This window comes from Homo sapiens, chromosome 5, assembly GCF_000001405.40.
Source record: "Homo sapiens chromosome 5, GRCh38.p14 Primary Assembly".
In the NCBI taxonomy this organism is placed as follows: domain Eukaryota; kingdom Metazoa; phylum Chordata; class Mammalia; order Primates; family Hominidae; genus Homo; species Homo sapiens.
Window position 1 is genome coordinate 92,896,683 of NC_000005.10, and position 72,089 is coordinate 92,968,771.

General features: G+C 35.9%; 1 long non-coding RNA gene across 1 annotated transcript; it reads right to left on the reverse strand.

Moving 5' to 3' along the window:
- Nucleotides 1-15,433: 15,433 nt before the first annotated feature.
- LINC02058 (long intergenic non-protein coding RNA 2058) lies at nucleotides 15,434-43,104 on the reverse strand. Its single transcript, XR_001742811.3, has 3 exons — nucleotides 42,789-43,104; nucleotides 17,324-17,453; nucleotides 15,434-17,203 (listed from the first exon to the last, which is right to left on the reverse strand). It is a non-coding gene; the product is annotated as a long intergenic non-protein coding RNA 2058 (long non-coding RNA).
- Nucleotides 43,105-72,089: the final 28,985 nt, after the last annotated feature.

A 72,089-nucleotide genomic window follows, 5' to 3' on the forward strand; every position in this document is an offset into this window, starting at 1 on the left:
TACTATGATGCTGCACTACTCCAAGTTTTGTTGACTTATGATCACTGCAAAACAAATAATTTTATCTTTACTGTTTGTAAAATATTGTTGTTCTTTGTAAAATATTAACAATTGCATTTCCAATAATGTCATGTGTTTCATCTATGACAAAAGTACTTCCAAAAGCTTCACTTAGATTCCATGAATTGAATGAAAAAACAATCAAACCACTTTTGGAATGAATTTTCTATTTGAAGTATCTGATGACATGACATAAAATTGACATTATTTAATTGTTTGTACAATTTTGCTTCTACTAATGGGTCAAAGATAATAGCTATCACTTTATTTTATAAGCAAAAGGAATGTTGGGATCAAAATAAGTTAAATTAATTGGGATGAGCAGTCATCTAATCTAAATGAAATGTCACTTTTCAAAGAGTGATACAAAAACACACTCGACTGCATGGGCTAATGTTAAGGAGTTTTCTTTGGACACAATCTCTGAAAGAGATGTATTAACTTTTGTAGTACACAATGATGCTGCCTTAGCAAATTTGTCATCTTCTATTTACATATGTTCAATTATGTCTCCTGATGATGGTTGATGGCAAATGTCAACATTTTGTGCAAGTTATATATTCAACATCAAAATAGCTTAAGATATGGAAAACCAGTACTTATTTGTTCAATAAACATGTACTGTTATTTTTTCATTTTAATTCTTGCTTAAAAGAGAATATATTGCAACATTTAAAGACATTACCAAAAGTAAAACTATTGAATATTTAGATTTGCACTGTACATAAATGCCAAACTCATTCTAGAAACAGTGTTTAAATTACTTTTCATGTCCTCCATGTCTGGGCTACTCAGCCTTTATTACCTGCCTATGTTTCATGTATACCCAGCTTATAATTTCCATGTTTCCCATTGATTCCACTGACTGATGTCTTTTTACATCTCATCAACCGCTCTATGGGCCCTAGCACAACTGATAAATATAGCAAGTGTCATCAAGGGCATTAGGGTAGAATAGCTGCTCCCATTACCACTTGATACCACATGGAGTTATCTGCCCTGGGAAGAAAGAGGAATTTAGCCATACTGTGTCTGGAAAAAGTTTAGTAAAGAGAAATGGTTAATCACTAGCCATTTCTTATTTTTACCACATATTAGAGTGAGAACTCTGTTCACTGTACATACATCTTACGCATTAGTGGTCAAGCCTATGGCAGAAGCTTGGAGAAAAAAGTGAAGTTCTGCTAAGCCCAGCCAAGACTACTTTAATTAAACTGCTAATAATACTTCATTATAAATAAAACATTGGAAACAAATATGAAACCAGACAGAATGCTGGGCCAACATAAAATCAATTGGAACTATTTCAGGAAGACTAGGATATACAGTCACCTTACTACTAAGTTTTACTCCAATGGCCAAATTAATTTATTTGGACTCCCAATTATACATTGTTGTCAGGTTATGTATGAACACACACTTTATTAATGTGTGTATTACTGCCAGTCTTCAGATTCTAGTTTTCTGTTCCAATTTTCAAGATGCCCTTTTTGGACTCTCATATTTTTGCCTCTAATGAGGATGATTTCCCAATATTTGCTATGGTCTTTGCTATGAGTTAAAAAAAATTATTTTTACATGCTAAAGAGAGAGAATACTGAAAGAGGCACACATTTTGGAGGGAAGATTATTTCAGTTTTGAACATATGGAATTTGCGATATCTTAGAGTCATGCATAGGAGTCATGCATTGTTAAGAAGTATAATATTGGACCTGGAGCTCAGGAAAGAAGTTTATGCTGAAAATATAGATTTAACAATTATCAGTTTATAAGAGGTTATTAAAAACATGGTGTGAGCAGCATATTTGCAAGGAGAATGAATACAGTGAGATGTTTCAAATGTAGAACACTGAGAAACAATATAATTTATGTATGTATCCAAAGGCTCTGCTTACTGCAGTGTCCACTTTTAGTTTGGAATAAATACTAAGTTATTTGCCAAGTCTGCAATAAACACCACCCTCAGAACTGCTTCCTTCTCTCTAAGGTAAGCCTCCAGCAGCCCTATTTTTTCCACTTCTTCTCACACCTGGCCACTACTGGTAAGCCAACTCTTATGACTGGGCATCCTCTTTGAGCCTATTAGAATGACATGCAGTTAAGGATAGGTGGATTGCAATATCCAAGCTCCAGGCATGGTAGAGCAGTCATATTCTCTGTCAAGTGAGTAGAGAGATTGCAAATGCAAAGGTAAAGAGATGAAACCTGGAAATTGGCCACTTTCTGGGTTTCCTGCTGCAGACTTTTCTGTTCCTGGGTCAGCCCTGAATTTATTCTTCAACTCTAAACAAAGTGCCAAGGCACTAGGTTGTTTTTCATGGCTACAATAATAAAAGGAAAAGTTCCATGGACTATTGGAATATCCTTTCCTCAGCTTTTGTATACTTTCTTTCTCAGGTTTCCATTTATCCTTATAATGAATCGCCCTTAAATCAATGTTAGCTTCAGCTAGTTTCTCTTGATACAACCAGGAAAACTTAGCCTTTATATGGCCAATATTTGTATCTTCCATAGATCAAAGCATAGTATATTTTACATCATCAAGTTCATCGATGTTCAATAAATGTTTGTGTAATTAGTAAGCAAAGTAATTAATAAATTAATGGCTACTTTTCAATAACCCTTCAATGCCCACAATAACTGTAGTATTAGCTGAAGTTCCAGGAATGAGGCTGTTATGACAAAAATATTGCTTCCCTCGAAAGTTCTATCAGGAGTCTAGCCTACTTCTAATCAGAGCCTTCTAGCTTGTTTACTCATGAAGAATAAAATCTTGAAAAGATTCTGAGAAAAGCAGGTTTAAATCAAACTTTTTTGCATGCTCCAATACTTTGCATTTCAAGTAAGTGGTTCTGCTTGGTTTCCTATAGGGAGACCATATTCAGTTTCTTGTTGCATTCATTTATTGCTAGCTGTGTTAAGGATAGTTTTGTACCACTTATTTTTATTCCACTTACTGAAGAGTCATATCAGCTGAAAACATGTTATACTGGGAACAGTCAAAACATAGGTAATAATGATGCTTATCTAGTCATCCCTTTACTGTTGCAAAACACTCTCTTCAACCCAAAGTCCTAAAGCAAACAATGACATGAGCAGAAAACTACATAGAAGAAACCACCAAGTACAGCTCTTACTATTATGCTTAGTGGGGAACAATGAAAATTTCCATGAGCTTTCGTGAGATCAAATTGCCCGGATTAGAATTCTGGTGCTGTCGGGTTCTCTCTGTGACCCTCAAATGTTAGTAAATTTTCTACCCGTCAGTTTCCTCAAACTTGTTTCCTCGAGTTGCTATAAGGATTAAATAATGTAATCCAAGTAGCTTGTTTAGCTCAAGACTTTGTTCAAAAATTGTTAGATACTATGATTTTTATTTTATAAAAATGGTTTACCCTAAGCTGCCAACTAAAGATAATAGCAGATAATGGGTAACTATTCAAAGAATAGCCACAAGATCTTTAGTCACGGTACCACAGTTGAGGTTCCATGCTTTGATTTATGACTTACCCACAGACTCCACACGATGTGAATAGCTGCTTTACATCTATGCGTTCATGTTTCAGAATGTAAATCAAAGATATCCATTGCCTCCTGGCTGTGGAATCTCGGAATCTGTAGTGTAATATTCTGTTCTTCAAACATGATAGCATCACTGACTAATCATCCCTAGATTATATTCTTTGAATCCTATGTCCTTAGAGAGATTGTGTGGCCCTTCCACACTCAGTCTGGTAATGACAAGGTGGGCAAATCTGTGAAGTTTTCAGTGTTCAACTTTCCATTTAAATTCCTCTTTCCCCATCTCAGTGGTTAGTCTACCCGTATATGCAGAAGCTTTGATTTTCTAAGATTCTTTCTATTATCTACCCCCCACCCACTCATCGAAACAGGAAGGGCTCTAATGTCTGCCAGTTATAGGTGTTAACTGGTTGATTGACTAATGACCCTTGATTGTGAATGAGCTTCTGTAAGTGTCTAACCATGGTCAGGTCCAGTTATATTAATCCTTTTGTCTCTAATTATGGAATAAAATAGTGCATCTCCATTAAAGGAATTTTGGGCATCTCCAAGTAAATTGGCCTTCCTTTTGAGAGTAAGGCCAACTCTGAAGGTAAGTCTGCTGGACTTCTTTTAGGATAATTGTATATATGCTCAGAAGGGACAAAAGTCCTCTTTTTGAATTGGCCTTTTAATGACTTAGGGAGAATAGGTTCAGAAGGCACTGAGACCCTGTTAAATCCAGGTCATCAGAAGAAAGAAGTGGAGACATAATCTTTAGAATGAGGGTCCCAGGCAAAACTTGGTCTCTGAGGAGAACAGAGCAGAACGAAAGTGCTGTTTTGAGAACCAAGACTAGGATTCTAATTCAGGGAAACAAGAAAACTTGTACTGCCTGGGTGCGGTGGCTTACACCTGTTATCCTAGCACTTTGTGGGGCCAAGGCGGGCAGATCACTTGAGGTCAGGAGTTTGAAACCAGCCTGGCCAACATGGTGAAACCCTGTCTCTAATAAAAAAAAAATACAAAAAATTAGCTGGGCATGGTGGCGGGCACCTGTAATCCCAGCTACTTGGGAGGCTGAGGCAGGAGAATCACTTGAACCAGGAGGTGGAGGTTGCAGTGATCCAAGATCACACCACTGCACTCCAGCCTGGACAACAGAGTGAGACTCCATCTCAAAAAAATAAAAAAACAAAATAAAATGAATAAAACTTATACCGAAGCAAGAAGGGCCTGTGCCCTGAATCCTGTGCTTCAGAGAACACCTCCGGGCCTTCCTCCAGCCATGCAGCTTCCCATAGAGTAAGGGGTACCTTCTGCTAAGACAAGTCATCTGGGGCCTGTGTCTAGCCTTCCAGACCATGCTAAGAAGACATGTCCATTTAGAACCTGCAGTCATCCTTCTAGACTCTGCTCAAATGACCTGGAGCCCCCTTCTGGGGTCTGAATAGCAATGTCTTGGTTTATCCTGAGGAAACTGACAGCACCACCTGTCTGGGCACCGCTAGTCCTGAGGTGCAGCTGTGAGGTGGCTGTTGGAGAAAGGCGAAAGATGAACAGAGTTTGAATTTGGATATGTGACTATAATATCCATCCATGGACACACAAGACCCTTCGAGGTGCAGAATGATGCTAGGAGTGGGAAGAGAAGCAGGGATGGCCAGGGGAATTCCATCTGTGCTCTTGGCCTGGTGCTCCTCAAACTTCCCTGACCAAAGAGAAATTTGACCCCCAAGCCTGAGGTGTGCTTGAACTTCCACGTAGGGATTAAGCGGCTATAGTTCATAAGGTTAGTGTACTCCAAAAATCAAGAATCAATAAATCCTTCATTTCATACCTAAAGGATAAATCTTGTACTCTCCTTCTTTTTAAATCACAGCCCCTTTTTCAAAAGAATGAAAAGAATTCTCAAATTTATGAGGTTTTACTTGTTTAATTTGTGCTTAATGTTTTTGGAAAATTCCAATTTGGAAATTGCAAACTCAAATACCTTGGGGGCCAGGGTAAGGGTCCAGCTCTGGCTTCAGGGTATAGGGCTCACTCAATAGCATTTACATTAAAGAAAAGTAAACTTAAGTGCACAGGAAGAATTCAGGTCCACTAGTTTGTCATCTTTGAATAAAACTTCTCTTTCCTTTCCTGAAATCCCAGACTATATCCTATGCTTTATTTAATATTTCTGGAAATGAAGTTTCTGCCCCAAAAAAGTATTGTTAGAATATATATTTCATTAACTACCTTTACGTATTATTTGTGTCCTATGTTTACTGCTGTTTCTCATTACTAAATGTACTAGAAGAAGAATATATGTTTAATAAGAATGTTGTTTATAATTGTATTCCTATGTGTGAGATACTGTGCTATATATGTCCAAGATCTGCTGGTTAAAACACACACACATACTGCTTTGGTATAAATATGTTTTGGATTGTTTTGTTTTTTAAAAGTATATTGACATCTTAAAATCACACAAGAGATGTTTAATACACAAGATTGCTCACTTAGCAAGTTGATTCTTAGAGGAAATATAAACAGTAAAATTATTAAATAATGAAAACAAAGTTTAAACAACAAAACCAGAATGGATACAATAAAATGAGTATTGCCAATTTCAAGTTAGTCACTATAAGAGGGCAGACCCTTATTCCACTGTTCCGAATATTTTTGGAAGTCCTCTTTCAGGAATTCTTAGGTATCTTTGGTATAGACCCTTTGAAATATTCTTAGTGATGGTGCATCTTCATCAATTGAGGTCAGATTTTATTTTTAGAAAGAGCAGAAAGCCAATCAAAGCCAAGTCTGCTGAATGAGATAAGTGATCAAGCTGAGTCTTTTCACTTCTGATCAAAATCAAAGCACAGTTATAAATCCCAAAGTGATGTGTTTATGTGGCTTTATAAGTTTCTACTGGCATTAAAGACAATTTTAGAGAAAACTTACAAATATGTTCTGAGTATCATTAAAATATGTTATTAACTACCTAAGATAATGACTTTGAAGAAAAAATTCATTTGGATGTATAGCTTTTAATGTACTTTTTTTTAAAAGGAGAAAAAACTAGGGTTTTTTTCAAACACTATACATCAAAATGAAATCTAGGTGAACTAAAAATGTATTTTTATAATTAAACCATAAAAATCTAGAATAAATTATAGCTGACTTATCATAACAAGAAAGTGAGAAACTTTAAGGAGCATATTAAAATAATTGGTTAAAAAATAATGTATCAAAAAATGCATTTAGAAAATTAAAAGACAACATATGGAAAAATGAGGTTTAGTAAATTTACACATTTTTAAAATAAGATATTTTTCACATTAGAAAAAAGCCTTAAATTTTTATACTCACTGGAAAAAAATACAAGTGCTCTCTTAGGCTATAGGATTATAAACTGGCACAACCTTCCTCTAAGGCAAGTTGGCATATGTAAGAAATGCCTGAAAAATGTGCCTTTGACCAGTCAGTTAATTTATAAAAATATATTTAAAGAAAGTATTATGAATGTGCACAAAAATTTTTATTCAGTTGAGTTCTGTGTACTAGTGAAAGAAAGAAAAATAATCTATGCCCAACTATTAGAGGGTTAAATTAATAAATTTTGATATTTCCATATAATAGAATAAACAATGAAAGAACAAATGTTGATAATACCCATGTTGTCAAACAATAACACAACTACAGCTATTTTACTTCTTTCAACAAACATTGAATCTATTTTCAAGTAATCTTAATTCAATTATTTAATGAAAAATAGACCATTGACATCTGGGGCTGTGTGTGTGTGTGTGTGTGTGTGCATCACTGATTTGTACTTTTGAAACACTCCTATGCTGGCTATGTTGTAATTTCTTTTCATTTCTCCTGGATAAAGAATTATCTCTATTTGTAGAAGTTTTCTCACTAACAATACCATGCACTTTAGTCTACATTAGAATGAAGCTGCACAGGACTCTGCTTCTTCTTCTGCCTGTACAGAGCTGTCTTCTTCAATGAGCACATTGTACTGCTTTTCCTTCTCTTCCGGAGAGAGGAGGTTTCAGAGAAAGTGATATAAAGTTTGTGATTATCGCTTCAGAATTGAAACTGTTTTTACTGGCCCTTTAAATCATAGAGAACAATACTGCCCAAGCCACTGATATCCTATCTATATCGGGTGGCCACTTAAATGTTATTTTTCTGCAGATCTTTGCACCTTTTCACATGTGTTTTCTTTAAGTTAAAACAAAAATAAATATGTTTTTGATTATTCATTTATTTCGGTCTGTTAAAACTTGAGCTCCTTCAACTTATTTCGTGTTGGTTTAATTGCTTATAGAGGTTAAAATACTTTCAATGAAATAACCAATCTTGTACTCATTCTACTACGTAACAGAGGGTATTTTCTTAGGATTTGTAAGGAAAATTCCCGAGTACCTTTTAGAAATTTTAGTATGTCTCAATTAAAATAAAATATTATTTTTTTGAAAAAAAGCTAAAATGTGTCAATTAGAAAAATGAGACTTATTGAAATTTCTGTAAAATAAATCACACATTTATATGACTTTCAGAAATATTGATAAAAGAATTTTAATAATCATATTTATATTGTGGACTCAGGACAAGGTAAAAATATGTGCCCTTTTATTTACTTACTATCTAAAAATTAAAGGATTTATTCTGAATTTTGTTAATATGAATCAAGTTCTATGTAAGCTATGGATATAATACAGTTATATTTCTTACTTTGGTGAAAAGTGATTTCACAGGAGTAGTGTAGAACCCCTGTTAAAATCATGAGTCACACATAGTCCGTTTGAGTCGTGGTCTTGCCACACTACCTATGTTACCTGGGAAGCTGCTCTATTTCCTCCTAGGTATAAAAGGCATGACAATTCGTATTTTGAAAGTTCATTAAAAGGCAACTGAAATAATATATAAAGAACTTTAGAGAGTTATTTGCTCATAATAAGCACTAAATAAGTGGTTGCTATCATTGTTACTGTTAATAATATCAGTTTTAAAGTTTACTAAATATCATTGTCTTCTTCTGAATTGCTCCATCACTAGGGCAAGTTGCCTCTCCAAGATCCATTTCAATTTTGACTTGTTCCTATACTTCCTTGATTTTTCTGGCTCTTATTGATCTCTCTAATTGCTTCATTAGTGATTCTTACCCCTTTCCCCCAAGTGAATTGTAAATTCATAGAGATCAGGGATCATGCCTTCTATTACTTCTATTATTTCTGAATTCCTTAAAATATATTTATTATCTCATTGTTATGGTTGTTTATTGCTATATAATATACAATCCCAAAACTTAGTAACTTAAATGACAGCCATCTTATTAAGTCTCGTAATTTCTGTGGGTCAAAAATTTGGACGGAACATTGCTGAGTGATTCTTCTATTCCAGGTCACTGACAAGTGACAGAGTTACTTGGTGGCATTCACCCAGCAGATGGACATGGAAAGTCAAACTTTACTCACATGTTCGGTGCCTTGGCAGCACTAGTGGGAATATTGGGCATGGGTGGGAGTGTCAGTAAGAGTGCCATTGCCTACATATGGAGTATGTGTCTTGCCCCTCCAGGATGGTGACATCATGGTAGTTGGGCTTCTTACCAGCTCAAGTTCCCAAGTGCATGACCTTATATTACTCAGCCTCAGAAGGAAAGTAATTGTAGGCCCACTCAGGTGCATGGGAGGGGACATAGAGCCCATCTTTTGATGGGTGGAGTGTCAAATAATTGTAGCCATGGCTTAAAACTGCCACAATCCTCTATGACACAAAGAATCCCTTGAGAGTGGACACTATATGCTGGTCACAGTTATATCATCAACTACGTCTTATAGATCAGAAGATACTCAATAAATAATTTTTAAAAGAGCCAATAAGGCATTAGCTTTGAAAAAAATTATTAAAAACTTAGCCTTTTTTCATAGTCTCTGTAGTTAAGAAAAATTAAACTAATGATTTTGAAGTTTTTTTTTATACAGAATCTAGTCTTTACTAACCTTTTCTACCATGAAACCATGACTATATTGAAAATTTTCTCATTTCTGTTTCCTTGAACTCCTAGCCTCGAGCAATCCTCCTGCATCAGCCTCCCAAAAGTCCTGGGATTACAAGCATGAACCACTGCACCTGGCTGCATTAGTGTTTCCTAAGCTTTATTAGTTTCTGACTCAATCTCTTTTCCTTTTGTCATCTCCTGTGTGTGTGTGTGTGTGTGTGTGTGTGTGATTTGAAGTCAGAAGATATGATGTTTTCTGCCAATAATTCTGTGTAAGCCACTTCTTCAGTCACATTTGCTCTTTTGTAACAATAATGTGGCTAAGTTAGATGATATTTAAGGCTTCATACAGCTCTACAACTCTGCAACTATAGGTTTATTATTCTTATAATAATATGAGAGAGAGGCATAGCATGGTACTAAGAGTACTGGTATTGTAGTCAATAGGGCATGGATGTTTGTTCCAGACCTGCCACCTGCTAGTGGTATAACTTTTAGAGATAATAATTTCTCTATTAAGTTTTCAGGGTTGTGGTAAATCTAATGACATAATGAATATGATAACCTGTAAAGAGTCGCATGTAATGGCCGAGAAACATTTCTCTATCCTCTTACGAGGCCAGGGAAGAAGAAAGTTATAAAGGGTTTTAAAGAGGACGTGTCATTACACTAAATACAATTTTGGAGCACTTCTATGAACAGGCATCTATGCTGGAACATCTCCGGCTCCAAAACCTGCAACTAAGCACGGCCTATGCAAATATTATCCTTTTTCCTTATTTGGAGGCTGCATTTCTAATCATTGAAAACATGCACATTGTCAGGGAAAGACACTGATAATTCAGCCACTGAGCCAGTATAGAGAAGTTATTCATTCCTGGGTTCAACCCAAGGTCAAAAACATCAAACCCCAACCATTAAGCAAAATGGTGACAGGCATGGTAGAGATGACCTGGAGTAAATATATTGCACAGAGGAAGCAAGGTCAGGAATACAACAGGCCTGAAAAAATGTTGCAGAGACAAAGTCAGGAACAACTAGTTTAGAGTTCAGAGGTGTACATGAACAGAATCTTCCAGATGGAATAAAAGAGACCAGCAAAGGAGGAACCAGCCACCAACAAACTGGAGATGCAATGGAAATCCTCTGTGTCTAACTGCATTTATAAGCTGCATATCCTTCCAAACTCCATCTTCTCCACAGTCCAGACCTCCTTACCTTGGACAAATCTGGTGAAGACATAGAAAGCAATGTATTCTTACTTTCTTGCTGAAGAAGACAGTTTGTTTTGGCCTTCCGTGCTCAGAGTAAAGATAGGGCTCACTTCTTAAAATCTGTCTCTTCAGTCAGCTTGAGCCCAACACTGTTTTGGATGTATTATATTTTAACGTTCCCATTCAAAGGATGTTGAATCCAGTAGGTTTAAGAACACTCACTTTTTTTATTAGTGCGTACTTTTGTTCTCAGCAATGAGAATTTCTTCCTAATATTGTTTCAGTTCATCTAGGCTTAACAGAAAACATCACCTGTACCAGGGCAATATAAAAAATATACCTCTGTGTCTTGGGCCTAGGTGTGAATGGCACTATAATGGTTTGGTTGTGGGGCTATAATGTGTGATAATTTATGAAAATATAGAAAGGAATGGCCAATTTCTACATCCTGTTGTCCATATGGTGAAAGTCAAGAAAGGGTCAAGCTCTGCCTTGCCTTTGTTTAAAACACCTTTTTGAAGCCCAGTTCTTGGCCTGCCACTATGGAGACCTCTTCTGCAGCTCTGGGTGTCTGGGAAATGCCTGTTTCATTAGGACTCCTGACCCCTATCATTTTACACTTCAGAAGGAGTGACCAGCTCACTTAAAACAAAGAAGCTTTGACCTTTCTCCCCTTCTGAAACCAAAAACAGATGAAATTAAAGTGACTCATTTCCGGTTCTAAATATACTCTAAGAAACATCTTTTTCAAGTAGTTTTGGGCTGCGAGTTTTTAAAAAAAATTTTGCCTTGTTTTTATTTTATATTTCCACATAAGTATCTCATTCCCTTTTTGTCAAGGTCAATGTATTTATTACTTATATTCATGGTGTAACTCACTATACTTTATTTTTCCTTCCAGCTTTCTTACTTTCTTCCTCTTTTTTCTTCTTTTTTTATCTGTGTTGTTTATAACTGTGACCCTTGATCTTCCAAGTCTTAAAACAGCTTGGCTTTCAGCAGCTAAATCTGACAAGGTCAGCATTTTTCTATTTATTCTGAGAATACTGTTTACCCTCTGGGGTTTTTAAAAGCAATTCTGTAAAACATCACTTGGAAAAGTTTGTAGCATTCATTGAGACTTCCATAAAGTCAGAACACAATAAATGACAATTTCTTGCTCTGATTTTTGAAGTTTCAGACAATCATCACTACCTGATCATTTGGTGCCTAAACAGCTGCACTGACCAACATTTTAAAATTAAAATTATTAGATTAAAACAATCAATATTATATAAATATAATTTATTTTACTTCAGTAGAATGCCTTTGACAACTTTAATCAAAACTAAACAAATAACTCTTGAGTTTTGCCTTTCAGAAAATACTTCCATTAGAAATTGCATACACAGACATTATACTATTTATTTTAAGTTTTGAATGAGGATACAGAGGAAGCAGGCCTTTTCCGTAGCCAGGCTGTAGAACAAATCTACTTTTGATCAGAACTTAAGTTGCGAGACAGTTGGGGATCATAACTTATACTTAAGATACAAAATCTGTTTCTGAGCTGGTGAAATTGAGAATGTTAGTAGAGAAAGACTAATGCATTTTCAAAGGTTCAAAGATATTCTACCAGGCCTGGTACAGCTCTACATTCACTAGAGCTACTGTGGACACCTCTGCATCCCTGTGAACAGACCAGTTTACAAACTTTGAGATCAAGCTGAAAATATAACTTCCTAGCTGTGCAGTTTCAGTTCAGAAAGTCTCACCACTGCATCCAGAATTCTCTGCAATAGGCTTGATGGGGAAGCCAAAGTATGTAATATGTTCCAATCTTGTTAAGAAGCTTATTCACTAGACTATAAGGGGAAAAAAAAATTAACTCCAGAAAATGTACTGCATTAACAAACTGAGACTCTCTGGTGGTAGACAGGCTTGGAGAGGGGTGAGAGTATAAGTGTGCCATTGCAAATGTTTTGTAGTGTCTTCGGGAAGAGTGGGGCTCTTGAATCCCTAGCTCAGGAGAATCAAGGAGCAGGTGGTGCCTGGGAGGCTAAACACTGCTAAGTCTGCATTTATTCCTTTAGCTGTATCTGTGCATTAATTCAATAAGATGGTCTAATAAAATAATGCATTTTCAAAATGCTTAGCTGGCATTTGGGGAGGGGGTGGGCATTTTCATTATTTACTAAGGAATGCATTTTGAAGGAATTTGTGACTGAAGACAGCTTGCGCTGTAGGCTGCTCTCGCCTCCAGGGGTCACCCTTCCCTTTAATGACTATACAACAATAGTCTGAGACCCCCACCCTCAGGGACTTTAGTCTTTTAGCAATTTCTCGTGCCCTAGTAACTCTGAGAATTCCAGAGACTGCTTATATGTCTCAGAACCTGTGCTGGTGGTCGCTTTCACCCCTCCCAGCCATCTGTCTCTGTCTACAGTCACACCCTCCGCCGGCACCCTCTGGCTGCCTGAGTCTGACTTCCCTCAAGCCATTTCTGCTCCCTTCATGCCATTTTGTGCTAAGTGTGGACATGAGTCTGTCTCATTATTCCCCACAGCACAGTCAATAGCAGGTTCAAATATCTAACAAAATTTTGCTGAAGGCTTAGGGATAACTGTAAGAAAGAAATAATAAGAAAAAAAAAGAAAGAAAATAAATATAGAATAAAACACTAGATTTATATGACTTCCCCAAGTGTGCACACCTCCAGAAGCTTCCTCCTAAACGTCTCTCTCCTTTATACACACACACACACACACACACACACACACACACCCTTCTTACTTCACATTATACTGGCTAGCCTGCTTCTGTCTCATCTAGAATTAAGACCCTCAAATTCTTTGTGACCTCCACAGGGGGAAACTTTATTTTCTTGAAAGAAAACATGATGTGATCTGCAAAGAATACGATTATTTGTATTATCATATATGGGAGTTTATCTCACCAATATATCAAAATTTCTCATTCAAAATAAAATATTTGCTTTATCTTATTTTGATCAAGATGGGAGGAAAAGCTGTGCAGTTTAAAGGACAGGATGTTCCTTTCTTCCAGTAGTTAATTTTCAAACAAATTTTGGTGACCACCTGGGTACCCTGTTTCACTGGTAAGTTCGTATCTAAAATGAAGCACCCAGTGTGATTTAAGGAGAGGTCCTGGCATCTTGAGATCACTCAGAATCAAAGGCAATATGCGAATATCAAAGCTGCAAGTATAAAGGGATAAGGCAAGAACTGGAGCCTGCAGGCTGATGAGTCCCCTAGTTCTAGCCTTAGCCAGTGTAGACTGAGGATAGCAACACTTTTGGGGGAAAAGCGAGTGACTGTGTACGGAGAGTCATGAGATGGAAAAGAAAACTGCAAAAGTGATCAGAAACTCAGATTTTTAACATATTATGTCTTCTTGGTGGAATGGAATTTTCTTTGTAAAGACTAGGGGTTGATTAGAAAAACCCGGGAAGGTTAACTCTGAGTTAGCCTGGGGTAAAGATGAGAGACATGACATAAAACGTTTCTCTGAAGTCTGTCATTGTGCTTTTACCTCCCCTGATCTGCAGGGACTTAAACATGTAGGCACTCGGACAGGGCAATAATTTGGTTTCTCTGCAAACCAGTATAGTTAAAATATTTGTTCCCATTTATTCAGAGCAGGACTTCATGAGGGAAAGATTAAGAAAGAAGAGTCCCATTGGAAGCAGCTTTCACCTCTGACCTAGAACTCAAATACCTCACTCAGTAAACTGAAGACATTTCTGGGAAAATATGTTGTTGACCAGCTACTGTTATTTGACCAGTTCATCCTCACTCCGAGTGGCTTTTCAAAGTATGTCACTCAAAAGTGTACATATATTATGTTCCTTGGAATTTTTCTGATAAATATAATTCTTCCATCCTGTTAATTTTCTAATAATGTCCTAGTACCCTTAAAGACAGCAGCCCTGGGCACTGCCCATCTAGTTCACCTCTCAGTATGACTTGGCCAGTCTCATACCAGTGCCTCCTGGAGTTATTGATGTTAGTACCATTGAATACACATACCTTCTTTCCTGCTTATCTACATGACAGAAAACAAAAAGTGCATCTCAAAGCACAGGATCTTGGCTCAGGTGGACTCCTACTAAATGCTGTTCAATTGAAATGAATAGAAGTGCTGGGTCTAAGGGCATGAAGAACTATTGTTTTTAGAGGCCAAGGTGCATAAGATGTATATCTAAAATATTCCTGAGCTTCAGTCATCTGAGTGTGGTAAGTCAAATGAAGTTTGAGGACACTTCTTTGTACCACTGAGTCTTAAGGAAATATTTCTTAAAAATTTCCCGAGGACTATGCTAACATTCTAACTTGTTTAATAAATAGAACTTTGTGGACTTCACAACTCTGCCACTTCATTAACATGTTTTGCATGTAAATTTCTAATTGGTTTCTTTATACTCACTTTTAAGATGAATACATTCTTCTGTGTTAACATTTTATATAAAATCATGGTCTAGACTTGTACATGTACTGCTAAAATTAAATCATCAATAATCACTATCTAAAATGAATTACATTCTAAAAGCTCTGGCTAATGATTTATCTCTTCTTCATGGAACCGATCTCTATCAGATTGATTTATGTAGCAACCAATCATGTTTCAGTAAACTGCAGCATGCACATGCATCTTAAATGATGATAAGCTGTGACTGTCCATTTATTTGTATAACACTAGCAACAACACAAAAAAGAAAGAAAAGAAGGAAAAAGAAAGTCCCCACCTCTTACAAAAGCATCACAGGATGACCAAATCCTCTAAGAAATGATAATGGCCAATTCTATATCAAATTTCAGAATTACTGATATAGTATCATGCATATGCAAAAACAGTCACAAAAATGGTGAACATTAAAATGGTGACATTTGATACAGAGAATTCTTTGCCTTTGCATGTTTACATTATTTGCTTTGATAGCAAGGTACCTTTTTGCACATTAACATTATTTGCTTTGATAGTCAATGCTTTTGTTAGTTGTTGAAGTGATTGACAACCTCATGCTGTTCTATTTAATTGCCTTTTCTGCAATGCAAGGTTCTGTGTTTAGAAGATGCTGTTTCATAAATAAATCCAAAGTGTGTGTGTGTGTATGTGTGTGCCTGTGTGTGAACTACAGAGGTTTCATTTCTCAAGCTAATTCTGTAACTATTCAGCAACAGCTGTCGCCATATTTATCTGTATTTACACTGGAGTTCATTCTCATCTTTCATGTTTTTTGCCTTTTCCGTATTTAAGGAAACTCACGGATGTCCTTAAGTGAATGAACACCTTTTTACGAAGCTATTCATGTTTGAGGAAAGAGTAGAGATATTGGACATATCATGTTTTAGCAAAATGTGTAGAAGGTTTAAATTTTCAAGACCTAAACAATTATTTCCCACAAGACTACTCCTAAGATTTAAAACCCCTCAACATTTTGCATTGTGCCTAAATTTACTTTATATCTTTTGCATTTGTTCTCTAAATTAATAGTAAAGTAGCATCTTTTTCTAGTTAACAAATATAATACAGAAACACTTCTGCTAAAGGGTTTGCCACATGATTTTTAAAACTCTCTCATTGAGAGTTTGGTCAACATTATTGAGTTAGACAATATATGTAATTCAATATTGTTAAAATCTTTAACAAATTTTTATTATTTAACCTAAAAATGAAGTTCAAATAATTCTTAAAAGTAAGTTATAATTAAGACATCTTATTATAGTTGTATTCAGGACATGTTTCAAGACAGTTATTACGCTTTTTTGAAAATGTGGTCAACTCTTGGTTTTTTGTTATAAAGCTAGATGATTTTTAACACATTGGATAACAAATTCTGTAGGATTCTACAGCTCAACATGCATGGAATAAATGCTATGGTAACTTGTTCCTCATCCTTTGCTGTGAGCATAAGTTTAAAAAAACAATGAATTCAGTGGTAGAGAAATTAATTTCAGACTGATGTTTCTAACTAGTCTGAGAAATAAAAGTTGGATCACTTGTGATTATCCAATTGCTAAATGAGGCAGAGTGATTTTTTTAAATGCTGAAATATAAATCCTGACAGTGCCACTCAGTCACTGTTAATTGTATAAATCTCTTAACGATTTTTTGTTTGCTTTGAGATAGTGTCTCCATCTGTCACCCAGGCAGGAGTGCAGTGGCGCAATCTCAGCTCACTGCAACCTCTGCCTGCTGGGTTTAAGCAATTCTCTTGTGCCTCAGCCTCCTGAATAGCTGGGACTACAGGTGTGCACCACCATACCTGGCTAATTTTTGTATTTTTAGTAGAGACGGGGTTTCGCCATGTTGATCAAGCTGATCTTGAAATCCTGACCTCACACAATCTGCCCACCTCAGCCTCCCGAAGTGCTAGGATTACAGGCATGAGCCACCGCATTCGGCCAACCATTCTGAGTTCACTTTTTTCATCTGTAAAATAAAAATAAATAGTAACTACTTTATAGGAAACAACCAACACTGGATTATGTGGAGGGAAGGGAGCCAGGAGAATAAATGCCCAGCCCTCACTCTCCACTTTCTGTATCTCACCTCACAATGGACAAATCCAACCCCAGTCTGGAAGGCAGGAGACCATGGATACAGTTCCCAGGGAGTCTCCAGAGCAGAGAGCAGGATGCAGAATGGTGAAGAGTGGATTCTGAGACATAAATGGAAAATGCTAGAATAGACATGAAAAAAAAAAGGAATAAGGCCATAAGACAAAGAGCCCAGAAAGATCTCATTTCTATAATAAAGTTGGAGAAAAATATAGAGGAGATAACACATAGGTGGAACATTGAAGAACAGAGCCAACCATGCAAAGACACAGGCAGAGAAAATTCTAAGCTGAAAGAAGAGTATTGGCAATGGCCCTATGGCAAGAAGTAGCTCATTGTATTATGTGATTTGAAGGAAGACTCATGTGACTTCACAAGTCAAAGTAAGAAATGTAGACTTAATTGGGTATGCAATGTGTTTTAAGCAGAGGAGTGCCATTTAGAATGACCCTTCTGGAAGCTGTGTAAAGAATGACTTGAACCAGAAAAATGGGGAGAAAATAAAGAAAATAAAAAGAAGAAAAGAACAATTTTTAAAAATCCAAACATGTAATCAAATAGATATCACAAGGCAAAACCAAATGATTAAACACCAAATGAATCACATAGACCACAAAGCTCGTAAGTGTTCAGAGACAGAACAGTGCCTTTCAACTTGAGTTGGTAATAAAGGTTTTATGGAAGCTTGGCTTTAAACTGAAATTTAAAGGCTGATGTAGAATGGTAACAAGTGGAGGAAAAGGGAGAGCCAATTCCAGAATAAGAAGAAATGGAAGTTGGATAGTTACAGGAATATTTGGGGAAGAATGAAAGAAGCTTTTTTTCTGGAAAGGAGTAAAGGGGAGGCCCAGGAAGGGAGGGAGAATAACATTTGCTGGCCATTAGTGACTTAATTTTCTGCTCTTCTCTGATAAAGTTATAATTCATAAGCAGTGTATTAGTCTGTTCTTATACTGCTATGAAGACATGTACCTAAGACTGGGTAATTTAAAAAGAAAACAGGTTTAATTGACTCACAGTTCCACATGGCTGGGGAGGCCTCAAGAAACTTACAATCACGGTGGAAGGAGAAGCAAGTACGTCTTACATGGCGGCAGGTGAGACAGAGAGAGAGAGAGAGAACATGCAGGAAAAACTACCACTTATAAAACCATCAGATCTCGTAAGAATTCACTCACTATCATGAGAACAGCATAGGGGAAACCTCCCCCATAATACAATCACTTCTCTCTATGGACATGTGGGGATTACAATTTGAGATGAGATTTGGGTGCAACACAGAGCCAAACTCTATCAACCAGGTAGGTATTTCAATGAGTTTTGTGAGATTTTCAGGTACTATGTACACTAGGGAGATACTTCGGGATTTGCCCCCTCAAATTACATCACATAACCAAGCTATCAACTGCTGACCCACTTGTGGAAATCTGGTTCTGACTAAAATTCTCCAAAGTTCAGAAATACCTGAATTAAAATGTGATTGCAGCAAGGCTTGCCAAGCCAGTGATAACAGTATTACTTGTGTTATCTGCTGTTTTAGAGTGTTCATATCATTGTTTCCTTGGTGAAGATAATTGAGAAAAAACTATGTATTTATTTGTTCTCACTAGTTTTTTAAACTAAGAAATCTGATACTATTAATAATTGAAAATGAGTTGTCATTTTACTGGCCTACAAAACACTGGACAAAGTAGAGATTGCAGTTATATAAATTTTGACGAATATAGTTTTAGTATTAAAAGATAAATATTAAAAATTATTTTTGAGACATTAAAGCCTCAACTTCATTGTTATACTGTGCATGTATATTTTATGTTGAATGGTATGTTTGTTTTTCCTGTAAATGGCATAGAATTTTCAAAATTGGGGTATTTTTCTTCCAGAATGCATTTATTTCTCCCCTGAAGTTTAATGTAAGGAATGTAATTAGCAATATACTTAGTTCTACAAATAATTTTTTTAAAACTGTTATATTCCATATCAACATTAAGCAATCAAAATGAATATTATGTATTCATGTATGAATTGAAGACTCAGAGAATTTAAGACATTTGCTCAAGGTCACATAACAAATAAAGGACACAACTGAAGCTTGAATTGAAAAACAATGGGAGAAAATCATTTTCTCATATCCCTTGTTTGCAATACTTTGAACCTCCCTCTGAGGGCATCAGAGTCATTAATAAACTCACAGTAATCTCAATTTCCTTGTAAGGAAGGTAAAAAATTGTACATATGTTTGTATTTCACAACAAGGCTAGTAATGACCGAGTGAAATTCAGATAAAGAGAGTAAACCGGACTTTTACCAAGAGTCGTGCTGCAAAGTGGCTTCACTTACTACACTCAAAGCACTTCTTATAGTTCATAATGCTATTGTCTCTGTGATTGTTTGATTCATGCCTTTTTCAATAGACTGTAAGAAAATGAACAATTGAACATTAGTATTCCAAATTAATTCATCCTTGAAATGCTTTTGGCTCTCTTTCTACATCAATCTGAAACCCACACTTTCATCAAGCCTATAGTATATTTCCACCAGCTCTATGTACACTTCCTGATTATAGAACCCATTCTTTATCCCCCTTTGTTTATCACACTCCATCTTACTTTTGCAGATTGTCTTTTCCCTAATGAGTGCAGTTTTCATGGAAAAAACCCAGGTTTCTGTCTTACCCGTAAGAAAATCAGGGGTTCCTGCATCTCTTTCTTTTCCAAAACTCTCCTCTCACCTTGCTTTACCTTCACGTGAGCTTGGCTAATTGAAGCCTCTTTACTGGGGCTTTAAATCTTGAGCAGGAAAATACAAGAACAGAATACAAGAACAAGCACAGAAGAAAAGACTAAAAGCAATCATTTTAAAGGACCACATCAGAAGCCTATATACAAATTCAATCAATATCTGTTGAATTAATTTTGAATTCAAGGACTACATAAGAAAATAATCATCAAATAAGGAAACTGTTCATTGAGTTAGATTTTCCTAATAAGATCTGAAAACATCAAAATGCGGACAATTCATTAACCACAATATCTTCTATAAAATGAAGTCTCATTCATGTTGAAATTCTGCAATTTTTTGCTAAACACTGGACTGAAGACTTTTATCTCATTGTTAAAGTCCATTAATAAGGCCAATAGAAGAGAGAGGAATGTGGAATTAATAGGCAAAAGAAAGTGAAGTAATAAAATGAAGTCCGTCATGGCCCATGGCCTTTTCTGCAATATTTTAGTACATTCCTTTGATAAGCAAATACCAAGATCGCATTGCATTCATAACATACTAGGAATTTGCACAAGTAGAGGTTGATTTCATTTCTTATGATTCAAAAATTCTAAATGATTCTCAGTGCTTGCAAACATCATAGTTGCTGGTATTTGAAAATTTCACTGTGTTGTCAATAATTTTTAAAAATAAAAAATTATATCAAATGCAGAAAACAGTCCATAGGGGTGTAAATAAGCCATAGAAGTAATGGCAATACTGCCTGCTTATATAGAACTTTACTGTTTAAAAGCACTTTAACAATTGTGGTTCAAATAATTTACATTATATGAAAGGAATTACTATGGAGGAATTAATAGGTTTAAATACCACTCACACATACAATATATAGAGACATAATATTTCATTTAAAAATTCAGTTTATTAGAAAACATATATATATTTATATATATATTTATTTTTTTCAATGACTTTGCCATAAGAACATATATTATTTCTCCCAAAGTAAGTAAATGTTGGCTTTTCACACACAAAAGATGATAAGGATAATGTTGAAATATTATTTCTCACAGCAATGTTTAAAGCATTTGTATTATGTAAATAATTCATGTATTTTTTTCTTGTTAATACCAATTTGTATAACTATGTATGAGGAATGTTAAGAAATGCCTCATCAGGAGGAGATGAAAGGCTGGCAAAACTTGAAAAATTGAAAGCTAAACAGAAGTGATGGTTATAGTCCTCCTTTCACATTAGAAACTATAAAATTTTCCTGTTTTGTCCCATTTCTCAGTTGGAACATACTCTCACGGAGGAAACACAGATAGATGAAAAATTAACTTCTTTTCTTCTTTAAGAAAACATAAGCAGAATCACTTTTGATTTCTTTAAGTAGTTCAATAAACAATGAGTACTATTTTAAAACTACAGGCATTCCATGGGAATTTCTCTAGAAAGAAATAACTTATATTGAATGTCATTTTATGAGTTGAGTTTATGGAAAGCTATAATCTTTCTGCAATACAGAGTGTAATATAAACTAACTCATGCATGTTTCTTTTTATCTTGGGTATATACAGGAGGCCCAAATTATATGTCAGAAATGACCTAATGTGATTTCTTTTTTCTGAGAGGAACAAGGGAATATTAAAATTGCAGGTATTTGCCAAGAGTTTGCTTAATTTATAAATGATCTGCTTGACTCTGGGTGCACTGGGATATCTTAGTTTTGTCCTAATAGGTTTTTCAGATCATCTTCTGGAATGAGAGGGTTCTACACCAGAGACAGAAAGAGTATTGGGGCAGGGAGAGAAAGGACAAAGGACAGCAAGTAGGAGGTTCCTCAAACGATGTTCTCTTCAAGAATTGGAAATCTTTCATTGATATCTTTGGGAGAACCAAGCCCAAAAATAAGGAAATAAAACATTAAAGGAATAATAACATCCCCAAGACCTTCTAAAGTTAGGGAAGAGATCATGGGAAATGGTGAAGGGCTAGCCACATGTACACTTCCCTATAGTCCAGGCCCAAATGTCCTAAAAATATGTTGAGGTGTCTTAAGGATTGGTAACTTCAATATGAGTTATATTTGCTTTTAGTGTTTATTTCCAGGTAGTCCTTAACAGTAAAAGCCCAAAACAAAAGGTCCCTACACATTTATTTTGGGGTCATAGAGAAAGAGAGAACCATATTTTTATCATATTATGGAGGTGCATGGGGAGGAACTCTAGAAGATCTAAATGTTTTGGGGATGCTGGAGAAGAAAAAAAAAGTCTAAGTAATCATTGTAATCTTCCAGAAGAAATAATAAAGGGGAGGAAAGTAAAAGCTTCAAAATGAAATTATATTACTTTATTAATAATACTTATTAATATTTGTTTTATTCTACCTCTCTAGAATTTCAGGTTTTGTAATGATTAAGGATATATGGATAAGAAGCCATTTATAACTTCACACTAGAATAGTATTTTGCTTTTGTACTGTACGTATTTGTATATGTCACCTTATTTAATATTTATATTAGTGCACTACATTTTATGAGTCAGAAAAATGAGGCTTACAACTACTACTTGATAGACCCATTAATTGGAGAAGCAAAGACTAGAACCTGAGTTTCTAACTGTCCACTTTTCCTTGAATGGTATAAATGTGTTTGTTTTTACTTTTTCTTCTTCATATCAGCATGAGTAGAGAAGAACAGAAATGATTCCAAAAGCAATGCTAAATCTAAAATCTTTTTTAAAGTGTGTATTACAGGATAGATGTTTAAACATGCCTTATTGAGATGGGCTTGTATTTGTCCAATCTAACAACTAAATCCTTTAAAAAAGTGTAGACATTTGTTTTGGCTTTCTTGAAATGGAGGAGACAATATATATGTAGTGCTTCATCCTGAAAATGTTATGAAAACTCATAATTCTTCTCTCTCTCCAGTGCCCCATATACAGGACAGATGTCAAGATATCTCTCTCACTCTTCCTCTGTTCCTTTCTCCTTCATTTTTTGCTGTCTTCTTTATTCCCTCCTTCTAGACAATTGCTGCTCATATTCTACCCCTCCAAAAGCCCTACTTCACCTCTGTGTGACCCCCTCTGCTTCTCCTGTCTTCAGGAATTACACTCGAATATTCTACTGTGACCTCCCTTAGCTTTGGAAGCAGATTTCCAGAATTCTAGTGGATAAAATTCCCCATCGTCATCATATATTTACCACTAAAATTTCTTTCCAATTTTTCTTTAGAATCCTCAAGTCATTTATTTTAAGAGTGTAGTACATCCTTCTTTCCAGAAGTGGCTATTTGATTCATAACTGTCAAATCAGGCCTTTCCTCTGGGATATAGATGATTGGTCCAGGATGGTTGATTGATACAAGAGTAGCGAATCCAAGCTGGTAGAATCAGCTTCTCTTTCTCAGAAACTTGAAACTTATAATCTAGAGACACAGACTGAGATTTGCCAGGGCTCAACATGAGCAGAGATGCAATAAGAGTAGTCACAAACTCCTGCTTCTGAGCTCCCCAGAGCTTCCTTCCCTTGCAGGACTTTGGTTCAGCTCATGCTTGGATACAGTAAAATCCTTAGTGTTATTCCAGTAAATCCTCTAGCCAGAGTCAGTTCTTGCTACCATACAAAACTATTTTCCAAAATTATCTAGATCAGTAGATGATTGATTAATCTAAAAATCATTAATTTCAAGTGGGAAGCCGTACAAGTGCTGAACACTTCAAACCTTTTATTTTTATTTGAAATAAGAAAATGTATACATAGTTTCAAATTAACTTTATATATTCTAATTAAATTTTCCATAGTTATTCTTGTGTAAACCACAGTCAAAATACAATAATTGTGATTTCCAGTTTAAATTTCTTCAAAGTGAAATGGGAATTTTAAGCTAATTATAAAGCAATGTGGGTAAAGAAACCTTCCAAATTTTAAGGATTATTTCCAGATTTATCATTGTTTTACCTACACCCCGATTCCTGAGCATTTTTCAATGATGTGCCATTACCAAATTTTCCCAAATACTCATTTAGTTTTAATACCTATGACAACTCTTTTTCACAATGATAATTCATAAGGAAATAGATATTAAATTAAATTACATAATTATTCATTCTTAAGCATTCAGCTCACTGGTAGGAGAAACAGTGCATCAGCATATTAGAGAATAACAACCTAATTCTTGCATTTAGCATGTTGGTGGCATTAGTGCATTTTATAAGGGAAATAGAGGGTACCTATCAATCTAGAGATTTGGTTATGTGGAGGCAGATTAAATGAGTATCCACTGGACTTAACCAAAAGAGGCCTAGTTAATATAAGTAGGACATTCAATACCAGGTCAAAAGAAGAATTTTAAGTAGATTAAAATATTGCTTATTTAGCCTTTTTCACAATTTCAAATATGCTAATAGTTTGATATTAAAGAGATAGCACTGCTCATTGAAATAAATCGAAAGCTCACATTTGGATTTAACATTTAGAATTATCCAAGCTGAACCCATCTTTCCTGACAGAACAATTACATTTGTTAACCACCAAGCAATGACATACTTCAACCACTTCACTGACTCAGATAGGAAAAAGAACTTTGTGAAATATAGTAAATTCTCTGGAAAAACACATAGTCCTGAATTTCATAATCAATGATGGCACTTTCTAACACTCATTAATTATCATGGCTGAAAATAGCTTTAATTAGTAAATGATCATTAGAAATTACAAAATGATCCTAGCACTTTGGGAGGGCAAGGTGGGCAGATCACGAGGTCAGGAGTTCAAGACCAGCCTGACCAAAATGGTGAAACCCCATCTCTACTAAAAATACAAAAGTTAGCTGGTCATGGTGGCATGTGCCTGTAATCCCAGCTACTCGGGAGGCTGAGGCAGGAGAATTGATTGAATCCAGGGAGGCGGAGGTTGCAGTGAGCCAAGATCATGCCATTGCACTCCAGCCTAGGCGACAAAGCAAAACTCTGTCTTGGAAAAAAAAAAAAATTACAAAATGAGATTTTTAATTAAAAAAATATATAATTGAAACCAATATTAGTAGAGACTGTGGTTATCAGTGGTATTATGTTTCTGAGTTAAATTTAGTATGACCCTTACTTTGATATCAAAATGGCACTAGAAAGTGAAGTTTTTGTTGACTGTGCTATAAGATATGACGAAGAGCATGGAAATGCCACTTGAAACTTCATCGAGTGATCTTCCATATCATTAGGGTGTGAGTTTCTAAAGCTCAATGACCATCAATACATATTGATTAATCTCCAGAAAGAGAAGAATCAATCCGTGACTATGGTTTGTTTGTGAGGTTTACAAGGTGTTGTTCTTCAAAAATCTAAAGGAAATATATATTATCTGCATTCATCAGAGGAGTAGCATATATTCAGAATACCAATAGGCAATTCAGAGCTAATTAGATCCTTTCAAAAGATGCACTGATGCACAAGGTTCAAACTCCTAACTCCTGGAAAATGGAATCACCCCCAAATTCTTGACTAGATCCAGCCTTGCAGTGAATAGCACTTCCAGAGTCACATTCCAGTTCAGGATATCTTGTGTTCATTTTGTCAGTAACAACTGTGTATAACCTCAAATGACAAGAAGGGGTCAGCAGTACTGAGTTCCTACTCTGCAAGCCAACTGGTATCAAAGCCAAGCCCATCGCCACCAAGGACTGCTGAACTAAGAGTGTGAGGAGGACTGACAGAGACAGATGTTAAAGAAACAGTAGGAAGGGGAGCGAGCTAAAGCTGTTGATCACAAGCGATAGGGATGCTGTGAGACACCACCAGAGGCAACAAGGAAAAGCTGTCATTTTCTGGATAGCAACAGGAGTGCGTGCTGTCATGTAGCAATCAGAAATGGGGTGGCTCACACTATAGAAATAATGTCACACTGCCCAAGAGTGAACACACAGTAGGATTGCTAACAGCAAAAAGATTCCCCACCAGCAGCTCCTAGGCTAGGAAAGGACTAAGTCATTCATGCTGTGCCTGTGGAACTCTCTGCAGGGCTCCATTGATCTTGTGGTCTGCACTCATACACATGGCTTGAAATTCCTTCAGCTCTGTTGTCTGTAAATACAAGCCAAGATCGCTCCCTCTCCCTGTGGTTAGGAAGGACAGTGACAATGACTGCACAGGCTTTGCAGGTAGGTGAAAGTTGGGGCAATAATTAAGTACAGTTTGTTTGGTTTTTTTAAACATTCCCTGCCTTCACTTCATGAGATGTTTTGGGGACTGAAGCATGAAACCTTAGTTTTAGAATGTTTTTGGATGAAGGATTGGGGTGGGTATAATCTCAATATAATTAAGTCTATATAAATGCAACATATATAATTAGTGGATATCTCAAATGACACACTCACGAATTCCCACCCTAATAGGTAAGATGCTTATCTTTGGATCCCAGTACTTCGTGAGTATTTTTCTCACAAAATGTCTATTACTCTGCTTTGAAATATAGTAATTTTTCATCCACTAATTGAGTCATTCCGTGAACATTTTTTGAACTTTTATCATGTGCCAGTCACTGTACTAGGTGTTACCTGTTGGTGACAAGACAGAAAAGATTCCTGCCTTCATGGAGTCACAGTTCAGAATGATAGACATTTCAAAAATTAACTAAATTGCTGTGAAAATTATAATTCTGATAAGTGTTATGAAGAAATGCCAGTTTCCTAGACTGTAGTCCTTGTCTAGACTGACTCATCCCATCTATGTATATCCAGTGACAATCAGGACTATGTCTGGCACAGAGCAGATGCCTAATAAACAATAATTTCTTAAATTGAGCTAATGAGTGTAAGAACAATTTCTTGTAAGATTGTTAAAACAATTTTAAGAATAATTTGATTTGTGAAACTTCTGTAATACTGCCTTTTCCCTCCCATCAACATATTCGCTTTTCATTTTTTTGGTAGTATTGAAAGTTTAGAAAAATGACTATTTCTTGTTGAAACAGACTATTTTTAGTGCGCTAGATTTTCAGATTTGAGCTATACTTTTGGAAATCTAGGGCAAACATTTGGTATAGTTCACTGTAACAATGATCCTAATTCTGAGGTCCCACTCTTTGATATGGAGGTTGCAATCCTATACTGCTTCTCTCATTTTAGGCAATATGCTTCTGAAACCTGCATTTATTGTTTAAAACTATCAAATGTACTTTTAAACAGGGTACCAGAAGCCAGAGAGAAAACTGAAGCCACCTATTGAAAAGCCCTGACACCCCATAGGATTCCACTGGCCTACAAGGGTAAATGACACATCTGAAGGGCTCAGTAACCCTTAGGAAAGTAGTTTGAATACCCATTGTAATCTGAGCATGTATCAGCATGTTTTCTTGAGGTTTGCCTCAATTGGTACTTCCAGTGCTGATAATGAGTTTCCTAAGTCAAAGGGTTAACGTCTAGCACAGCAGGGGACCCCCAAACAAACTCTGCTACAGCATTAAAGACTGCATTTGTTAGTTCCTATGCAGCTATGGCTACAAAAAATTTGGAATATCACCCTTGGATAAATCTAAAATTACCCATAATGGCAATTCCAGAAATTTGGAAAAGAACATACATGTGGATTGTAGGTTTCCTTAATGAATGACACAAGTTTGATACATGCATTATTATCTAAAGATTGTCTTCCAACTATGTATTATATTTTGTATTTTGTTGTTGCTTACAACCATTAGAGATAGATGATCTGTGGAAAAACTAAGGGCTGGAAGCTGGTGGTGAATAGTTTACTACTAAACATTTAAATCTACTTGTCTTTGCTCCTGTTACTCTTCATAAAGGGGTGTGATTTAATCTACTGAGGATTACTGTATTCTAGGACACAATAATATATCACTCTTCAACCCTCAAGGAGCTTATATTTCAGTGAGAGGAAACCCATATTACCCAACTGATGTTGATGCAAGGCAGAAGCTAAATATAACAGCAGAAGCAAAAACGCACAGCCATGAGGGCACTGAGGATGAAAAAAGGGATAAAATTGAAGGCAAAGAAACAAGTCCAGTATCAGAGCAGAGTGGTGCCTGATACCTAAACTCTGTAGGTTTGTGATACTAGAATGAAGCTATGGGGGCTAAAAGCACTGAATAGGCAAAATCAAAAGGATGATGTGTTTTGTTGCATACAGGTGGGGCAGCGACGAGATGTAGCCAAGGTTAGCAAGGAGTTCTGCAGCCTGCTTAACTGCAGCAGACACAAAGTTCATCCACTACGTGTATCTAACCTTTGTAAAGATGTACATGCAGGGATTATTTATTTAGTTTAGGTTTGGGACATTATCCTTGTGAGAATCCAGATGCTTTGGTACATTTTATCTTCAGAATTTAACAGAAAAGTCTATCCTTGCCTAGGGTGGCATTTGTTGCTATAAATCATGACATGCTGGGTTTTAGCTGTGGCTCTAAGCTGAAATACGTCTCCTTTTAACTTCTACCAAGTGGTCCCAGTTCTGCCCTCAGGAACTAACACAGATTAAGTTGAATCCCTCTTGTGTGGCAGCCCTTGAACTGTCATTATAAGGGCTCCCTTGAGTTCTTCAGCACCCCCTCAATTCCTTTAGCTATTCATGTTGATGTGGAGTCTGCTCCCTTGCACTGTCCTGGTCATTTTCCTCTGCCCAGGCTCTAACTCCTCAGATCTCTCACAACATAGAAAACCCACCCACAACACAAGGTTCCTGAGTGCTATGACTGATAGAAAGCAGACAGGAACTACTGCTTCCCTCACTCCGTGCACTCCGTGTTTATGAAGACACCTTCAAATTGCTAGCCACATTTTTAAGCAGACTTTCAAACTATTGGTGCTTCCTGAGTTTATAATGTACCCACATTTGGAGACATTTATCAAATGGACTTTGCAAATCCATGTGTCTCCATGCAGACTTCTTTAACTTCAGAATCAACTTAACATAGTTATTGGAGCAGCTGCAAAGGTATCTATTACATTCATGGAGAAAGGAGCAATTATTATGGCATTATACAAAGAGCCAACATTGATTGAGCTCTAGTTACGTGCTAGACAATGTGTTGTTAATCTTTTTAAGACATTGTACCCTGTAAAAAATTAAACTATTAATTTTATTATAAAAGTAATATGAACAAATAGCAATGCATCAAATAGCCTAAAAGGACATAATATGAAAATATGTTTTACCTTCCTATCCCACAGAAACTGCAGATTTCTGTGTTTCCTATATCTTACCAAAATTTCTGTGCATATATATTGTATATCTTGTTTATATATTATATGTATAGTACTCTGGTCTTAAATGTTTTAATTTAACTAATTCTTGGTAATCATTTTGTACATCACACATAGAGCCATCTTAACCTGATGAGTATCTGTCTGCATGTCATTGTGTGGACGTACCACAACTTGCATCTCATATAATTTAAGAAAAGTTCCACAGATTGGATCTTACTGTCTTCATTAAACATGTAGAAAACTGAGGTTTTAAAAAATTATTACCTTGCCTGCTGCCACTCATTTGAAAATAACTCAGTAAGGTTTAAAATGCATATCATTCTACATATATGTGCTATTAATCACCTCTCTAGAAAAATAATTTTCACTGGTGAATTTCATAGCACTTCACAAGCAGATTTTTCTAAGTACATAACAGGTCTTCCTCTATATTTTAAAATTGGAAAAATGAGATTTAGAAAATGGTTTGAGCATTTGACAATTGCCAGAAATATTAAAATTGCTCAGATTGACCTGCTCTAGTTCAGCTTTTAGAGTCTGTGGACACAGTGATTTGCCAGATTCTGACTGCCAATGAACTAATGTAGTCCACATTCCTGAGCGTTGTAAATTTCTGTACAAAGTTTCATTGCACAGGTGCCTTTTGTTTTTGTTTATTTTTAACAGAAATTGTTACAGTATCCAGAAATATCTCATCTTGTATTGAAAAATCTGTGTTTTATTTAGAAAGGTTTAATATTTTTATTTACCCTATTTCAGAAAGCCATAGTTGGTCCTATCTCCTGGACTCATATGCCATCATTGTTTCTTGAATCAAGCTGCTAATTGAATGCAGAAAATATTAAAATATGATTATGAGTCTGCTAAAAGAATAAACATGTCAAGTGTCAACAAAATACTGTAAGTCTGCTGTGCTTCAAACTAACTGAGTCAAAATAGATTCCTAAAATTTGTTCTTTCCAGTGCCTGTTTGAAAAAGTGAAAGAGATACACCTGTTGTATTAACACATTCACTGATCACCAAGGCTGTTCATCTTTACAATAAATAAGTTAAGAATTTGGGTTCTCTGGCAATTCTCAGTTCAATCTGACTGACTCTGGTACCTCTCTAATCAAATATATCCACATGATATTTTAAGCTGCATTATAGTACATTAATAGCTTGTAAAGTGAAATTGATGCAGCATGATGGACTGTATTCCTGAAGCAGTGACAAATTTATCAGTGATAGATTCACTAATGGAAATGTTGAATTGCAATAAATATAAATGCAGAATAGCAATTGCAGAGCATTAAAAATGTCATCTGTGAGTTTAGGTATTTATGAGGCTGAGACAGCTGGAAACATGAGTGGCGCGTTCCTATGAGCCACTGCAACTCTGGGGTTCCAAGGAAAGCAGAGGCCCTTTCATCAAATAGGCCAGGCCGCCGGCAAATTGTTGTCACAGCTGTGCCATTGTCAATTAGGCCTCCAATGACTCAGTCCTTTGTTTTTCCTGCTTGCACAACTCACTGCACCTTTTCTCTGGGCTTGGGTGCTTCACTCCTGCAACCTTTCCACCACCTTTCCCCTCAGTGACTCTCCTCACATGTTCTGATTCATCTTCCAGCCATTGATCTAAAACTCAGAGAAGTGACATCAGGGAAGCATCTCAGCTACTTCAAAAGGCACTGCTATTCCTTCTGGGCTATTTTGGCATGTCAAACCCAACAGGCCCAGCAGAAATGCTCCATGCTGTTACACATTTGCCTCTGATGTGTCTGGTGCACCTGCCCAGCCTTCCTGAACTCTAAAGACTGTGTTTAATGTCAGCAAAATCTGGCTGGACATCAGGAGCCAGGGTGCAGTGGAGGACAGTGCACCTCACTTGGGTTTTGTTTGTTTGTTTGTTTGTGTTTTGTCATACTCTTGCAAGAACAGCAGCATAAGGATCAACTCACAGGCATGTGTGTTAATAGGCAGAAAGAGATTGGACCTAGAAAGTTTTTCCTAAGCTAGTGATTGGTTATGCAATATTTTGAAACATACTGGCATGGAAGATTGAGTTAGCAACATTTTTTAGTATGTGCCAATCTCAGGTTTGATAATGAGGTGTGTTATAGCTACCCATATATCCTCTTTTCATTTCTTGAGCTTTCATCTGCTTCCAGTGTTTTCAGCAATTGGTGCGCATTTGTTGTCAGCATATTGAAGTAAATTACTCAATACTTTTTGGAATCAGATGTCACAACTTGCTCTTAATGGCAATAGAAGGTTATCAAAGTGAGGTTATTTTAGAAGGTTATTAGATTTGCCAAGAATAAATAAATGTTTGGCAATTATAATTCAGTTTAGTATGAAAATAAGTTAGCTTGCTTGTCACTGATTCTGCTTATCATCACAAATCCATGATAACTAAACTCTGAATTAAGCTCTAGTGACATTCCTCTGTCATTGTCGTTCAGTAGAAGTAAACAACATGAGTAATAAAATTAAAAGAAAAGCAATATGCAACACAACAATATACAAACAATGGCATGACAGTCTTAGTACAAAGGTGATATTCCTAGTCTAAAAGCCTAGCCATACCAAAAAAAAAAAGTAAGGGATTTTTATAAACCTGACTCTTCAATGTTGTTCTGGTTGATTGTTTAATAAACTATAAAATATTTAGAAACTATCTCAGCCTTAAAATCAAATTTTTAACATGTTGCTAAAACTCACCAAGATATAAGAATCATTTTGGTGTTTTTAAATAGCTAAGACCAAAAATCATGGCTGCTGCGTACAAATGAGTAAATGGAAAGAAAATGCCAAAAAAAAAAAATTATGAGAGTTAAAGGCAGATAACTTTATTGGAATTCTTCTGATTCTTATTAGACCAAAAATTCAGTTAAACTACTTTTCATTAAACACCAGTTATAATCCCAAGCAACTTTTTAACCTCTCATGATGATGCTAAAAAATTTATCCACTGAGTAAATATATCCATTGGGTGTCTGTTACATGTCAACCAAGAAATACAAAAGGAATAAGCAAGACCAAGCCTTCATGGGATCTTATATTATGCACAAGAAAAGAAAAGTTAAGACATAAATTTTTTTAAAGATAAACAATAGAAACGGTTAGATATCAATAACTATAATACAATGCAAAGAATTAAAATTGGATGATGTCAGGTGAGTAATCAGCTACCTGTTTTAGGATGGGCAGAAAAAGCCTCTCTGAGGAGGTTGATATTTAAGCTGAAAATTACAAATGATGACAAGAAGTCAGCCATGAAAAAATAGAGAAAGTATTTCAAGTAGCAGAACAGTTGAGGCAAAACAAGTTTGCCAAGTCCAAGCAATAAAAAAAAGACCATTTTGATAGAATCATAGGTGGAGATATAAAGAGTAATTGAGGGGTGGTTAAAGAAGCAAGCAGGGGTTAGAATAAAGCTTTTTAATTCAGAGAAGGCTTTAGGTCTGATGATGGAAAGCCACTGGAGGATTTAAGCATGGTAATGGCACGATCTCTATTATTCTAAAATATCATTCTGGATGCTCTGTGTAGAAAAGATTGGAGGTTAAAGAAGGAAATCATTTAGGAGACTATAGCCAAAGTGGCTTGGACTATGATCATGGTAGAGATAGAAAGAAGTGGGAAATTTTGGGATTGTTTTAGAAATGTTTTAAAAGGAGAATTGCTAGCACTTGCTGATGAAACTGACATAAAGGATGAGGAGAATAATAAGAATAATTTTTAGATTTTTTTGTTTGTGTTTTGTTTATTTGAGCCACTGGATGGATACTAATACTTTTTACCTAAGTGGGAAAGACTCATGTAAGAGCAGGTTTGGGGGAAAATGAAGTGTTCTGGATTTAGCCATGTTAAATTGGAGACGCTGTTCAGTAAAGGGTTAATTCAGACTTGTGGTGTTCAAACCCTTCACCTTCCAAAAAAGGACTGGCTCTTGACCAGCTTCTGAGATAGGTCTATAAGCTCTTGAAATATTCTGCATGATAAGAGTGTCTTTGTATACCTGGGGTCTTGCTAACAATGTGATTTATGGTAAACACCTGTTTTTGTTTTCTGGGTCCCTGAGACTATATCCGTTTGACCTAAGGTTAATCATATAGGTGCTGCATGCCTATATGAGCGACTCACAGTCAAAACCATGCACATCAGGACTCAGGTGAGCTTCCCTGGTTGGCAGTACTTTTCATGTATTATCACACATTATTGTTGGGAGAATTAAGTGCTGGCCATACAATGTTACCCGGAGAAGACAACTGGAAGCTGCATCTGATTTCCTCTGTACTTTGCCCTCTGTACCATTTTTTTTTCTGATTGCAATCTGTATCCATTCACTGTAACAAACTGTCACCATGAGTACAAAAGCTTTTCTGAGTTCTATGAGTCCTTCTAGAAAATCATTGAATCTGAGAGTAGCTTTGGAGACCCACAACACAGATGTTTATTAGATATCGAAGAGGAGATATTTTATAGGCTGTTGGCTAAGTGAATTGAGAATTCTAGGAGGAATCAAAACAGGAGATAATGATTTTGAGAGTCATGGGCATATAGATGATAGTCTAAAATGTGGGAAGTTCCCCTAGGAAGTGTCTCTAGGAATATCACCTACAATGTCTGCTATTTTTAAAAAGTTGAATTGGATTAAGTCCCTGTTTTTAGGAGCTCCTGTTATTGACAGGAGCCCGGAAGACACATTGGAGATGGATGCAGAAGCTACCACCTATAAATGGAGAAGAAATTCAGAAGGGGCAGCAACTAGATGCAGTAGAGAAAGAGGTCCCAGAGTAGGGCTCATTGGTCCAGGACCTTGAAGAATGAGTAGTATCTTCCTGGTCACTTGGAAAGGGCTCACATGCAAAGAGGAAACAAAACACTCATACTTTATTTAATTTTATGAAGCTATAATACATTTAGTGATTTAGCACTTTGGGAAGGAACTTAAAATACTCTGATAGGCAGAATAATGGATTCTTAAAAATGTTCACATCCTAATCCCAAGAATCTGTGAATATTACCTTTCACGGCAAAGGGGCCTTTGCAGATGTGTTTATGGATGACATCCTGGGTTATCCAGGCAACCCAATGTAATCACATGAGTTCTTCAAAGTGGAGTTCTTTGCCTGGCTGTCATCAGAGAAAGATGTGACGAGGGAGGCAGGGTGAGGGAGAGGCAAATTTACTGGTCTTGAACATGAAGAAAGGAAGGAGTACATGGGCGAAAGAATGCAGAAAACCTCTAGAAGCCAGAAGAAAAACAAGGAGAAAAATTCTTCCCTAGAGCTTCTGGAAGGAAAATAGCCTTGCCAAAGTTTTGATCAATGGGCAAGTAAGACCCATGTGAGATTTCTGGCCTATAGAATTATAAAATAATACATTTGCATTGTTTTAAACTGTAATTTGTTACAATAGCAATAGAAAACCAACACAAGTTTTTTAGAAGTTGTCGTTCTCTTCTTATTTATACACCCTTTACTTTTAAAAAATGTAAGGGAACAACTTATAAGAGAAATCTCGCTTTGTTTGAATCTTCAAAAATTCACTTCAAGAAGCCTAACAAGTATAACCCCGCTCTATAATTCTTGAACACTTGCTATAACATAGAAACTGTTTATTGCAAAAAAAAAGAATCAAACTGAATCAAATATTTTATAAAAATAACCCTTGCTTTTTGGTGCTTTATTAACCAAAATTGTTAAAATATCCAGAATTTTTTTTATTGATGAGAACTTTATGCAAAATTCTTGTAATTGCTGATCTTCAAATATACAAATCACAGACCACTATAGAAGTCAGAAGACCAAAGTCTATCACTCTACTCCCAAATCAATCAAACCAGCCTGCCTTTTATCTCTTTTGCATATTGAATGTCTATAAAAGAATGTGCTTAAATAAGAGGTCTGCTGCTGCTTAAGAAAGTTGAAATACTGGTAACCTAGGTTGTCTAAGTTCTGAACAACTCATTAGACTTCTGGTGGTCTATTCTGAATAAACACAGAGATCATTAGTGATGACATACTACTTATACAATCATAACAATTATCAAATTAGGACTCCTCTTCATGGTATTAAAATGTAAGCTCCACACAAGACGAAAAGATGTCTTGGTTAACCTCAATTCCTACTGCATTGTTAAATGATGGAAGTCACTACTTCCTAAGTGTGTTTCATGGAACGCTGGTACTATGAGATGCTTCAAACCACAAAAGTTTCTGTAGCTGATACAGAAAATTCTGCATCTTAAATACTTCCCGTACAAATTTACAATGATTTTTTAAGCCCCAAATGAAAGATGGCTATTTGTCTTTGTTGAAACCAATATTTCCCAAAGTTATATGATCACCAAATTCTTAGAATGTGGGTGTTGGGGGAGTATTGTAGGACAACATTCCATAAAGCTGGTGTTCCCACAGTACGGATATTCAGAAATGCTATCTTAAGCTAGATGCAAAGGAAGAAAATATTTTCAAATATTCATTCTTTGAGTCAAGACAGTTTTATTCTAATCATGCTACATATTTTTTAAAAAGTTAGTACCTTATTAAAGATAAAGATGTCACTGCCATAGTATATCTCCTTCTCTCCATAAATTGTGTGTGTGTGTATATATGTTTGTGTGTGTGTGTGTGTGTGTGTGTGTGTGTGTGTGTGTTGCTTTTCCTTCCATGGCTGTCTGTCAGTGTCTTAGGCACTGTCTTCCTGTGCTTGATTCTGTTTTTTCTCTCAAATGGCCTTGGGTCTTGAGCCACTGTGAGAGCTGACCCTCCTCTAAAGACCGGTTCTCAAGCTTAAGGACACCTAGGATAAACAGCCTTAAGGACGTCTAGACATGTTAACTTGAGACTATGGAAACCTGACTCAGAATAGACAACCCAGAATACTATGCACATCTTGATTCTCTAAAAAGAAGGAAGTCTTTAACTCTGTCTCTTGTTCAGCTATACCTTGAGCTAGCTGAGACATAAAACAGCCCTCTTTCAGCCACATATAGAATACGTTGTCGGGATTTTCATCAAGGGCATGATGGGTGATATGGCCCTCATGTTCTTTGAATACCGGACAGTTCCTTGGAAAGAATTTTCAACTTGATGAATTCCTTGTTTGAAATTATGATAAGTAAATCTCTGTTAACTGAGTAATGGTATTGCTGCCTTTATATATTCTTAGATTTTAATGAAGTTATTAAATTCATTTTTAAAAGAAGATAAAGCCAGATATCAACTCGACCTTGAGTGTCTCATTGACAACCACTTTTCATATAACTGAAAAAATAATTCTGAATGACAATTTTCGTTCATTTTTCCCTGAAATAAAACCAATAAGTTAATCACTGTATCATTCGGTTCCCTCATCTGTAAAAAGAAGGGAATTTATTTAGAATGCTGCTAAGGTCCCTTACATTGCTAACATTTATGACTAAGAAATCATAAACTGTTATATAAATGTAACTTCTATGGTGTTCCTCATTAGTAATAATAATAAAGTAATTCTATAACTACATGCTCCACAAAATATACTGTATAACGGTAAGGAGTTTACCTCAGCAATTTTTTGAGAAAGAGCAACAAGGAAACTGCTATTGAAACAAACAGAAAGAAAGAAAGAAAAAGAAAGAAGAAAGAAAGAAAGAAAGAGAAAGAAAGAAAGAAATAGGAATTTACATAGTTGAGATTTGTCATTTGATTTCCCTATTTTTCACTTTAATTGTTATTCAATTAATCTAGACTTTTCAATTTCATAGAACAGTATTTTACTTTATGTAGAATTTTATTTTATCATAGTATTTTATTTTATTTAGATATTTTTCCTAGGCACTATCGAATTGCATTCCATGGAATTAAATAGAATTTTGTGACTCTCCCTTACAGTTGTGTTCCTGTGTAACCTTAGAGGCAGGCTTTAAAACTGACAGCTTCAGAGGTCCCAGAATGGGGCTTAAAGCCTTCCTCCTCTGATTATCCTCCCCTGAAAATGTCTCAGAGAAACTCAATGGTTTGAGGGATGTTATTTTATGAAGTTGTTCATCTTTCTTCCTGAAAATTAAATAGGACCTACTCACTTTCTCCAAGCTGCCTACTCATGGCATGTAGTCCAACTTTGTTTAGTGTATTCAAGTATTGACAAAGATTAAGTATATACTTGCGCCAAAACTTATGCTAGGTCCTAGAACCACAAAGAAGCATTTCAAAAATTCACTATGTAGATTCATTTATTCAGTAAGTATAATTTGAATCATAATGCATCTACACAGTAGACCTTCAATAGATATTGCTGAAAGAAAAAAATACAAATAAGAAAGAATCCTTGGTACCTGAATAGAGCATAAAGAATAGAAGAAAACTAAACACCTATCTAGAAAGTAATATAATTTTATGCTAACTCACTATTACTGTAGTATTACTTATTGACATAGCAGTTACGTTTGAGGTTGTGCTTCTATTTTCATTCCAAATCAGTTTGTGCCACAATTGCTTTACATGGTAAGTAAAAGACCAACTAAGAAAATCCATGGGGATAGCACAGCTGTCTAACAAGTTTAGTGTTAGAACAAGAACTATGCAACTGATTAGTGCTGATTTTGGTTTATTGCACTGGAAGGAGGATATAGAACCTCAAAAGGGAGACTCCAAGAACGGTCTTATCTATATGGGCAGCAAGAGAAGATAGAGCCACATGAGCAGAATCTGGCAGGAGAAAAAGCAATGAAGTGGTGAGTACCTGCCTGTAATACGATATTTTCCCTCTTATGCTTTTCTAGTTATAGCAGCAGAAAAGACCACGAACAACACAGGTGCTAAAGGAAAGAGCAGGAAAGAACCTCGAAACATAAGCTCTTGTTGTTCTTTGAAAACATTTTTTTCTTTCAGAGTGCAAGAAATTTAAGATTAAAGCTCCTGAAAGCAGCTCACTATTGATAGGGAGGGGATAGAGAGCATATCTGAGTTCTCTACATTTGCTTATTCAAAAATATGCAAACCACATTAAAATTCCAATTCATATTCAAAATCTCAGTGTAGCGTGGGAATTTTCTTTTTAAACTATCACGAAAGACTCCACAAAGTGCACAACCTTGCACAAAGGCTGTCACAACCCCACACCAAAAATACTTGTGCCAGGGCATCTGCCCAACAACTGCCTGTCCAAGTTCAGACTGGTGTCACCCTTGTTATTGACCTTTGTAGCCAAGGTCTCAAAACAATTACATTAATCCTCCTCATTTTTTTCCTTTAAAATTTTTGTCTTGCTTTACCTCTCTGAGTATAGCATGGAAATTTTTAAGAGTCTCATAACACAGTTCAATATTTCCATAAACAGATTGAAATTATTCATAACAACACTAATAACCTGATATAGTATTTTGGAGATATTAATTTCATTTCCTAAGACCACATCTTTATCCCCAGACTGATACAATCATTCTAAGCACAATTACAATCATGACGTCCAAGTACAAGATTCAGCATAACACCTCCACAGAGAAAAGTGAACAGCAAAGACCCAGAACTTTCTTACTACCACTTTGGTGACATAATGGGCCATGTAGTTTGATCAAAAATTTCAACAAAAATAATTCATTCTTTACTGGTAAAGTACTATTTTAAAAATTATGTTTAAAATTAAAAGCACTATAATGAATTATCTTATTCCAGCTAAGTAGCATAAAAAGATAAAATAACAGATTTAAAAATTTTATTTAAAAGATCAAAAGCCACATCCACAAGTTGTACTTATGGACGTTCTTGCCTTACATTTCATGAATCCGTGTCTTTATATCAACACCCCTGCATGACATCAGTACCCAGAAAATGAACAGAGTTGTAAAAGGAGAGGCTTCCTACCTGCTCACTAGAACATCCATGTATCTATTAACATTTATTATGCACCTTCTATGTGTTAGAAATTGTAATTCCTAGTTAATGAAAAAAAGATATGGCCTCCGTTTTCAAATAATTCACAGGGTTTTTTTTTTAAGGAAATGACAAGCTGACCGACTAAAATTTGAGCCAAGATAGACCTATGCACAGTCCTGGGTATGGAGGGAGGTAGGTGAAGCTGGAATCAGAAGTCTTTTTGGCAGCTGGAGCTCAGTGTTGAAGGTTAAATTCAAATTACACAAGTGGGACCAAAGAGTAGGTGATCCAGGCAGAGAGACCAGAATATGTGCCAAGACTCAGGAGTGTGAGAAACTGAAGGGGCATGAGAGAAGAGCCTTATATCCCACACTAAAGAGTGTGAGTCTTTAGCCATAGGTGATGGAGAGCCACTCTGTGGAAGTGACACAACCAGATTTGCTCTTCAGAAAGCTATCTCTGGTGGCTTGCATGGGATGCAATAAAGAAACTCAAAACTGGACACAGTGAAGGGCTAATGTAAAAATCCACACAGGCCCTGGAAATGTCTGAATTTCTTGAGAATCTCATCATTATCCCCACCACAATCATCATCATCATCATCATCATTACCACCACAATATGATAAAGCCATGCATACATTATCTCATTTGATCCACATAATAACAATAGTGCTATTATTATCCCTATTTTACAGCTGGGAAAGTGGTAATCAGCAGAGTTAAGATTGAAACCCAGGAGTTTTGGTATTTCATGCTCAGCTTTCTGTTCATCTGTGTGTCCACATCCCTTCATGTGTCCACATCCCTTCATGTGAACAGTAGTTCAGAGATTGTTTTGGTTGGGGATCTGTCACTTTCTAGATAAAAAGCATTTAGGTACTAGGCAGAGAGGAGACTGTGAGAACTTCTTTTAATTATCTGGCCACCTCAAAAATAATGTATTCTCCAACTGTATATACATAAAGAGACAAAAAAGATCAATATTCAAAAATACATAATATAAGAAAATGTTCTGTGACCAATAAATGTTCTTTGAAGACTAAAAATATCAAACTCTAACTAAAAGCCTAATATAGATTTCATCTGATAAAAAGAGTCAAAAGTAATCAGTTGTTCTCTTTCATTATGTGCCTTTGAACTACTACATTATTTTAATGTTAAAGAGTCTGTTCCTAATAGTTGCACAGTTATATGACTGCAACTTGTTTTATTTTGACTAACTCATTCTCTATGACAAGAATACTATATTCATATTATAGTACATATGTTGCATTATCAAAATATTGGCTATTGAATTTAGTACTTTATTATTTGGAAAAGATATGAAGACAGTGCTCTCTTATAAACACATTTTATTTGAAGTGACAGTTTCTGGACCCACTGGTCCAAGCAAGAACTTCATTGTTTCTGGCAAGGATCCCAGAGAAGATCTTCATAACTCAAAAACTTAAATATCACTTTTGTTTAGGATAAACCATCATAATACTGCCAAAACTGATAGAAATGCACATTACCAAAAATTAATTGTAGGAATAACAATGAATATAGTAGGTAAGAATCTATTTTCCAATTTTAAATAGACAATATTTAGAGGTTGGTTTTTACATAGAAGAGGACATTTTGCTGCACAAGAATTCTTGTCCTCTTCTATGTAAAAACTAATTTGTTTCATGTTTATTAAAGTAAAGAATTTAATGAGAACCCAAGAGCAGAGTAAATAATGCTCAGTCCTTGCTACTTTAAACAAATAAAAAAATACTGGATTAAGAAAATGTGGCACATATACACCATGGAATACTATGCAGCCATAAAAAATAATGAGTTCACGTCCTTTATAGGGACATGGATGAAGCTGGAACCCATCATTCTCAGCAAACTATCGCAAGGAAAAAAACCAAACACCAAATGTTCTCACTCATAGGTGGGAATTGAACAATGAGAACACATGGACACAGGAAGGGGAACATCACACACTGGGACCTGTTGTGGGGTGGGGGAAGTGGGGGGAGGGATAGCATTAGGAGATATACCTAATGTTAAATGATGAGTAAATGGGTGCAGCACACCAACATGGCACATGTATACATATGTAACTAATCTGCACGTTGTGCACATGTACCCTAAAACTTAAAGTATAATAAAAAAAAAACTATCAGGAAAAAAAAATACTAAAGAACAAATAAAACCAATGTACTGAAAGTCTTGAATTATAATGTTAACATAGATACTTCCTACTGCTATCACTTACCTTCTGTCAACCTCAAATTCATGTTGGTAAAATAGATTTAAATTTTGTTTGTTAAATTATTATGAAGCTAAAGGGAAACTTTGTATGCAGTGTACTGGTCTATAAGCCCTTTGAGAGCAGGGACCACGTCAGTTCATTATTTCATGCCTAGCCAAATAGTGCCTTCCACCTGGACATTATTCATTGAATATTGGTTGAATGAACAAGTAAATGGAGGAATGGATAAAATAATTAAATAGAAAGTAGAATTTAAATAATATTCTGATAAATCAGGAAAAATTGTTCATTTGTAGGAGAGGAAGGAAGATTCAAAACCCTGGGTTATTAAAATTAATTGTCCACTCTAATTGAATTCGCAGAATAACTTGACTTAAATTCACAGGTTAATTTCTCTCCAATTACAAATGCAATAATCTGCTATGGGCACAGTGCCAGCATGAACACTGGATCGCTGTGATCAGCCAGACTTAGCACTGTGTTATTTGACTTTATTTTCTTTCCCAACAGATAAGATTTATTTCTTCTCCCTGTCTAGAACTTATGTTTATGTCTGCACATCTCCATTTCCTTAAGTAACCAGTGACTTAAGGAGAATATCTCTATTTTGATCAATGCAAAATAAAATTTAATTAAAGCATGTTTAGTCCTAATTTCTGAGTAACAATTTCTTACCAATATTATAAGTTTAAAAACATTTGTAAATTAGCACAAGACATGCCTTCTAACATGTTTATTTTATTGCATTTAAACAGCTCTCTTTCTGACAAAATTCTGAAAGAAAAAATGTATAATGCTTATCTAATTCTCAAGATAATAAATTTGTGATATTTTTCCTCTTTATAATCAACATTTTTTCTCATCTTAGAAAAAAATAAAATCAATCACCAAAGGAAATAGGAATAATAATTATTAAAATATACAGAATACTACCATATAGAAACATAGATCAGGAAATGAACTAAGATCTATTTAGAATCTTAAAATTAAAGTATCATTTCCTGCCATGATTCTAGAAACTTTAAAAAATATATTTCTCTATTATCAAGTCTTGTAACTTTCATGGTCATATGGTTTTTAATTATTTCACAGCATGGCATGTTCTTAATTCTCAAGAGGCAAATAATCATGAGTTTATCTTGATTACTTTTTAAACGGCATTTATTTTGAAGAAATAAGTGAAAATAGCATATTAGTACAACATTTTATCTAAATAACATCTTGGGCATTTTCATAAACTCCAAAGACTCAAGATTTCAAGAAAAATGACATTTTACTTTTCCTCAACTATTTCTGATCATTTTCTGTAAATGTGACTCATAAAATTAATATTCATTTTCTCATTAGTGCCCTTAGTATAAAACGTTGTATTTTGGAAAATTTTAAGAGTGTAGTACAACAAGGTTTAACTTACCTTATAAGGAATTTGTTTTTGTAAACTCTTTTCAATACGACCTCACTTCTCTGGTCAAAAGCAATCCAGAGACTTCCCTCTCTTCTCTTCCTCTTCCCTGACTGCCAGTGGGTGGATGGTTTCCTCTCTGTCTGCGATAAGCACTGCAGAGGACTCTCGGAGTTTGTCCTCACTCCTGATGCCACACACCTTTTCTTGGCACTTTATCTCGTCCCAGGGGAAGATTCCTGCAGAAATTTCCTTCTCTGTAATCTCTTGACAGATGGCTCTGCTGGCAAGAACCTCAATCCTTAGGAGTGCATTAATAGGCTTTTATTCTCCCACACTGCCTTCTCACAGGTTTTATTTTTTAATTGCACATTAGTTGATACCTCATGTCCTAACAGGCCAGGGGATCATTGCACCCTTGTAATATTCCCAGCAAATCTGTTTTTCTGTTTTTTTAATTTCTATAAATTTGTGAAGCTAGTTTCTTTTTAATAGTTCATTAATTTCCTTCTTCTATTCTCAGAGGCAGTTGGGAAAAAAGGCTCAGTAATTTACTTTAAAACACAAACTGAATATTGACTTGTTCAAATACAAATAAAGTAATTTTTTATGGCTGAGAAAATTGTAAACCAGACAACCAAAATCTTTCAATTACCAGTTTTTTTGACATTACAAGTGTTCCTCTGATAAATGCTTTTGCTATGTTCTCTCTCTGTCTAGCCCCTGCTTTCTGTATCTCTCCCTCTTATTATTTTTAGGGAAATAAAATAGAAACATACTCTGAAATTAGAGGGCCAATTGTCATCTGGATGATGTTACTTAAGATGATAAAGAAAATACTCATCAAATTATCTTATCAATTTATTAATTTCATCTTAATCTTTAAATATGATGAAAATAGGGGTGATCCAAAAAAGAGACAGCAACAAAAATGCCTATAAACTTAGACAAGGAATTTCAGCCAAAATAAGGTAAAGTAAGGGGTGGCTGCAGCCATGGCTAACTGGAGCATGTGTGCCCATTTATAAAGGAAAATGTCTACTAGTCTCCAGCTAATCACTGTCTGGTGGAAATTCAAGTTCTGCATTGTAAGGCCTATCTGTTTTTCAAAAGGATCCTAATATCTGGATTTTTATATGAAATAATCTTATGCTTTTTAAATATTAGAGAACACTACAGGAGTTAATCCCAACACCTGTGGCCCAGCCTCAGCCTAAGCACTGCCACATAATGACCTCTGATCTAGAATAATATTCAAATAAAACAAACACCGTTGCTGAATCACTACCCTTCATTAATTGTGAGATCTAAGCTGTTTTCTCATAGGTGAACAGGATGGCAATAATGTAGACTAGTCAATTTTAAAAACCTATAATATCCCTTAATAAAGACCTTAGGGAAGGGTATCAACCAAAGGACGGGTAACTGATGTGGGCAAATTGTAGATCAAACGTGAATGCGAAGGGCCAGGTTTATTTAAAAATAATAATAACAAGTGATGTTATGAAGAGAGTGAGGCATTTTATCTTATCTGAATTTCTTACCCTTTACCTAGTAACAATCTTATATAGTAATTACTTTGTTCTAATTGCTAAATGCAGATTTTTAAAAATTCTCGTAATTCCATTAGTAGTAAAATGTTAGTCAACAATTTTCTAAACTAAATTTATTTATACACATACACACATTTTTATCTATCAGTACAATTTTACATGCCTATGCATTTGCATTATATATATATTTACCATTCTTTATAAAAATGATATACTGCATATATTATTTGATAGTCAATTTTTTAATTCAATATTAAATACATAATTAACTCTTTCCCATCAATAATCTTTCACAATGTGAATTTCAATGCCTACATGGTATCTCATTGTTTGGAGATAACATAATTTAACTGGCCAGTTCCCTATTACTAGGTAAATTTTCCCAATTTTTTATTCACAGTAAAGTATCTATAATTAACAACTGCTCATTGATCTTTGCGCACATCTATTATATCTTATCATATCAAAATATATCCCCATTGTTGTGCCAATTTACAGCTCTACAACTGTGATAAGCAAATTTGTTTCCCTGCATTTTCAACAAAATTGGACATAATCATTCTCTCTAATTATTTTAGGTGAAAAAATAGACTGTGTAATAATTTAAACTTTATAAAATAAGTATTGCTTTCATATATACCAGGTAAACTTTCACACATATGAGCTAGATAGTCTTTTTTTTTTTTGAGACAGAGTCTTGCTCACTGCTGCAACCTCCACCTCCTGAGCTCAAGCGATTCTCCTGCCTCAGCCTCCCAAGTAGCTGGGACTACAGACATCCACCACCACACCCAGCTAATTTTATGCATTTTTAGCAGAAACAGTGTTTCACCATGTTGTCTAGGCTGGTCTCAAACTCCTGACCTCACGTTACCCACCACCTCGGCCTCCCAAAGTGCTGGGATTCCAGGCGTGGGCCACTGCGCCTGGCCTGAATGGTAATTTTTCTTAATGTTTTTTTCTTGACTGACTGGCAGGACAGGTTTCTCTAGCAATGCCTCAGAGTCAGAAACTGTAACGGGAAGCAATGGGAACCATCCAAAGATGCCTGTGGCATGGCAGGCGAATACCTGGAAGCCTGCTAGCAGCTCTGGGCCTCTCCCTCGTTAGGTCCCTGATAAAAGGGGCTCCGATCAGACGCTTCATGCATCAGGATTGATCAAGATGGGATACAGGGGGAATTTGTCAGTCATTGAGCTCTTTTCAAGAAATAATCTTTAAAAATTACCAACTGGGGCCTACTAATAACTGGGAAGAGAAATGTGATGGTAGGACTAGTATCCATGGCTTGGCTCAGTGGTTGCCACACACAAGATCCTTTGTAACTGAAATCTCGTCTCTGAGATAACTCAGTCTCCACTCTGTGAGAAGTGATTTCTCTCGACAGACCCAGAATCCACTGCCACTGGACAGGGACCCTCCTGTGCTTCAGTTTTCCACCCACAAAATGGGAATGACAGTTGTAATTATTGGCCTCATACTTCTTATTGTAAAGAGTAAATGTAAACTGATTAGAAGATTGCCTGGCATAGATAAGACCTATATAAATCTGTGTTACTATTATCACCACTGTACTTTATATTCCTCTAGTTTCACAAATCTGACTAAATAATTTATATCTTTATAAATTATATATATTACATAATAATTTATATCTTTCATGTATCTTCAAAAGATGAATTCCATGGGACCAACATTTGTTTTCCTAGGAAATATTAGGCCCTGAATAAATATTTCTTTGATGCTGTATGGATAAATAGATGGAAAAACAAATGAATACATTTTTAACCAAACCAGCAGGCTGAATCTCTTCCTGGCCTGGTTCTTCTTTCTCATTTTTAGCCCCAGTTCTTCTTTCTAGTTTCTAGCCTATTTTCCCTCTCAGTTTGGTTTGGACAGTCTTTCATAAACATATGCACTCCAGTTAAATTAAAACCAACAAAGCTTACACCTAAAGTCAATAGAAATATATTGAACCACAACCATAAACAAGGCACTCATTGTCTTAGAGCTGTTTGCCTCATAGAAGGCATATTTGTCACAGAGGACCTATAGCATGATAACTAATACTTTAACTAGAAAAGGCAAAATTGGTCTTTTCAGCTTAAGGGGAATATTTTTTGTTTTGTGTGAAAGAACATGATTTATCTTTTGAATAAGGGCATCATCAAAACGTGATGATTAGGCACTAACACTACTGTCTTGTAAAACAGGTATCAGTAGGAAGGTAGAACCATATGACCTAGACAATTTAGCTGTTGTACATCAGAGACCTGTGGAAATGCCAAAGGCTAAAAGAAATCTAGTGTGTGATTCAGGTAATTTCAGAGCAGTTTTTAAGGTTTAAGAAGAAATTACTCTTTCTTGTTTGTTTGTTTATTTAGTTAGTTTGGGTAAGGATGGTTTATGCCACATATTAATAGTTCTGTTCCTGGTAGTCTAGTGACTAAGATAAAAATAAAATTTAAAAAAAGTAAAAAAAAGTTCTGACTTTTTTTTGATGGTGATGAATTGATAAATGTGAAAAACAACTAATTCTGCCATTGTTCTGAAAATGACAAATACTATCTTAGCAATGCACTTTCAAAAAGTTCAACCCATTCTTAAAGTGAAATAAACATTGAAAATTCTGTCTTCCATATGAGACAGAGGGAAGAGTTTAGGATAACTACACCTTCATTGCAGAAAGACTATAGTGATGCTTCAGAAAATAATTGGATGCTAAGCATATAGAGAAAAAGTATTTTATTTTATATAATTATTATTTGCCTTTGTATGCAAATAAAAAAAAGTTTATCCAGATAGTCTTTAAACACTGTTGGAAACTCGTGGAAAGAAATGAATAAGTAGTTCTCAGGAATGGATTATATGCCCAGAAGTTTGTCATGTGGTACGTTTTCCTGCATGACCTGAAACGTAAGTTGATTTTTATTCAATTATCTATTAAATATCAGGCAAAAGAAGTCTTCTTATTGGTATTTAAATAGAATTAGAGAATGCTAGATCTTGAAGGGAACGTAGAACTCATCTGATCCAATCCCCTCACTTTTACTGATAAAGGATGGTGAAAATGAAGTTATTAAGCAATTGCCCAAAATTGCAGTTAATAACTGGTGTGGCCAAAACTCAACCTCAAGTTCAGTGCATTTTGAAATAAATATATATATATATATATATTTAATTTTATTTCTATAGACAGTGGTAGGCTCTGATTCCCATAGAGTTGAGAAGCTCAATTAATAAAAATCTAAACTTGACCTGCACACAGGATTTCACTAGGAACCACTGTAGAAAATCACATGCCATCCCCATAGTGTCTGCGGGCCAATCTAACACAATGTATAAATTGGAAGGGACTGCTGCATTTGAACTGAACATAAATCAACAATGAGCACACTCTCACCCAAGACTAAAATGTAGCCACTTATTAAAGTATTAAGATAATTCCACACTAGCTCAAGGGCCTTAAGTGCACCGTCTGTTCCCCACTGCTAAGACCCCAGCCTCCCAATAATTCAGCAAACAAGGTGGGAAGTACTGGCATGACAAAGGTTTCCAACTCCTGCTCTAAGACTGGCTTCCATTCTGATTGTTGGTGCTTATAATTGTTAAATACGTTAATATTATCCCTGGACCCATCCCATCCCTTTCCCTTCTGTAAATGTTGAAGAGCAGCATTGAAGTACCCTGATACATCCCTATTTATCTAAAGATAAGCTAGGCATGATGAATAAGATTTGTTCAATTACTTAGGAAGAACCTGATATTTAATTATTCAGTGTTCCATTGAAAAGTCAGCTAAGATGCTATGCTGAAAAAGCCTACTGTAATTTTTGAAAGATTAAGGCACTTCCAGTTAGAAATAGCACTGAAGTCCAGATAGTGTAAGGTTTCCACAGCAGATCACTTTCTCATGGGCACAATTTTGTACCCTTAGGTAGTAATATCAACAAAAATTGCTGCTGCTTCAAACCAAGAGCACAGTGGACAAGTTAGAGTCTTCAAAACTAAGCAGGAGTACAACTCCTAGCTTCACAATTGCCCCTGAACTCTGTAAAAATTTAGCCCATTACATTGAAGAAACATGTAGTTTAATAAGTGTCAAAACTTATAGGGAAAAGTAGCCTTTGAACCCCTTCCTCCTGAAAAAGAAAAAAAGGAAAGATAACAGTTGAACCAAGTCAGTGGTGAAGATTAAATAGAAACAGGAAATTAGAACTATGAGAAAATATTACATAAAAGGCAAACAAGCACAGAACAAATAAAATAATGCATAACAGGAAGGGATCCAAACCAATACAAACAACTGCAAAGGATCTTCTTGGCAGACTTTCACACACAGAATTTGAGGAGGACAGAAACATTTAATTGTTGAGTAATACTTCTTAAATGATGTTTTACCTCAAGAAAATCGTATCAGTAAAGAATGTGAAAACGGTTGGGCAGCTGCGTCCACCCCTTCTAACCAAAGCCCAGCTGCAGGAAGAAAAGCCAGAAACAAGAGAGGAGACAAAGAATAATGAATGAGAGGATGAAATCCAGAAAAAAGAGAGAAATTATAATGAGACAGTGAAAAATTAAGCTGCAACTCAGAAAGATAGGCCAGAAAAAAAAGCTTTAAACAAACTGTAGTAAATGTAATTTAGAATGTTTTTAAACTCAACTATTGAAAACAAGTCTTTCTGAAACTAATTTGTAAGACTGGCAGATCCTTGAAACTCTTGTCCCAGTGGTGGAATGACTGAAAGACAGCACTATGCACTCACCATGTGGGCTCTCTGTGCTGCCAAGAGCTGTTTATAAAGTGGACTTAACTGAAAAATGGGTGAATATTTGACTAGTGGTTTTCTCTCTGATGTCTGACAAAGACAAAGTACAAAGGCTTGATACTCCTCTGATAAAGCAAAAAGGGAAATTTATTATTTGTATTTAGCAAAGCATATAGGGGAACTTTGTATTCAAATTATGATAGTGACCTAGGTCTTAAAATTTTACAGTAAACAAATGTAGACTATGAGAGAAAATTCTGCTCAGTGTATGGGCTCAGCTATGAGACCACTTATATTTAAAACCCATTCTAACACTTGCTAGCTTTGTGCCTTGAGAGGGTCCCTTTGAATTTCAGATTACTCATAAATAAAATGAGAATCATAATGATGTCTAACTCAGGATTATTGAGAAGATTAAATTAGCTCACCTATGTAAAATCCTTAGTAAAGTGCTTGCCAAGTGACCAGTAAATGATAGCTCTTCTTATTCTGTGTATATTGAATATCCTCTCTGGCACTATTCCAGAAAGATCTACCTCAGTTTGTTTAATATTTAGTGCTTTGTTAATACATATAATGTGTTTAATAAATCAATAACTATTAGATAAGCTAAGATCATGTCTACAATCAGTCAATAAATAAATGTACGTCGAGTACTTTCCTTGGGCTAAGAGTACAATGGAAATTGAACAGTAAATATATGGACCCTACCCAAAAAGTGCTTATTAACTGAATTAATTTGTGACCAATTTCAGAGAGTAAAACTTTATGTTAAAGTAGGTAGTACAAAAATCTATAAGAGGCCCTGTGCGGTGGCTTACGCCTATAATCCTAGGCACAGAGGCCAAGGCGGGTGGATCACCTGAGGTCAGGTGTTTGAGACCAGGCTGGCCAACATAGTGAAACCCTGCCTCTACTAAAAATACAAAAATTAGCCAGGCCTGGTGCCGGGCACCTTTAGTCCCAGCTACTCAGGAGGCTAAGGCAGGAGAATTGCTTGAACAGGGGAGGTGAAAGTTGCAGTAAGCCGAGATCACACCGCTGCACTCCAGCCTGTGCGACGGAGTAAGATCCTGTCTCAATAAAACAACAACAACAACAAAACTATTAGAGTGCAGGGTAAATCAGTGAGAATGAGATGATCAGAGAAGGCTTAAGGGAGGAGGTAGAAAATAAAGGACACCTTGGAGGATGTGTATGATTACGACAGACGTCAAGCAATGAGACATACTTTCTATTAAAGGAAATGATGCTAGCAGGATTATGGGTGAATGCAGAGTATATTTGACATTGGCTTGACTAATATGAATGGAGTTTTAAAAATATTTTTATTGATACATTATATTTATACATAATTATTGGGTACATGTGGTATTTTGTTACATTCTTGAACTGTGTAATGATCAAGGCAGGGTGTTGGTGTGTCCATCACCTCAAGTATTTATCATTCCTGTGTTGGGAACATTTCAAGTCCTCTCATCTAACTATTTTGATATTTACAATACATTATGGTTAACTACAGTCACCCTACTTTGCTATGGAACATTAGAGCTTATTTCTTCTATCTACCTGCATTTGTACTCATTAACTAAACTCTCTTTATCCTCCTTCCACCCCCCCCCGCCCCACACACACACACACTCTTCCCAGCCTCTGGTATCTATCATTCTATTCTCTTCGTTTATGAGATTAAGTTTTTAAGCTCCCACATATGAGTGAGAACATGCAATATTTGTTTTTCTGTTCCTGGCTTATTTCACTGAACATAATGACGTCCATTTCCATCCATGTTGCTGCAAATGACATAATCCCATTTTTCTTTACACCTGAATAGTATTCCATTGTGCATGTAAACCACATTTTCTCTATCCTGACGTCTGCTGATAGAGATTTCGGTGGATTTCACATCTTTCTTATTGTGAATAGTGGTGTGATAAACACACAAATGCAGATATTCCTTTGATTTACTGATTTCCTTTGGATAAATACCCAGTAGTGAGATTACTGGACCATGTGGTATTTCTTTTAGTTTTATGAGAAATTTTCATATTGTTTTCTATATTGGCTAAACTAGTTTGCTTTCCCACCAACAGTGCATGAGTTACCTGTTTTCCACATTCTTGCCAGCATCTGTTTTTTTTTTCTTTTCAATAGTAGCCACTTCAACTGAGGTATAATGATATCTCATTTTGGTTTTGATTTGCATTTCCCTAATGATTAGTGATGTTAAGCATTTTGTCATATATCTGTTGGCCATTTGTGTGTCTTCTTTGGATACATATCTGTTTGTGTCCTTTGCCCACTTTCTAATGGGAAATTTTCACTGTTTCATTGTTTGAGTTCCTCATATATTTTAAATATTAGTCCCCTGTCAGATGAATAGTTTGCAAATATTTTCTCTCAATCAACAGGTTGTCTCTTTACTCTATTGATTGTTTTCTGTGATGGGAGAAGCTCTTTAGTTTAATATTATCCCATTCATCTATTTTTGTTTTTGTTGCCTGTGCTTTCAAGATCGTAACCATAAAATCCTTGCCTAGACCAATGTCCTGAAGTGTTTCCCCTATGTTTTATTCTAGTAGTTTTATAGTTTCTGGTCTTACATTTAAGTCTTTAATCCATCTTACATTGATTTTTGTGTATGGTGAGAAATAAGGCTCCAGTTTCCTTCTTCTGCATATGGATATCTAATTTTCCCAACCAGTATTTATTTATTGTCCTTTTCCCAATGTATGTTCTTGGTGCCTTTGTTGAAGATCAGTTGGCTGTAAATACATGAATTTATTTCTGGGTTCTCTATTCTATTCCACTGGTTTTTGTGTCTGTTTTTATACCAATACCATGCTGTTTTGATTACTATAGCTTTTTAATATATTTTCAAGTCAGATAGTGTAATGCCTCCAGCTTTTTTTCTTTTTGTTCAGGATTGCTTTAGATATTCAAGCTCATTTTTCTTCTATATAAATTTTAGGATTGGTATTTTGATAGAGATTGCATTGAGTCTGTAGATTGCTTTGGGCAGTATGGTCATTTTAACAATATTAATGTTTCCAATCCATGGGCATGAGATATCTTTTTATTTGTTTGTGTTGCCTTTGATTTCTTTCATCAGTGTTTTATAGTTTTTCTTATAAAGGTCATTTACCTTCTTGGTTACATTTATTTCTAGGTATTTTAATTTTTTGTAGCTATTGTAAATGGGATTGCCTTCTTGAGTTCTTTTTCAGCTAGTTCATTATTGGTGTATCAAAATGCTATTTGTTTTTGTATGGTAATTTTGTATCTTGCAACTTTACTGAATTTACTTATCAGATCTAAAAATTTTTTTTTTGCTGGAGTCTTCAGGCTTTTCTAGATATTAAAACATGTCATCTACAAAGAGAAACAATTTGACTTCTTCCTTTCCAATTTGGATGCCTTTTATTTCTTTCTCTTTCCTAATTGCTCTGGCTAGGACTTCCAGGACTATGTTCAATGGGACTGATGAAAGTCAGAATCCTTGCCTTGTTCCAGTTCTTACAGGTAGGTTTTCAGCTTTTCCCCCATTTAATATAATTTTAGCTGGGCTTTGTTATATATGGTCTTTATTGTGTTGAAGTACATACCTACTATACTTAATTTCTAGGGAGTTTTATCATGAAAGAATATTAAATTTTAGCAAATGCTTTTCCTGTGTCTATTTAGATGATTATTTGACTTTTGTCCCTCATTCTGTTGACATAATGTATCACATTTATTTATTTGAGTATGTGGAACTACTCTTGCATTCCTGAGATAAATTTCATTTGGTCATGATGTATTATCTTTTTGATTAGCTGTTGGATTCAGTTTTGTGTTTTATTGAGAATTTTTGCATCTTTGTTCATTAGGGATATTGACCCATAGTTCTTTTTTGTTGTGTCCTTGTCTGTTCTTGGTGTCAGGGTAATCCTGGCCTCATAGACCCAGCTAGAGGGTATTCCCTCCAAATTTTCAGAATAATTTTAGAATTGTTGTTAGTTCTACTTTGAATGTTTGGTAGAATACAGCAATGAAGCCATCAGTCTTGGACTTTTCTTTACTAATAGACTTTTTATTAGTGAATCAATCTCATTGCTTGTTACTGTCTGTTAATGTTTTCTATTTTTTCCTGACCCAATCTTGGTAGACTGTATGTGTCCAGCAATGTATCCATTTTATCTAGGTTTCCCAGTATGTAATAGTCTCTGATGATCTTTTGTCTTTTTGTAGTATCAGTTGAAATGTCACCTTTTTCATTTTTGATTTTATTTCTTTTAGTCATCTCTCTTTATATCTTGATTAGCCTAGCTACCAATTTACTGATTTTGTTTATATTTTCAAAAAACCAACTTTTCATTGAATTGATCCTTTGTATTTTTTGTTTTAGTCTCTATTTCATTTAGTTCTGCTCCTATCTTTATTATTTCTTTCCTTCTACTAGTTTTGAGTTTGGTTCATTCTTGCTCTTCTGATTCCTTGAGGTACATTGTTAGGCTGTCTATTTGGAATCTTTCTTCTTTGATGTAGGCATTTATTGCTGTAAACTTCCCTCTTAACACTACTTTTGCTATATCTCATAGGTTTTGGAATGTCGTGTTTCAATTCTTATTTGTTTCAAGAAAATTTTTAATTTCCTCCTTAATTCCTTCTTTGACCCAAAGGTCATTAAGGAGCACGTTGTTTAATTTCCATGTATTTTGTACAGTTTCTCAAATTCTTGTTATTGACTTCTTGTTTTATTCTACTGTCGTCTGAGAAGATACTTGATGTGATTTCAACTTTTTAAAAAATTTTAAGACTTGTTTCATGCCTAACATATGGGTCTATATGGGATAATGTTCAATGTGCTTGTATTAGTTCATTTTCATACTGCTATAAAGAACTACCTGAGACTGGCTAATCTATGAAGAAAATAGGTTTAATTGATTCGCAGTTCTGCAGGTTTAACAGGAAGCATGACTGGGAGGCCTCAGTTAGCTTACAATTATGGCAGGAGGTGAAGGGGAAGCAAGCACCTTCTTCACATGGTGACAGGAGAGAAAGAGAGAGAGATACCAAGGAGGGAAGTGCCACAAACTTTCAAACCATCAGATCTCATGAGAACTCACCCTATCATAAGAATAGCATGAGGAAAGTCAGCCCCCATGATCCAATAATCTCTCACCTCGTTCCTCCCCCCAACAATGTGAATTACAATTCAATATGAGATTTAGGTGGGGACACAGAGCCAAACCATATCAGTGCTAAGGAGAAGAATGTATATTTTGAAGCTATTGGGTGAAATATTCTGTAAATGTCTGTAAGTCCATTTGGTATAAAGTGCAGTTTAAATCCAGTGTTTCCTTGTTAATTTTCTGTCTAGATGGTCTGTCTAATGTTGAGAGTGGGGTGTTAAATTCCCCAAATATTATTGTATTGGAGTCTATCTCTCCTTTTAGGTCAATAATATTTGCTTATATATTGGACTGCTCCAGTGTTGGGTACGTATATGTTTAGATTGTTATATCATTTTATTGAATTTATTCCTTTATCATTATACAATGACTTTTTGTCTTTCTTTTTTTCTAATGTTTTTGAATTAAAGTCTGTTTTACCTGAGTATAGCTACTCCTGCCCCCTTTTGTTTTGTGCTTGCATTGAATAATTTTTTCCATCTCTTTACTTTCAGTCTATGTGTGTCTTTACATATAAGATGAGTTTCTTGAAGACAATATATAGTGGGGTTATGGTTTTTATTTTTTAATCCATTCAGCCAGTCTATATCTTTTAAGTGGAAAGTTTTATCCATTTACATTCAGGGTTATTATTGATATGTGAGGGCTTATTCTTATTGTTTTATTAATTAATTTCTGGTTGTTTTGTGTATCCTTTGTTCTTTTCTTCCTACCTTATTTTTATCACTGTGGTGTGGTGGTTTTCTGTAGTGGTAACACTTTAGTCCTTTCTCATCCTTATTTGTGTGTTTGCTGTACCAGTGGGTTTTATACTTTCATGAATTTTGATGATGGTAGATGCCAACATTTTGATTCCAGATGTAGGACTCCCTTAAGTATTTTTTATAGGGCTGGTCTAGTGGTAATGAATTCTCTCAGCTTTTGCTTGTCTGGGAAAAACTATTTCTCCCTCATTTATGAATGGCAACTTTGCTGGGTATAGTATCTTTGGCTGTCAAGTTTTTTCTTTCCACACTTTAAATATATCATCCTATTCTCTCTGGGCTTGTAAGGTTTCTACTGAGAAATTTGCTACTAGTCCAATGGGGGTTCCCTTATAAGTAACTATATACTTTTCTCTTGCTGTTTTTAGAATTCTCTTTTTTTTGACATTTGACAGTTTTACCATAATGTGCCATGGAGAAGATATTTTTGAATTGCATGTTTTTAGGTATCTTTGATCTTTCTGTATCTGGATGTCTAAATCTCCTGCTAGTCTTGGGAAATTTGTAGCTATCATTTTATTAAATAGGATTTCTATCTTTTTTGTTTTTTCTATGTGTTCTGGGACACCTGAAAATTTGAATATTGGGTCACTTTATTGTGTTCCATAGTTATGTAGGCCTTGCTCATTCTTTTCAATTCTTTTTTATTTATTTGTGTTTGACTGGGTTATTTCAAAATACCTTTTTTCAAGTTATGAAATTCTTTCTTCCATTTAATCTAGTCTATTATTGAAGTCTTCTAATGTATTTTGTATTTCACAAAATGAATTCTTCAGTTCCAGAATTTCTGTTTGGTTCTTTTGTGTGGCATCTCTTTGATAAATTTTTCATTCATATCCTGAATTATTTTTTTGATTTTTTTATTTTATTTTTTTCTCTATTCTCTTGCATCTCACTGAGATTTTTTGGAATTATTTTGAATTATTTTCCCCAGGTTTTATAAATGTGTTTTTGATTGTAGTCTGCTATTAAATTATTGTATTCCTTTGGAGGTGTCATATTTTCTTGCTCTTTTATGTTTCTTGTGTCTTTAAATCAATATTTGTGCATCCGGTATAACAGTTGTCTCTTCCAATTTTTTGAATTTGCTTTTGTAGGAGAGAAGTTTTCCCTGAAGATATATCTGTGGTGTTGTTTGAGTAGGGTACATTTGCTTTGATTCTAAGCCCATGCAGTAGTGTAGTCTCCATATGATTTCTTCAGCTATAAACAGTGTCAGTGATTTCCTCAGTGGCTTAGGGTGTGGTTGTTAGTGAGGCTATGTGAAGTTTATCTGAGCATGTGGATGTCAGGTGGGTTTGTCCTTGTGCTCCAGTCATGGCAGCAGCAGGCCAAGCATACTTGTCCTTGGGCCCTAGTGTAGCATATGCTGTAACCAGTGTTAGCAGGACTAGGTGACCTGATTCTTGAGCTTAGGTGGTAGTAGTAGCAGCGATGGGCCAGGCAGGTGAGTGAATTCTCTGGTTCCCAAGCAGTCTGCACTGATGTTGACAGTGGCTGCAATGAGCTGAGTGGGCTAATCCCCTGGCCTGCAGGTGGCACACATGCAGATGGATGCCAGCTGTGGTAGTAGAGGTAGGTTGGGTGGGACCAATCTCAGGCCCCCAGGAGATGTACGCAAGCACTAGTGATGGCGAAGTGGCCTACGTGGTCCCCATGTCCCCAGATGGCATGCTCAGGCACTGGGGAGACAGAGTCAGGTTAGGTGGACCTGTCCTCAGACCCCCTAGTTGTGCATGCAGGTATTGGCTATGGTAGGCAGGGACACAGTGATCTCCACACCACCAGCAGAATAATCCAGTGGGAGTGGCAGAAGCTACACTGAAGCCCTGCTACTGGGGAGGGTGACATTGCTTTTAGTGGCAGCAGTACATTTAGGTGGCTGGGGAGTTCATCCTTCTCTCATGCTTTGGCCCTGGTGGTGGCAGCCAGCAGCATGATGGCTGTGGGTTGGGAAGTTTGTTCTTAGGGCACATAAAAATTCATGGTGGCTCTGCTTCTGGGGGGGAGCAGCGCCCTTACCAATGGCTCACACTTCAGCGTTGGCATCAGCAGTCAGCTATAGTGGTGGCCATGGGCAAGGAATGTTAATAAGGCTTCAGGGTTGTGGAGATGAAAGTGCTGTTGGGTCTCTGGGAAGAATGTGTTCTGGTAGGGGCTGGGATCTCAATGTGGTATCTTACTGTAGCTGAGTAGGACTCAGGGGGCTGGGAGGTACGTGGGACATGGTGTGAGCTTCCTCCTAAGAGCAGTGCCTTCACACAGTATTCAGGCATATTCCTATGTTAGTCTCTAACATTCTAAGTGTGATTATCTACTTACTTACTATTATCTACTTACTTACTATTCTTACTATTCTGGTTATTCTTTGGGGATGAGCTAAGTACCAGATGCCTCCAGTCAGCCATCTTGAGCCCCTTTCTTTATAATAAGAGCTGCTATGACAAGATGCATTGAAAGCAATATTCCCTTAGCTCCCAACTTGCTCAACCCAAAAGAGTAATGCATGTAGTTCTGAAGCTGTGAAGTCAAAGATTAAGATGTTGGCATCTTAATCTTGTCTCATGACATCATAGAAATGCCTTCTTGTTGTCTCATTACATGGTAGAAAGTACAAGAACAACAACCTGTGATTGATGTCTTTTGGAGAAAAAAAATAGACAATGGTATTCTTTTGTAGAGTTGGGGTAGGCAGTGGAAGACTTATGAGCCAGAGGAGATTTTGCTTCAAATACTATGATATAAGGATTGTGTATTATTAAATGAGGTGATGTAAACAGTGTTTTATAAAGATTGGCCTTATTAAGGCATCCAGGCAGATCAAAATCAGAAGAGAGTAGAATAAGTAGACTTGGAAGATACTGTAGTTATCTATATGTGAAATTATGACATACTAACTTAGGATGCAAAAGAGAAATGGAGGCTTCACTGTGAGTGAAACAGGAGTCACTAGAGAATTTTGAGCAGACAAGTTATAGGATCTGACTTATCTTTTAATAGGTCACTCTGACTGCTCAGTTGAGAATAAATGCAGAGGGTCAATGGGGGATCAGGAATACTTGGTAGGATATTATTTAAATAGTTCAAAGAGAAATGATGGTGGCTTTGGGCCCCATGATATTGGAAAAGGTGAAAAGCAGTTGGAATGAGTGTATTGTATACAGGTTTTTATAGAAAGGTGTCCTAGGCAGTTGCAGAGGGCTCTGCACTTAGTTTAATGCTCTGCTGTCACAGTCTTGAAATTCTTAGTGATTTTTGAATAGATAATCCTACATTTTTATTTTGCATAAGACCCCACAAATTATGTAGGCAGTTTTGATTGTGAATGTAGATATGACAGGATTTGCTGATATATTGGAGGTGGGATTATGTGAGAGAAAAGAGAGGAGTCAATGATTGCTCCAAAATGTTTGCCCTGATCACTTGGAAGAATAGGTTTACTAAGATGGAAAAGAATGGAAGACACAAAATTATGGAAGAAGGATCAGAAGCTTGATTTTGGATCTATAAAGTGTGGGATGTCTAGAGCATCCAAATAGAGATGTCTGGAGTTTGAAGGAGCATTTCAGGTTGGAGATGTAAGTTTGGAGTTTTCAACATTTGAATGGTAATTGGAGCCATAAAACTGAAAGAAAAAAAATCCACATATGACGTGTAAATTATAAAAGAGAAGTCTAAACACTGAGCCTACCTCCAAACTATAGGTGTCAGGTGATACACACCAGCTTAGGTGACTGTGCAGGATCAACCAGAAAGATACCAGGACATTCTAGAGAAAGAAATCATATCAAGTTTCAGATGAGAGTAAAATGAGTCAGGATTTGACAACTGAATTAACAACATGGAGGTCTTACCTGATAGCTGTTTTCTTGGAGGAGTAGAGGCAAAAGCCTCATTAGGTTGGATTAAAGAGAAAGCGGCAAGAAAGTTTGAAAACAAAAAGGATGAATAACTCTGAGGAATGTTGCTTAAAGGAATGGAAGACAAAGGGGTGAAAGGAAAAGTGAAGGTTGGTACCGCAGTGAAGCTAGCTGGTTTGGGGTCAAAAAATGAAATGTGATTTTTAGATTACCAGTTTGATTTTAGGCACATGGACCTCAAGATTGTGATGAGCTATTTAAAAGGAAATGTCCAGTAGACATCTAGAAAGATGAGAATTGATATTGTCTGAGAAGATAAAATTGAAATTATCCGTGGTTTAGACTTTATTCACACAAAGGCGCTATTTGGAGCTGTAAAAATAAATTAACCTGGAATAAAAGTGTAAAAAGAACAATAGAAGATTGAACAAACCAATGTTCTGAGTAAGGTAATAAAACAAAATGAAAAGCACTGGCCTATATTCCCAAACTTAACGCCATTTAGGCATAGCTGAATTTCCATTGGCAAATTAAGGTAATTATCTGAATAATTAAATATCCACACAAAAGCTTTAGTATAAATTAGCTAGATCTTTTATACAAAAAGAGTCTCTATTATATATGAAAAACTCTATTATTGGATTCATTTTGTCAGCTTTTCTCAGTTGACTGACACAGACTGGCTACAAGTGATTTACCTTCTTTAAAAGAGGCTATTTAAAAATAAAACAAACTAGAAATCACTACCTGCTAACTGACCTCTGGGACGTTATCTTGATTTGGATTTTTTTATCTCTAAAATTGGGATTTTTAGCATAAGGTGAAGGAGCAAACAAGACAACATAATTTGGGCTAAAGCATCCTCTTTGTTTATGCAAGTATCAATGAAGGAAACTGACCAGCGATGATTGCCTTTTACCAAGGATCTGGCAAAATCTGCAGTTCTTGCCTAATGGGCTTTGTAAATTTTAAAACAAAATCAAAGGGGTAATAGCTTTCTTAGCAAAAACCTGCCACACACATATACACAGAAGAAAAAAGGAAGGCCAGTCCAACAGCCCTAGAAGTGAAGTAAAATCTGGGCCTCTTTGATTGCAGAAGAATAGTCAATCACGTTAGTCACTGAAAGGACGCTGAAGACAGCAGGCTAACACCTTAGTAGGCGCACACTGCTTAGAGCAAATAGAACAGTTCAGATTTGGGGCATTGGATGTTCATGTTTTCCTTTGTTTTCAAAGATGATCACGCTGACAATGATTATTGTCTAAGGATCATAATCTAAGAAGCATTATATAGAAACATAAGAAATGTCACATTGGAACTGACAAATGAGCCTTATTACAGCTCTGACAGTGGCACCAAGGGACATTTTGTGGCACAGCGTGAAAGTTACTCTGGCAACCAACAGAATATTACTACTTTTTCACCTCAAAATTCTCCCCCCGCTTTTTGAGGCGCTTCAGTAAAGAGCTCAAGAAGAGGACCTGGGAAGCCAGCCAGAAGAATGTACTTGGCGTATCCCTGCTTCCTCTGTGCCTGGGGAGGTAGGGATGATAACAGCTTCACTTGTGGGGTGGAGGGTGGCAGGAAATCTTTACAGGAGAAACCAACACATCAATGTTCTTCGAGGCACACAGGCAGTGTTCTCTAAAATGTCATCATCTAAGCATAGGTGGTATTTATTGTTTTTTTGGATATGCAAGAAGATTTCTCAAACTCATATTTCTCATTATCTCTCTAACCTTGGCCTGTGCATTCACCACATGCGCACCCAGCTTTTCTCAGAGTTCCTCACCTGGGCCACAGAACTCAGAAAAAAATAATTCAGGTGACAAAATTGCACCATTTTAGAAGCAAAAGAGACAAGTTCATTTACTTCATGCAATGGATGCTTTAGGGTTTAGTGCTCCTGAGGAAAGCTGGCTGGACTGTGATTGGGGGTGAGGGGGAATCCCAGCAGATTTAATCACAAATGTCAGGAAACAGCAACTTTCTTTCCACTGTGTCAAGTTGGAATGATGTAAACCTGGAACCGGTGGTGAGTGTGTTCCTTACCTACATGGAGGGTGTCTCTCTGCATAGGAGGGAAGGAGACCACTTTACAAGAAGCAGAGAAGAACAAGTGAGAGAAGGGGAGCTAGAGCCAGAGCAAGAGAGCTAGAGCAGCCTGACAACATTGTTTGAGTCTCTAGGTCCACAGAAGCCAAATGCAATCCCACACTGAGTTCACTGGTTACATGAGCCCGTGGATTTTATTTTTCCTAAGACTACTTTGCATTGGTTTCTATCACATGCAAATGAAGACTCCAGAATAATATCATAGAAATGTATTGTTGCAATAAACCAACATATAGGAAAAAATTTAACCTTTAAATTCTGAAATCATCAGATTAAAACAACAAAGATGTGCTTTCTTCCTCTTGCCCTAATTTCCTTTTATTAATAGTAATAGCTATAACATTTTATGTACCTACTATGTATACGCTCTCTGCTAGGCTCTACACAATAACAAGCCTGTGGCAATTCTATAAAGTTAGAATTACATCTATTAGAGTGAACTAAGGTTCAGAGAGATTATGTAGTTTGTATAAAATTACAACTCTAACAAATTCTAATCAGAGATGAGATTTTTGTCTTAGCTTTATCATAACCATTAAATTATAGAACTCAGCCAATAGGTATTAAAAATAAGTATATGTATCATGGTAGCTATCAGTCTTCTATCTGCCACTGGGTCCTTTCATATGTACATGGAATTCTAGACATCCAATGCCAAACTCATCTCAGTCCCCTCCCCCACCAAATCTGCCCCAACAACCCCTCACTTATTCTGAATCTTAAGGGAAATGAAGGTATCTACTCAGTGTTTGAGCCAGAATCCTAGAAGTCAGTCTCATTCCTCTTTTTTATTTTTTGAAGAGTAAAGCAGTGTTTTTTTTTAAAACTTCTTATTTATTCATTTATTTTTGTTTTATTTTTAATTTATAAATAATAGTTATACATACTTATGGGGTACAATGTGATGTTTTGAAATAGGTGTACATTGTGAAATTATTCTATTAAGCTAATTAACATGTTCATCACTTCACATGCTTATCATTTTTATAGTCAAAACATTTAAAATCTATTTGCAATTTTGAAATATACAATACTTTATCATTAATGTTTCCTCACTCTTAACTTCCACAGTTAACCCTTGAATCTATCAATTCCACCTTGCCAAAAAGTTCACATCTACCCTGTTTTGACAGTCATCAGCACACAACTGGGTTACTCAGATCAGACTTCCTTCCTGGTCTCTCGAAATCTAATTTTCCCCACCCAATTCCAACCCTTACCTTCAACTTACCTTTCATTCTACTATTAGAGAGCTCTTTCTAGTGTGCAAATCTGATCTCCCCCAAACACTTCAGAGGCTTCTAATGACAACAGACTCCATGACATACTAAAAACCTTATGAAGGGGCCCTGCCTATCTATCCAAATTCATTTCTAATCATTTCCCCTTCATGCTTTAAGCTCCAGACGCACTGAACTCATTTCCTACATACCCCATGCTCTCTTATGCCTTCCGCACTTTTGAAATTCGGTTCCTTCTGCCTAGAATGAAAATTTAGGAGAAAACTCCTCAGGTCTCAACTGAAATGCTACCCCTGAAAAGCCTTCCATGTCACTGCTCTCTACTATAAGCCTTCTAGTGTGCCCCCAATCAATCTTGTCTGGTCAGTAAGGAGTGACCTCTTTGAAGTCAGGAGATATGCCTTTTCTTCTTGGTTTTCTAGAACCCATCTCAATATCAGGCACTTTTATAATATTTTGGGGATAAGATTTTGAAAACATTAAATCCGTACTTTTTCTCTTACTAACAGCAAGCCAGAATGCTTAAAGAAGGGGATTTCAAACAAAGTAATGGGAGAAAAAAGTAACATGGCAGAGGCAAGTTCCCACCTAACTGGAAGACAAAAGAGAAAATTACTTTCATTCTAGAGAGAGAAGAAAGAACCTGAGATCAGGACTAAAAGCCAGGCTCTTCACTAAAGGTCAAAATTCAGAGTGGAGGATTATAAAACTATCTAGATATAGTGAGAGGAAGGTAACTATCATGACACTATGGAAGCCACAGATAGACTGAAGACATCTGCGAACATTCAGGGTAGGGATTGTCCTCTCTTTAGTGTCCCATCAGAAGCAGGGATATCAACTCTTTATACTGAAATGCATCATCTTTATAGACTAACTGTATCAGATTAAGATCCCTAAAGCAACCAAAATGTAAGAGAATTTGGGAGATGGACTTTAGGGGAACGCTTTTGGCTCTTTTAATAAAACACATAATGTAAGAGAACAGAGAGGTAAAACCATAGCATGTGGGGAAATTTTAAGTTGAAAAATTCCAGTCACCACATTTAGCCATGATACATGTTTGGATACTGGTGATCAAACTGACATTTTAAAAAGGTTTGCTTTGTAATGGCTACCAGAAATCCCAAGAACACTTGGCTTATATTTATAATTATCATGCAGCACTTTCCTACTAAATTATCAATATAACTAAAAATAATTGAGAAAAGTTAATTACATTTATTGTAAAATATTTATGACTTATTTTCAGATCTCCCTATTTTTAATGTCAGCTGATCTAAACAAACACTCCTAATTCCCCCTCAAATGATGCCAGTTTAAAACTAAACTAGAATATTTGTTTTAAATGATCAAAAATGATTTCTGTAGAATTGGAATGTGTCTTGTTAATATAGAAAAGGTTTTCTGTGATATTTTGCTGGCTGCTTGAAAATGTGTTATCAATTAGAAATAGAAGTTTCATTAGAGAGACTTGGAATAACAAGCAGAAAATGTTATTATCCCCATTACAACTTACTACTGAAGTTTTTTATTTAACTAAAGTAAGGCTCAAGTCTTTGTAATCAAATCTAATCATTTCCTATGCCTAAAACCTATACTGACATTAGTAGTTCTATAAAAATTTTTTGTACTTCCAAAGATAACAGGTAACTTAAGAGATAACTAGAATGCTAATGGCCATTTTCTATAGTTTTACCCTTAAAAAAAATCACTGTACTATCCATAAAGCAAAACAATAAAGTCTATTTGAAACACTCTTATTTCTAGTGCTCACTCTTTAGATATGGCCTGAGGTAGAAATTTGCAATGCTTTCCATTTAAAATATTTTTATTATTTATAGCATTTTTCTTCCAGATATTTGAAAGCATGATAAAAAAAGCTTTACTTTATACAGCATTTACTGGGCTAAATAGTATTTGAGCTCAGCACAATTTGCAGTTCACTTAAAAAACAATGTTTTGTAGTATTGATGAGCTGGTTGTTTCTTACAACCTCAATCCCACTTCCCAATAAAATCAAACAGTCCATGCTCAGTCAACAACCGTGTTGAAATGGGTGTCGGTACAAATACCTTTGTTTAGTTGCTTTGGATAGACTTTAAAATTCATTTGTGAAAACACAATGTCATGGTGGTTGAAGGCTTGAAATACTGTACCCTCACATTTAATATTAAATTGAACATTTCATTTTGTTTGGAGAATTTAAACAAATAATAGAACACATAATATTAAGATTATATTTAAATAACTTTATACCTAAATGTGTTGAATATGTTTTTATATAGCCACTTTTTTAACACTGTGTACATCTTTATTTTACAGTGTTGAGTGACTGAATGAGCTGGGTTACACAGGGTATTTAGGGTTATTATTTTCAAAAGAGAAGGTAGAGAAGAAAGTTCTTAGTTTAATCAATGTAAAGTATCCTTCATTAATACTTCCAACACTTTCTGAAGTAGTTAATGTTCTAATATCACTGACGCAAAGGGAAAAAACTGTAAAGTCAGACAAGGTGAATGATTTACCCATGGTCTCACAAATGGTAGGTGTTATAGGCAAAATTTGAAGCTAGTTGTGTCTAAATCTTTACTCCTTGTTTTTAACCTCCACACCATGTGCTTCAGTATAGAACTGGCTCTTTAATAAGATAACATTTTATGTTACACATTATTCTTCCCCATTCCTAGAAATTATTTTCAACTTGTTTTCTTTTTAAATTTCCATTATTGTTTGTCTTTTTGTGCCTTTCCTTGTTTCCTATCATGATATACTCTAAATGAAGGCGCAAAATCCCGTGTAAACTGTAGCTGTGAGGAGAAACTTTTACAAACAGTCACGTTACACAGATCAATGTTCCCTTCCCATGAGCAAAACAATTTTTGGCAATCCACTGACTTAAAAGCTTTTCATTGGTGATGGGAAAAGAACAATGTTGGACCATCAAGAAATACCAATCGCTCACCATTTACTAAGGACTTAATTAATGCCTGACACTGAATTTCGCTATTTAGATACGGTATCTGTATTAGTTCCTTTTCACATAGTGATAAGGCATACCTGAGATTGGGCAATTTATAAAGAAAAAGAGATTTAATGGACTCATAGTAACACGTGGCGTAGGAGGCCTCACAACCCTGGTGGAAGGCTAAAGGCATGTCTTACATGGTGGCAGGCAAGAGATAGCATGAGATTGAAGTGAAAGGAATTCCCCTTATAAAACTATGAGATCTCTTGAGACTTATTCACTACCACCAGAACAGTATGGGGGAAACTGCCCCATGATTTAATTATCTCCCACCAGGTTCCTCCCACAACATGTGAGAATTATGGGAGCTATAATTCAAGATGAGATTTGGGTAGGGTCACAACCAAACCACATCAGTCTCTAATTTAATCCCCACAACCACTTTATAATATAAACATTATTACTGGTAATTTAATGAGGAGAAATTTAAGGCTTGGAGACATGACACAATTTACCCAACCTCATACAGCTTAACAGTGTGAGTGAAAAACTGGACTCACATTTGATTGGTTACAGAGATTGTGCTACATTAACCATTTGGTCATGCTGCACAGAGGCCATTCAGGTATGCTTCTACTTGAAAAGACATCTTGAGTAGAGAGAAAGAATGAGAGCTATGTGACTCAAAATAACTTTCTCAGGACAGGTATAGCAAATTTTTACTAATCACTTCCTAAAAGGTATCAAAGCACCTATGAAAGAAAAAAGAGAGAAACAAAGAGCGAGAGAAGAAGAAAAAATTCCTCCTGACTTCCTTGGTTTATTATCAGGCCCAATGCACAGGCAATTTGTCAAATCAAAGCAGAATTTTCCTTTTCTCTACAGTGGAAGGAGTTGTCTTACCAAAGATTATTATTCTTTTTTTATTTCCTTCAGTTTAGTCACTGTACCACTGCTTGAAGCAGAAGCTGAAGTCAGAGGAATACCAAAGGCAAGGGCCACTTTGCAATGACAAAGAGATTCAAGTGGCAACTCTCCCTCTCTTGCTGACCCTGGCTGGGCCATGTGCCAGGAAAACACTCCTAGATCCTCACAATGACAACTGAGCCTGAATAGATGTTGAAAGCTTTCACTTATCCTATCATTCTGGATTGCAAGCTTCTGCTCTGAGTATGGATGGAAAGGACAGAATGATAAGTATAGCCAACAGCCTAAAACTTTTTGTTGCCTCAGTGCATATCTGTTTTTTAGCTGCATTACTTATTTTTTCATTTTTAATTCCTTTGTTTGTAGTGCCTCTTTTCTCATGGCAGTTTTGAAATACCATTTTGGAGACTCTTTTATGTTCAGAACAGTGACAGTACCACAAAGCTCTCAAGCTCAGCAGAAAAGCCTGTCTCTAGTATCTTCTAGTGAGATATCAGATAATTTCATCCTGTCTAATAGGCCTGCTTGAATATCTTGCTACTATGATATTAGGACCTACATGGATGCTTACTGAGGAAAAACTAGAAATGGCATAAAAGATGACAGGAATGAGTCCTCATCAGAACTCTGATGTAATGACTCGTCAAATTGCACACACATCACACATTATGCACCCAGATAGTCTACAGTGGTGGAGAGTGTAGTCAAGAAAGTAAGAGATGAAGAAAACTGGCTTCTGAGCCTGCTTGGCCAGCTGTGTAATGCTTTCTAGCAGGAAAAAGATGGAAGAACGGGTTTTGTCTTGTCTGTGGAGTGCTTTGAGGCATTCTACAAATACATATTTTTAGATACAGAAGTGTGCGTGTGTCTGTGTGTGTGTGAAAGTGTGAGTGAGTGTGTGTGTGTGTGTGCTCTTTCTCTTGAGTAATAGGATGACAACAAGGGAAAATTTCCTACATAGTGTGCCAAGACATTTCATAGTCTTTGTATTATATGTGCTCATACGTCTAAACATTTTTACAGGTAAGTTACTTTCTGTCTTATGAAAAATGTCAGTTGGCTGTATTGGGGTCTTAAATACGCACAGTACAAACTGGCAGCTTAGTGCTTTCCATCCAGTATCCAGCAGACAGGCAAATCCCAGGGCTGAGCTATTGATCCAGCTGAACTCACAAGCAGTATGTCCTTATTCTTCTGGTTCAGTAGCCTTGGATGTAGTATACAAAATAATTTGCTGCTTTCTTCAAAGTGGTTTTCCCCTGGGGTAGGAAAAACACACTTGGAAAGATGCAAAGATATTTTATTACATTCACAATAAAAGGAACATTTTAAATAAGCTTACTGATTTAAAGAAGGCTATGTGTTTCATGTTTGAGGTTGTCCTTGTTTTATTTTGTGAGTATTGCCATGAAAAATGCCAAAAGATTACAACTTTAATTAAAATTCTTTAAAAACAATTTTAATCTGCCTATCATAAGCTAACCCATTACTCTTTTATCACTCAGGGTTTTGGGGAAAGACTTAATCTTCAAATTAGCTTTTATTAATGCTTATTATCACACTATTATTTGTATATTGACTTCTTATTCCTTTTCCTGATTTATGTACTATATCATTCTCAAGATGTAAAACAACAATTTTCTGTTTTACATGAAAGCTGAGAAAGAAGAGAGAAGATAAAGAAACAGTTCATCAGAATCATGAAAAATCAGTATGTGTCAAGATCCTTATTTATTAGTCTACTCTCTTTTTAGAGACACAGGGTTCAAGCGTTCAGGAAAAAAACTTGAGTGTTTAGTTTCATGAACCCTATTAGCCTTTTGCATTGTAATCAGAGCTTGACCAAGACTTAAAGGCTATGTATTCAGTGCCAGCCTCTCTAAGGCTTAGTTTCTTCAACTGTAAAAGGATGCTACATCATAAAGTTGGTGTGAGATTCAGGCTAAAAAATGTATTGAAAGCATTTTGTATTATCCTGGTAAATAAGAATCATCACTCAAATATAAATACTTATTATTATTAATAGTATCATATCAGTAGCAGTAATGACAGAATCATGGGGACACAAAACTACAGATCAAACTCAAATCGCTCAAGAAAAATATTGACTGCCTATCACATGTTAGACACCACCTTAGACATTGTACAGGGCATTGGAGGATATCAATTAGGAAGAGTGAAGCATGATTCCTGCCCTTAAAGAACTATCTAGTTAAAATAATACATAGCAACTATATTTAACAGAAGACAATTACGTATAAAATGAATAATAAAGGCAATCAAATAGGGGGTTTAGAGGAGACAGAGTTCATAGAAGGGAATAGTAACAGCATTCATTAGCTGACAAAAATGCAGAACTAGATATGTATATGTGTGTATAAATGAAAGAGATGATTTCTTTAATATTTTATCTACAACATCTCACATTCATACATAAAGATAAATAGTAAACTGTCAGAAAACGCAGCCATTTTACCACTATCTAAATATTCAGTAACTTCAGAAAATCAATTTATATTTGATGAGCTGAAAAAAGCCGATCATAAAAAGAGTTAGTACAAGCAAGAATCTGAATAGCCTCAGAAGCCCAAGGTCAAGTATTAGATTACAATTTGCTTCTGGGAAATAGCTTATATCAATAAGCTATGGGAGAGGTGGAGATCATTTTAAACAAAAGTAACAATTGAGCTATAATTGTATAATCAATAGCCTCTTTTAGCAGATGCGTGGATAGTGCCCAGAGCAGTGAACTGACAAAGAGGAGTTCAGGTACACAAAGAATGAAAGAATTATTTGCTAAAAATCATCTTGATGATCTTATCAAGTAGATGCTAATGAATTGTTAAGATAACATTCATTATTATCACCAGTTTTTATTAATGTGTGTAATTTTACTATTTTTTATAACATATGTTTTTTATAATTACATTAGATATAATAGACTGAGTTTCAAGGCATCAACATAAATTTATACTCAGGATCTTCACACTTCTTCTCCCATTCCCTTTTGTGTTGATATTATCTCAAATTGGTAATACTTGAAGTTAAAGACCATAAGAGATTATATAGAATTTAATTTTATTCCTTTTGATCTGTTTATACATTTGTTAACAAATATTTTAGGAACTAGGGACACTTCTTATGAATATAACATAAGAAGATAAATCAATGTATATAATAAATCACAAATTACATATTATATCAGAATTGTTAGGCAATAGAAAGTGCTTTGAGAAAAGTGAAGCAGAATAATACATGGGTAGACATTCTTTTTAAAATGCTCTAAGGCAGGAGTCTGTGGCCTCTTAGGAACCAGGCTGCAGAGCAGGAGGTGAGTGGCTGTCAAGCAAGCATTACTGCCTGAGCTCTGCCTCCTGTCAGATCAGTGGTGGCATTAGATTTTCACAGGAGCACAAACCCTATTGTGAACTCTGCATGCAAGGGATCTAAGATGCACGCTCCTTATGAGAGTCAAATGCCTGATGCTCTGAGGTAGAACAATTCCATCCTGAAATCCCTCCTCAACTCACTGCTGTCCATACGTGGAAAAATTGTCTTCCATGAAACTGGTCCCTGGTGCCAAAATGGTTGGGTACCACTGCTCTAAGGAATTTCTAATTCAAGCAGAGACTTCAGTGAAATGATAGGTTGAATCATGCAAGATAAGCCTAGGGGAAGATAGTGGAATAGCAAGTGCAAAGGCCCTGGTGCTGAAGTGCATTTGGGTTATTTTATGAACAATAAGAAGGCCACTATGCCTTGAGAAGTTGTGTGAGGCAGCTAGTGATCAAAGTTGACAGCATATATGTCCTTGAAAGAATTTTATTCCGAGTATAATGGGGCTTTACTAGATGCTTTAGAGTAGAAGAATTGCAGTAAATAATATGGTTTTCTAAAAGATCACTCTGGTTGCTGAATGGAGAATGGACAATGTGTCATGAGTGGGAGCACCAAGGTAAATTAGGAGAACATTACTACAGTCAAGATAAGTCATGATGGTGATCACCTTCAGGATTAAATTAGAAAAATACTCACGCCTTTAAGGAAGATAGTGAGAAAGAGTATCTCACCTCAGTCTTCTCTAAGAATTCACAAAAACAAGCCCAACCTCACATGAATGAGGGGCAGGAAGTCATATTCTCTGTGACAGAATATTATCTAAACATGACTGCAACAATATCTCCCATCCCACATGTTCTTCTGAGCACTTCCACATCAAGAGGTCAAGTTTAGGCCGGGCGCTGTGGCTCACGCCTGCAATCCCAGCACTTTGGGAGGCCAAGGCGGGTGGATCACCAGGTGAGGAGATCGAGACCATCCTGGCTAACATGGTGAAACCCCATCTCTACTAAAAATACAAAAAATTAGCTGGGCGTGGTGGCAGGCACCTGTAGTCCCAGCTACTCAGGAGGCTGAGGCAGGAGAATGGCCTGAACCCGGGAGGCAGAGCTTGCAGTGAGCCGAGATCAGCCACTGCACTCCAGCTTGGGCGACAGAGCAAGACTCCGTCTGAAAAAAAAAAAAAAAAAGAGGTCAAGTCTAGTTCTCTGACCCATTGAATCTGAGCAGGCCCTGTAACTATGTTAGCCAATAGGATTACCAGTGGTGAAGTTATTCCAGTCCTGGATATCACCATTGATTGGCCTGGAAGCTTCTGCTTCCTATCTTTTGGAAGTCTATTGCCATTAAAGAAGAGCAACTGCTCTGAGACCATCATTGTGAGAAGCAAAAAAACACATGGAGAGGTCCTAGAGTCTTGTGGAAATTTAAAAAAAAAAAAAAAATCTTGGATGTTGTTTCTCCAGCTTTAGCTGCCCTAGGTGACACCATGGGAATCAGAGGCCAACTACCCATATAAACCCTTCCTGAATTTCTGACCCACAAAATGATGAGCAAAATATATATGTTTTAAGTTACTAGGTTTTGTGGTCATTTTAATGTAGTAATAGATGGCTGGAACATGATATGTATGCCCTTCCCCTCCCCACAAAAAGGATGTCAAAAATTAATTTAAAGAAGTCCCGAGTTGGTAGCACTGGGAAACTGCCACTGTTAAAAGCAGAACCAAATGAACCAAACGATAGTCAGCCAAAATGTAAGACTGCACAAGTAGACCTACAATATTTTCAGCTACTAAAAGTATGGGTTACAGAATATATATTCTTCCACAAAAGATTCCAGAGCCAGAATGATTTTCTCAAGATTTCTTCAAACTTACAGAAGAGTTAATTCTCATATTAGCAAACCTGCTCTAGAACATTTTAATGGTATTTAATTACAAATCTGACAAAAAGAGTGCAAAAAATAAAACCATGTAACAAGAGTATAAAATAGGTTGTTTCAATTTGTGCAGAAACTCTAACTTTTGATGGTTACTGCCTGACTGATGTATTGACAATGTTTCCAAAACTTCATCTTGGTAAACATCTGCAATGTCTTTTTAAAATGTAAGAGTAACAAAATTTTCAAGACATATAATAAAGGGTTAATATCCTTAATATATTGAGACCTCTTTCAAACCAATAATTGAAACTCTAACACCTCCATGGAAAGTGAAAAAGTGTGCAAAAATAAGCAATAAAATCTAAAGAGGCAGAAAAATAAATGATAAATTAGCACAAGAAATATTTAACTTCTCTAGTAATAAAAGAAATAAAAATTAAATCAGCCATCAAGCCCTATATTAGCCTAGCAGATAAACAAACAAACAAGAAAAAAAATCACTCCTCATCAGTACTGCTGAGTGATTAGTGAGACAGCGATAATCTGGTGCCATAGACATTGCTTCCTTAGAGAGTTTCTCTCATAAAAGGATGGCTCTTACCAAATCAGGGTCCCCTTCAAAACAAAGAAAAGTCCTCCACAACCTCATCCTTATACAAAATGAAATTAATTTCATGTGACTTCAATCAATATTTTAGTCTATAATGGGTAAAGAT